Raw genomic sequence first — 72,089 nt, forward strand, 5'->3', positions numbered from 1 at the left:
TTCATATAAAACATACAGCAGTGTTATTTATACTTATCATATTGTATATTACATCCAATACTTATTCATCTTAGAACAGGACATTTGTCCTATCTTCATCTACTTCCTCTTCTCTCCAGATCCCCACCTTTGGTAACCATGAAAGTGAAAGTCGCTCAGTCATTTCCAACTCTTTGTGACCCCATGGACTATATATTCCATGGAATTCTCTAGGCCAGAATACTGGAGTGGGTAGCCTTTCCCTTCTCCAGGGGATCTTCTCAACCAAGGGATCAAGCCTAGGTCTCCCACATTGCAGGCATATTCTTTACCAGCTGAACCACAAGGAAAGCCCACTTGGTAAACATAAGTCTAATCTATTTTTCCAAACAACTGTTTCTTTATTTGCTTTTAAAGTTTACTTTACCAACAACATTCTATTAGTTCCTAATGATAATAAACTGATTTTCTATTACTATACACTTTGAAACTAACACCAATTTGTCTTGTTACCAACTTTCAGCATACAAAGATACTACACTATAATCAACTACTTTCCCCACACTGTTCATGCCTATCACTCGTTTATTTTGTAACTGGAAGATTATACCTCTTAGACTCTCTCACCAATTTCTCTCCAATCCCCTCTTCCTTCCCTCTGGAAACAATGTTTATTCTCTGTATCTGTAGAGCTTCTGCTTACCTATGTTGTTACTTTTTTTCTGTTTTGTATATTCGAAATATAAGTGAAATCATAAGAGAAATAAGTGTTTGTCTTTCTCTATCTGACTTATTTCTCTTTACATTCTGTAAGTTCATTTATGTTGTCTCAAATAGCAAAATTTCATTCTTATGTATAAGAAATATTCCATTGTATAAATATACACCACATCTCCTTTATCCATTCATCTATTACATCATTGGGCCTTTAGGCAAACGTATCTTGGCCATTATAAAAAATGATGCAGTGAACTTCAGGGTATGTATATATTTTGAATTAGTGATTTTGTTTCCTTTAGGTAAATACTCAGGAATGGAGTGGCTGGACTCTATAGTAGTTCTGTTTAAATGTTTGAGAAAACGTCACACTGTTTTCCATTGTGTTTACATGCTGCGAATGGCGCATAAGCAGTCCCTTTTCTCCACATTGTCAGTAACAAATTTGACTTGTCTTTTTGTTTGCCATTCTGACAGTAGTGAGGTATCTCCTTGGATTTGATTTGCATTTTTCTGAAGATTAGTGAAGTTGAACATTGTTTCATGGATCTGGTAGTCATCCATATGTCTTTGAAAAAATACACCTCTGCCCATTTTTAATTGGGTTGTTTGTTTTCTAGATGCTGAGTAATACAGGTTATTTGTATATTTTGGATATTAGCCTGTTATCAGACATATCATTTGCAAATATCTCCTCCCATTCAGCAGACTGATTTTTCATTTTGCTAAGTTTCTTGTGGTGTACAATGTCTTATCAGTTTGATGCAGTCCCTTTTGCTTAACTTTGCTTTTGTTTCTTAGGCTGAGGAGACACATTGAAAAAGCTTTTTTGGTACTGCTATAAATTTTTCTGATACTCACCCTGAGAAAAAGTCATATACTATCCAAAGACGAAGTCAACTTTCAAATTAGGGTATTTTCTCCTTTCCATGTTTACTGAAACAAAAACGATGACATAAAGTAGAAGCAGAGTACCACTCTCAACTTAGTTCTCCCATCCAGGTGATATATTTTAACAATATGTTATGTGCAGGACTGGATGTGCAAACAAAGAAAAAATTTTCCATAATCATAATGCATAATGTTTAGAAAACTAAAGTTGTTTGCACTTAACCAACATTATGGAACCTTCCATCTCAGGCATTTAAGGAGATACATTCTTGCTCAAAGAAGACTGAAATAATGGGAAGAGAAAATATTGTCTAATTCATGCTCCCAATGGAAAGTGGCAGATAAACATTCCCAATGATTCTATTTCACTCTAATATTCCCTGATTTCATCAACTATAGACAGTTTTAAATTTTCAGAGGGTTAAAAAAACGTTCAAACTGAGAAAGAAGCAAGAGGTAACACATTTTTTCCAAATAGTATTAATAAATGGGAGATGATGAGACAGTCTGCAAGAAAAATCTGGCTCAACACAAAATGTAAATAAATAGAGAGATGACTCAGATTTCCTTCTGCGTGGTTTAAAAAAAAAAAAAATTTCAACAAAGTTATTATGATTAAACACAGAAATTTCTGTCCTGTGACCAACTGCACAGAGATACTCTATCTATTCAAATTTTCTCCTACTCAGAGGTTTTCTCAGAGCAGCTTTCACATCTTTATTTCTCAAGCTGTAAATCAAGGGGTTCATCATGGCAACCACATTGGTGTATAAGAGAGAAGAGAATTTTCTTTCATCCATAGACCCAGAAAATGAAGGTTTGAGATACATAAATATACATGATCCAAAGAAGAGAGAAACAGCAATGATGTGGGGGCAGCAGGTACTGACGGCTTTGACCTGCCCTCCATGGAGCTGATATGGAAGAGGTTGACGAGGATGAGACCATAAGAGACAAATATGGTGAGACTGGGCATAATGATATTGATGCCCACCTCAATGAAAACTCCCAGATCACTAATGTGGATACTTGTGCAGGAGAGCTTGAGCAGAGGAAAGATATCCCAGAAATAATGGTTGATGGGGATTGCTCACAGAAGGTCAGTCTGAACATGCATCCAATGTGACCAATGGCACCAGAAAATGCCATCAAGTAGGAAGCAAGCATAAAGCTGGAACACACTTTAGTGGACATGGCAGCATTATATAAGAGTGGGTTACAGATGGCCACATAGCTGTCATAGGCCATTGATGTTAGCACATAAATTTCAGAAATGGTGAAAAACCTGAAAAAGTAGAGCTGTATCATGGATCCCATATAAGAAATAATATTCTTCTTTGATATAAAGTCAATCAGCATTCTGGGTGAAAACACAGAAGAATAGCAGAAGTCTATGAAGAACTTCTGGATGTTCAAGTTGGATTTAGAAAAGGAAGAGTAATCAGAGAACAAGTTTCCAACATCTGCTGGATCGTAGAAAAAAGCAAGAGAGTTCCATAAAAACATCTACTTTTGCTTTATTGACTATGCCAAAGACTTTGTGTGGATCACAAAAAAACTGTGGAAAATTCTTAAAGAGATGGGAATACCAGACCACCTGACCTGCCTCCTGAGAAATCTCTATGCAGGTCAAGAAGCAACATTTAGAACTGGACATGGAACAATAGACTGGTTCCAAATGGGGAAAGGAGTACGTCTAGGCTGTATATTGTCACTCTGCTTATTTACCTTATATGCAGATAACATCATGAGAAACGCTGGGCTGGATGAAGCACAAGCTGGAATCAAGATTGCTGGGAGAAATATCAATAACATCAGATACGCAGATGACACCACCCTTATGGCAGAAAGCAAAAAAGAACTAAACACCTCTTGATGAAAGTGAAAGAGAAGAGTGAAAAAGTTGGCTTAAAACTCAACATTCAGAAAGCTAAGACTATGGCATCTGGTCCCATCACTTCATGGCAAATAGATGGGAAAACAGTGGAACAGTGAGAGACTTTATTTTTGGGGGCTCCAAAATCACTGCAGATGGTGACTGTAGCCATTAAAATAACAGACACTTGTTCCTTGAAAGAAAAACTATGACCAACCTAGACTGCATGTTTAAAAAGTGGAGACACTACTTTAACAACAAAGGTTCAAATAGCCAAAACTATGGTTTCTACAGTAGTCATGTACAGATGTGAGAGTTGGACCACAAAGAAAGTTGAGTGCTGAAGAAATGATGTTTTTGAAATGTGGTGTTGGAGATGACTCTTGAGAGTCCCTTGGACAGCAAGATCAAACCAGTCACTCCTAAACGAAATCAGTCCTGAATATTCATTGGAAGGACTGATGCTAAAACTGAAGCTCCAATACTTTGTCCACCTGATGCAAAGAACCAACTCATTGGAAAAGACCCTGATGCTAGGAAAGATTGAGTGCAGGAGGAGAATTTGATGACAGAGGTTGAGATGGTTGGATGGTATCACCAACTCAATGGAGATGAGTTTGAGTAGGCTTCAGGAGTTAGTGATGGACAGGGTAGCGTGGCATGCTGCAGTCCATGGGTTTGCAAAGACTTGGGCACGACTGAGTAACTGAACTGAGCTGATGAAGGACAAGTTAAAGAGGAAAACGTACATGGGGTTGTGTAGGAGTGAATTCAGTGCAATTAGGATTATCAATCCCAAATTTCCCAGCACAGTGACCATGTACATTCCTAGGAAAGGGAAGAAAAAGGGTAACTGGAAATGTGGATGATCTGTTAATCCAACAGCATGAATTCGGTCACAAAAGACACATTTCCAGAAGCCATTCTTCTCTAAGGGAATCTGTGTATAGAGCAGGAAATTGTTTCATTAGAGGACAACTCAGCTCTTCCCACAGTGTCTCATCCTACAGAAGAGTAATTTTGTTGTTGTTGAGTTGCTAAGTCATGACCAATTCTTTTGCAAATCCGTGGACTATAACCCACAAGGCTCCTCTGTCCATGGGATTTCCCATGCAAGAATACTGGAGTCGGTTGCCACTTCCATCTTCAAGGGATTTCCCCAACTCAGGTAATGAACCTGTGTCTCTTGCATTAGCAGACGGATTCTTACCCCTGAGCCACCAGGGAAGTCCAGTGCTAAAGAGTACACAGAGTGTGGATTCCTGACACTATCCCAAATTATTCCCATAGAATCTGCCTTTACCTTTATCACAATACAGCAATATGGACTTGCCCTTAATTAGAGCTTTTATAAGCTAAATATAGGAAAGGATATCACAAACAGACTACAGAGGGAAGGCCAGTGCTACCATATGCAAACATACCTGCTGGAAAAACCAAGGGAGAAGAGTGGTGGATTAGGACACAGTTGTTTTACTTTCATCTCATCATTTCCTCATTCAGTGACCCTAGCAACCTGGCACTGGTTTCTAATACACTTTAGACTTCTGTGACCAGAACCAAAAATTCTGTTTCTAATCCAGGATGATAGTCTATGAGAATTAAGTAACTTCCCTTGTCACAAAGTAAAAACCATAGAGGTGAAAGAGTGAGTTTTATCCTCTTAGAGGAAACTTTCTGACTGATATGGTTTGGGCCCACTCATGTCGTGGAACATTCTCTGATCCCTCTCCAACAGATTCCCTGGGTTCACTTGAGTCTCAGAACTACACAAAATGAGAAAGAATAGGTGTATATTAAGTTCCTCAAATTTCACCTCAAAACAAGGAATAAGTATTGTAAATTGAATTAGATATGTAAGTTGAATTCAGAAACTCACCCTTCTTAGTTCAGAAAACCACAGAGCTGGTTCCCTTATCAATGATTTTCACTCTTGGTATTGAAGACAGAAGTTCAGATTCTTGAGGCTTGATTTCTTTGGTTCTAAGAGGAGACAGTCTAGACATATGCCTAGGAAATGTTTATGATCTGGTGTAATTTCTGTTTATATTAAGTCCTTTCAAGAAGTAGAAAGAAAAACAAAGCCTTTAATTGCACACTTGCTAGTAATTAGACACACAAGATTTAATGTGCGTATAATGATGTAATGCTCTTGGTTAAAAACTGGGTAGAAGCTTTCTAAGTCTCTTCCCTGGGGTATACATTATGCATATATATAGAATTTATATACATATATATATATATATATATATATATATATATAAATGGAATAAGGAAATTGTAGATCCCAGTGTGTGATCTGTCTTTAGTTCTTATGGACCTACTCTTTGACTCATTTTTGCTTTACTCTGGGGACTGAGCATCCCTCAGGTAGATCCAAAGTGAATTCCCATCTCTTCATTATCTTCACCTCTGAAGGGAAAGCTAGGCCACTGCTTCATACCCTCTCTATGCCCATTTCCAAAGTGGACATATTTCCATAAGAGTCCTACTTCCAAGTCTCTTTATTTCTTTATCTGAAATTTTTAAAATGCTGCAATGTTCAAGTTTTGCAATAATTAGTTACATATTATACATGTAAGCCTCCAAACTTGATTCCCCTCCTTTTAGTGAGGTCCAAACAGACACACAGAGATTCCATTGCTAATGAGATGTAATAATTAAGTTGATTTCTTAAGCCATTGTCAAATGCAAACTTTAGAAGTGCTAATTTCATCTGTTCCAAAAGTAACAATATTCTTCTGAATGAAAACTACCACAGTGTGAAAAATCAATCTCTGCTAACTTTCCCTGTGAATTAAGGAAGAACGTTACCTGATTCTGAGTATGTCTTTGTCAGAGAATGGGGATTTTATCATTCGGAAATGTTTTGGAAGCATTTTTAAATGTTTTCAAGATAGTCTAAGTAACCAGCTCCCATCGGTGGGAATGTTTGACTTGGATAAGATTTGAAATAATTAAAAACAAATTGCTTTAGGGAATTTCCTAAATGTAGGCACTTAAGAAAAATTCTAAAAATCAGATTAAGATCCTTGAAATATTTGCCCAGCATTTTTATTTTTTTAAATTTATTTTATTTATTTATTATATTTTTTACTTAGTACCCTTTTTATTAATTTTTTTTCATTTATTTTTATTATTTGGAGGGAAGCTAATTACTTCACCACATTGCAATGGGTTTTGTCATTCATTGACATGAATCAGCCATGGAGTTACATGTATTCCCCATTCCGATTCCCCTCCCACTCCCCTCTCCACCCGATTCCTCTGGGTCTTCCCAGTGCACCAGGCCCGAGCACTTGTCTCATGCATCCCACCTGGGCTGGTGATCTGTTTCACCATAGAAAATATACATGCTGTTCTCTCAAAACATCCCACCCTCGCCTTCGCCCACAGAGTCCAAAATTCTGTTCTGTACATCTGTGTCTCTTTTTCTGTTTTGCATATAGGGGTATCATTACCATCTTTCTAAATTCCACATATATGTGTTAGTATGCTGTAATGTTCTTTATCTTTCTGGCTTACTTCACTCTGTATAATGGGCTCCAGTTTCATCCATCTCATTAGAACTGATTCAAATGAATTCTTTTTAATGACTGAGTAATGTTCCATGGTGTATGTGTACCACAACTTCCTTATCCATTCATCTGCTGATGGGCATCTAGGGTGCTTCCATGTCCTGGCTATAATAAACAGTGCTGTGATGAAATTGGGGTGCACGTGTCTCTTTCAGATCTGGTTTCCTCAGTGTGTATGCCCAGAAGTGGTATTACTGGGTCATATGGCAGTTCTATTTCCTGTTTTTTAAGAAATCTCCACACTGTTCTCCATAGTGGCTGTGCTAATTTGCATTCCCACCAACAGTGTAAGAGGGTTCCCTTTTCTCCACACCCTCTCCAGCATTTATTGCTTGTAGACTTTTGGATAGCAGCCATCCTGACTGGCGTGTAATGATACCTCATTGAGGTTTTGATTTGCATTTCTCTGATAATGAGTGATGTTGAGCATCTTTGCATGTGTTTGTTAGCCATCTGTATGTCTTCTTTGGAGAAATGTCTGTTTAGTTCTTTGGCCCACTTTTTGATTGGGTCTTTTATTTTTCTGGAATTGAGCTTCAGGGATTGCTTGTATATTTTTGAGATTAATCCTTTGTCTGTTGCTTCGTTTGCTATTATTTTCTCCCAATCTGAGGGCTGTCTTTTCACCTTGCTTATAGTTTCCTTTGTTGTGCAAAAGCTTTTAAGTTTCATTAGGTCCCATTTGTTTATTTTTGCTTTTATTTCCAATATTCTGGGAGGTGGGTCATAGAGGATCCTGCTGTGATTCATGTTGGAGAGTGTTTTGCCTATGTTCTCCTCTAGGAGTTTTATAGTTTCTGGTCTTACATTTACAAAATGGATCTTTAGTCCATTTTGAGTTTATTTTTGTGTATGGTGTTAGAAAGTGTTCTAATTTCATTCTTTTACAAGTGGTTGACCAGTTTCCCAGCACCACTTGTCTTTTTTCCATTGTATATCCTTGCCTCCTTTGTCGAAGATAAGGTGTCCATAGGTCCGTGGATTTATCTCTGGGCTTTCTATTCTGTTCCATTGATCTATATTTCTATCTTTGTGCCAGTACCATACTGCCTTGATGACTGTGGCTTTGTAGTAGAGTCTGAAGTCAGGCAGGTTGATTCCTCCAGTTCCATTCTCCTTTCTCAAGATTCCTTTGGCTATTTCAGTTTTTTTTTTTTTTTTTTTTTTTTGTATTTCCATACAAATTTGAAATTGTTTGTTCTAGTTCTGTGGAAAATACCGTTGGTAGCTTGATAGGGATTGCATTGAATCTATAGATTGCTTTGTTGACCAACAGTTTTAATTGCAGAAAACTTTATAATACAATGGGAGAACAAATTGGTAATTATTTTACAGTCTACTTTCACCTCCTCTTATCTCACTCTGAGGAGACTGAGTTCTTTGGAGGAGTGTTAGTAGGTAAGGAAAAGACCTGCTACCAAAGCTAGACAAAGATACTACACACAAAAAAAGAAAATTATAGGCCAATATTATTGATGAAAAATAGACGCAAAAATCCTCAAAAAAATCCTAACAATCTGAATCCAACATTACTTTAAAAAGGTCATATACCATGATCAAGTGGGATTCACTGCAGGGATGCAAGGAGTTTTCAATATATGCAAATCAAACAATGTTATACACTACACCAACAAACTGAAGAATAAAATCAATATGATCATCTCATTAGATGCACAATAAATTTTTGACAAATTCAGGACCGTTTATGATAAAAAACTCTCCAGAAAGTAGGTATGAAGGGTCCATACCTCAACATAATAAAGGCCATATGCAGCAAACCTATGGCAACCACTCCAGTATTCCTGTCTGGAAAATTTCATGGACAGAGGAGTCAGCAAGCTACAGTCCACTGGGTCACAAAGAGTAGGACACAGCTGAGCAACTGTGTGCAGAGTCACTTACACATTTTAGAGTAACCATTTCCCCATATTTTTTCCAAAAGGAATGTAATCCAACATCCTAAAAGATAGTCATAACTTGAGCTAGTTTTCAAATATTTCTTTCAATTTATCTTTCTCTAACAGCAGTTTGATGCTTTTATACCTTAAAATCCATGAGGAAGTAGCCAACAAAAGCAGAAGTGATTTAGTTTTGCCCATGTCACACGCAGTGATGGAGGTTAATGAGTTTAATTTTTTAATTATCAAATATGTTTTCATCCTACCCATAGAAATCCTGTGATATCCTTCATATTTCTAGGTTTTCATAAAAAAGAGGAGAATCATAAAAAAGAGGCTTTTATTTTCAAAAATTTATTTCCTAGATTCCTCACACCTAATTTGAGTTTTAATCACTAATAATTATTTTCTCTTCTGAAAAAAGTCCTCTAAGTTTCTCCTCACATGGAACCACAACTTTTCTACCCTCATTTCAAAAAACACTACTATTGACTAGTTGCTGTGTATCATAAGTTTATGAAAGCTTTATGGACTAAGTAGTCAATGTACTAGATGGAATAGGTAAAAACACTTGTTTAAATGCTATTCCTAAGCCTCATGAGAACTCCCCACAAAAACCTCTTATTTATTGGCAATGTGGCTTGTTAAACCTTGGGCTCATGACAGGATTCTGGATTCCTTAATCTCCCAAAGCCTTGTTCCTTGAATTACAAACACTTGCACGTGTTCCATTTATTTTTCTTATTTTTTTTTTTTTTGGAAGAAATAACATCCTTACTTAAGCCAGTCATCTCCCCAATATTCATATCCGTAAGACCTTCCATTTTCCAATATCAACAACAAGAAAAACAAACTATTTTCATAAAAACAACTAAAAAATAACCATCCTGAGAAAAATTCATGCACAATCCAGGGACAAAACACAGTCAAATTTCAAATTGGAATATTTTCTTCTGTGCCATGTTTACTGAAACAAAAATAATGAGTTAAAGTCTAAGCAAAGTATACTGAGATTAGTAGTCTTCAAATCATAAAATTGAATTTAGTCTAGATGTTCTCATTAGAAGGTATACAACTGTAAATAAAGCAATAACTGCCCTGAGCTATACTTTCCCATCCAGACACTATATGTTAACAATCTCTTATGTGAAGCGCTGGCTGTATAAAAGTAAGAAAATTCTTTGTCAAGAAAGCAAAATGTGTACTGTTAACAAAGCAAAATTTTTTATACTTAACAGTTTTGTTAAGTATTTATGTAACAATCATTATGTAACCTTATATCTCAGGGATTAAATGAAATATATTCTTGCTCAAGGAAGACATTGTCTGATTCATGCTATCGATGGCAAGCTGTGGATAAGATATCCATGAAGACACCATGTTAATCTCAAGTTCCCTGATTTGACCACCAGTAGACCTGCCTTTTATTTCTACAGGGAAAAACATTCATACTGAAAAAAAAAAACAGATTTAGTACATTTTTTGAATAATATTAATAAAGGGGAGAAAGTGAGGAAAGGAAATAGTGCTAGTGGGTAAGAAAAAAGAGACCTATTCTAAGAAAAGTGGAAGTAAATTGAGAGATGACTCAGATATCCTGCCACATGGTGAAAAAGAATAAAGAATATTGACAATAAAATTACTATGATTAAGCACAAAACCTTCCTGCCTTTGACCAGCTGCACAGAGAGATGGTCTATTCAAAATTATCTCCTACTCAGAGTTTTTCTCAGAGCAGTTTTCACATCTTTATTTCTCAAGCTATAGATCAATGGGTTCATCATGGCAACCACATTGGTATAAAAGACAGAAGAGACTTTTTCCTCACCCATAGATCCAGCAGAAGATGGTTTGAGATACATAAATGCACATGATCCAAAGAACAGAGAAATAGCAATGATGTGGGAACTGCAGGTGCTTAGGGCTTTGGACCTGCCCTCCGTGGACCTGATTTGGAGGATGTTGGTGAGGAAGAGACTGTAAGAGACAAAGATTGTGAAACTGGGCACAATGATGTTGATGCCCACCATAATGAAAACTACAAGCTCATTGACATAGGTACTTGTGCAGGAGAGTTTGAACAAAGGGTGGACATCACAGAAATAATGGTTGATAATGTTTGCATCGCAGAAGGTCAGTCTCAGCCTGCATCCAGTGTGAGCCATGGCAACAGAAAATGCCATCAAGTAGGAAGCAAGCATCAGCCTGGAACACACTTTAGGGGACATGGCAGCATTATACAAGAGTGGGTTACAGATAGCCACATAGCGATCATAGGCCATTAATGTCAGCACATAGACTTCAGAAATGACAAAAAAACAGAAGAAGTAGAGCTGAGTCATGCACCCCATGTAAGAGATAATATTCTTCTTTGATGTGAAGTTAATCAGCATTTTGGGTGTAAACACAGAAGATTAACAGAGATCTATGAAGGACAAGTTAAAGAGGAGAAAGTACATGGGGGTGTGCAGGTGTGAATTCAGTGCAATTAGGATTATCAATCCCAAATTTCCCAATACAGTGACCGTATACATTCCTAGAAACAGGAAGAATAGAGGGAGCTGGAGACCGGGTTGGTCTGTTAATCCCAACAGAATAAATTCAGTCACAAACGAGTAATTTTCAGGAGCCATTCTTCTCTAAGGGAATCTGTGGACACAGGAGAAAGTGTTCCATTAGAGAACAACTCGGCTCTTCCACAGTATCGCATCCCAGAAAAGAGCACTGTTGTTTTTCTTTTTTAGTCAGTAAGTTTTATCCAATTCTCTTGGGATCTCATAGACTGCAGCCAGCCAGGCTCCACTTTCCATGGAATCTCTAGGCAAGAATATTGGGAGTGGGTTGCCATGCCCTCTGCCAGGGGATCTTCCCAACCCAGGGATTGTTCCCTGTTCTCCAGGACTGCATGCAGATTCTTTACTGACTAAGCCACCAGAGATGCCTATATGAGAGCTGTTATAGGCTAAATATAGCAAAGTACATCACAAACAGAGGGAAGCCCAGTCCTGCCTTATGCAAGCATACCTGCTGGAAAATCCAAGGGGAAGAGGGATTGATTAGGATACCATTCACCTGAACTCTTTCTTCACCAGGATAACTGGAGGCAGTGACCCTAACAACAGCCTGGTGATTTCTTCTAATGCAGGTTAGACCTGATGTGGTAGAAGCCAAGAGTACTCTTCTAAACCAAGATGAAGGGACCAGAATCTATGAGAAATACGTTACTCCCCTTGTCACAGAGCAAAACCATACAGGAGGAGAGAATTACACCTACTTAGAGGAAACTTCCCGACTTCTATGTCATTTATGCCCCCTCATGTCTCTGAACATGTTCTGATCCCTCTCCAACAGATGCTTCCACTAGTTTCATTTCATTCACAGAACTGGACAACATGAGAAACTGCGGGAGTATATCAGGTCCCTGGACTTTGCTCTCAAAAAGGGGAATCATTACTACAAACTGAATTCAAAAATGCACCCTTCTTAGTTCAGAAAACCTCAAGGTTGGCTCCCTTATCAGTTATCTTTACCCAGTTGATTCTGGAGATGCAACTTCCAGTTCCTAAGTCTTGATTTCTTTGATTTTCTGATGAGACAGCATCAACATATGCCCTCGAAATCTCTGTGAACTACTGTGATCTATGATAATTGTTTTCAGTCCTTTCATGCAGTATAGAAAAATTAAGCCTTTTGTTTTCACACTTGTTACTTGATTGGACACAGAAGATTTAATGTGAGTGTAATGATGTAATGCATTTGGTTAAAAACAGACTAGAAACAGGCTAGAAGCTTGCTGAGTCTTTTCCCCAGGGGGTAGATTAGATGAATACAGGGAATAAGAAGATTATTGATCCCTCTTCATGATTTGTCTTTAGTTCCTTACGGACTCACCCTTTCACTCATTTTTCACTTCACTTTAGGGATTGTACATCCCTCAGGTGGATCAAAGAATATTCCCAATATCATTATCTTCACCTCTGAAGGGTAAGTTACTAAGTGGACATATATTCTGCAAGAGTCCTAATTCCAGAGTTCTTTATTTCTTTTTCTAAAATATTTCAAATGTTGAAGGAATTCATTTCTTGTTTTCTCTCAGGATATTTCTGAAATTATTGTTAATGTTGTATATCCTGTCTAGAGTTTATTCTCTTAATATATACTTGAAATTTCTACCTGATTCTCCTGCTGGGTCATTTTTTGTAACACTTCATTAGCTGAAGTTACTAATGTTTTCTCATCATAGAAAAGAGCAGGGTCCTATGGAATTAGAGAGAGTGTTGTGAATCTTGCCTTCCTTCTTCCACCCTTACTAACTACAACACTTGGAACAATTTACTTAATCTCTCCTTTCAAATATTTAAAATAGGGATGGTAAGGAGAACACCTCTTTCATTGGACTGTTGTGTTAATAAATGAAAAATATCTAAGTGAAATGGTTGGCACTGTACTTGTCATATGGTGAATAGTCAATAAGTGTTAGCTGTCATTATTTATATTATCATAAATTCAAGTAGTGTGTCCCTTATAACACTCAACAAACTTCTTCCTTTAGTTCCTGTGTTCCTTTATAAATTGTAAATTCTCCAAAGGCAAACATTTATTCTACTGTCTTTACTATTTTGCTAATGAATCTCAGAACAGTGCAGAGTACCTAGAAAGAACTCAGTGGCTCCTTCTGAAAGGCAAGTTATTTTTTTGCCTGAAACTCTCCAGAATATATTCAACATTTCTCTTATGCAAAGACACAGCATCTACAGTCACAGCGTCCTTCATCCATGTCTCTCAGCCACCACATGACTTCTGGATTTCATGTTTAAACTGAACTATATTGTTGAACTACGTGGCCACTATTATTCTAGCATCTTCCTAGCTATTTACCCTTATTTAGTCATGGACACTGCTGCTAGAATAAGGTCTGAAATCATAGCTCTGGCCGTCCCTAGTTCAAGAGTTTTTAATGGTTCTCCACTACCCACTTGAAAACTGAACCTATGGAGTAAAAATGCAGTTCTTAAAATGATGATTAAGTCTTTGCTAAAACTAATGAAGAAATCGAGTCAGAGTTATCTTTGATGAGAAGCCATGAAAATACCATTTTGATTGATTGGAGTGTATTTTACAGAGATTAAATATTGAACAAACTTTCAGCCTTCTCAAAAATATAAAAAAGAATGTTGGAGGATGTTTAAATTTGAATTGCCTTGAGAGCTTCAAGCCATTTTAGAAATACATATGTATTCTCAATTTAACTTTTTGAGGAATCTTCATAATATTTTCCATTGTATTGCCGCCAGCAGTGCACAAACATGCACTTCTCTCCACATCCTCATTAATATTCCATTTTCTTGTAGATAATAGACATTTAGAGGGTTGAAGTGATATCTCACTGGGGTTTGATTGGCCTTTCCCTGAGATCAGTAAGCTGAGCATCTTTCCGTGTGTGTGTTTTGACCACCTATTTGTCTTCTTTGGAAAAATGTCTATCCAGTTTCTTTGCCCATCTTTAAATCAGGTTGTTTATTTTCTTGATATTGACTTCTATCAGTTGCTTCTGTATTCTGGAAATCAACTCTTTATCAGCTATGTCATTTGCAAATCTTCTTCCATTCAGTATGCTGCCTTTTCATGTTTTAAAATCATTTTCTTTATTCATTTACTTGTGACTGTGCCAGGTCCTTGCTGTTGCACAGGCTTTTCTCTAGTTGCAGGGTGTGGGGCTACTCTTCACTGCAGTGGCATCTCTTATTGAGGATCAGGGGTCTCTAAGGCAAGAGAGCTTCAACAGTTGCAGCACTGGGGTCAGTAGCTGCGCCTCCCAGACTTTAGAGCACAGGTTCAGTACCTGAGGCGCATGGGCTTAGTTGTTCCACGGCATGTGGTATCCTCCCAGATGAGGGGTTGAACCTGTGTCTCCTTCATTGGCAGGCAGATCTCTACCACTGAGTCACCAAGGAAGTCCTGCCTTTTCATATTGGTGACAGATTCCTTTACTTTGAAACAGTTTTTCAGTTTGAGTAGTTCCATTTAATTACACTTTTGTTTCTCTTGGCCAAGAAGACATAGCCAATGAGATCCTGCTAATTCTGATGTCAAAGAGCATTTAGTCTATGTATTCTTCCAGAAACTTTATGATTAAGGTTTCACCTTTAATTTTTTAATCCATTTTGAGTTTACTTTTGTATGTGGTGTGATGGTGGCCCAGTTTCTTTTGCATGTAGCTGTCCAGTTTTCCCAAAACCCTTTATTGAAGAGGCTATCTCCCACACTTTGTATTCTTGATTCCCATGTCATAGATTCATTAACCAGAGAAGTGTGGGTTCATTTTTGGACTCTCTATTCTGTCCAATTGATGAACATGTGTACTGTGTCAGTACTATGCTGTTTTGATTGCTATAGCTTTGTATTATTGTTTGAAATCAGGAAGTGTGATATCTCAAGACTTGTTCTTCTTTTTATTTTATTTTATTATTTTTTTTTAAATATTATTTTATTAGTTGGAGGCTTTTTAAAGACTGTTTAAGCTATTTGGTTTTTTTGTGTTTCCACACAAATTTTAGAATTATTTTTTAAGTTTTATGAAAAATGCTATTGTAGGGATTTCAAGAAATTTCCTTGGGTAGTATGGTCGCTTTAATAATATTAATTTTGCCATACCATGAGCAAGGTGTATCTTTCCATTTCTTAGTGCAATCTTCAATTTCTTTCACCAGTGTCATCATTTTCTGAGCATGGGTCTTTCACTTCCTCAGTTATGTTTATTCTTGGGTATTTTATTCTTTTTAATGCACTTGTAAATTTGATTGTTCTCTCAAGCAATCAAACTGTAAATTTGATTGTTTGTCTTTCTGATAATTTATTATTTTAGAGAGATGCAGCAAATTGGTTTGTTCAGTTTTGTTTCCTGCACATTTACTGAATTTATGAATGAGTACTAATGTTTTTTGGTGTTTTCTGTAGGATTCTCTTTTTCTACAATCATGTCTGCAAACAGTACAAGTTTTAGCTCTTCCTTTCCAATGTGAATGTCTTTATGTCTTTTTCTTGTCTGATTTCTATGGCTAGGACTTCCAATACTATGTGGACTAAAGTGGTGATAGTGAGAATATTTTCACCATTGAATATAATGTCAGCGGTGAGTTTCTCACATGTGGACTTTATTATGTGGAGATGCCTCCCTCTGTGGCCATTTAGTGAGAGATTTATGAAAAACAAGTATTGAACTTCTTCCAAAGATTTGTTTTGCATCTATTGAGATGATCATATAATTTTTTATTTCAATTTGTTAATGTGGTATATCATATTGATTGATTTGCACTTATTGAATCATCCTTGCATCTCTGAGATATATCCCAATTGATAATGGTGTATAAGCCTTTTAATATATTGGTGAAATTGATTTTCCTGTATTTTCTTAAGAATTTTTGCAGTTGCATTCATCAGTGATAATGGCCTGTAAACATTTTGTGGTATTTTTGTCTTATTTTTATATTAGGGTGAGGCTACTCTCAAATAATGATCTTGAAATTGCTCCTTTCTCTGAAATTTATTGCAATAGTTTGAAAAGGATAACTGTTGTCTCTTTTTATTTATTTTTTTCATTTATTTTTATTAGTTGGAGGCTGATTACTTTACAATACTGTAGTGGTTTTTGTCATACATTGACATGAATCAGCCATGGATTGGAATTCACCTTTGAAGCCACTTGGTCTTAGACTTTTTAAAAAATACTGAATCAACTTCATTACTGACAAGTTACCTGTTCATATTCTACTTCTTTCCAGTTCAGTCTTGGGAGACTCTACATTTCTAGGAATTTGTCCATTTCCTCTAGATTGTCCATTTTATTGTCATATAATGCTTCATATAATCTCTTATTATCCTTCTTATTTGTGTGGTGTTGCTAGTAATACCTCTTTTTTCATTTTTATTTTATTTTGGGGGCCATCTGTCTTTTGTCTTGATGAGTGTGGCAGAAGGGTTTTTGAGTTTGTTTATCTTTTCAAAGAACATAGTCTCATTGACCTTTCCTATTGTATTTTTTCAGTCTCTGTTTCACTAATTTCTGCTCTTTTCTTTATAATTTCTCTCCTTTTATTAACTTTGGGTTTTGTTATTTCTACTCTTTATATTTTCTTTAAATACAAGGTAAGGTTCTTTATTTGAGGTTTTTCTTGTTTCATGAGGTAGGTTTTTATTGCTATAAACCTTGAAAGAAAGATCATATCTAAATTACTTATTTCTATTTTAATTGCATGAGTATGTCTAACTTCCACCTTCCAAAATTATTTTCTCACAATAATCTGATGAAATGAAACCTAATTTGAAAGTTCATTTTTTTTTATAATGAAAGAAATTTAATTTCTATTTTGAGGCTTCTCAAATGGAAGATCTGTTACCAGCTGTTGAACATTTTTGGCACCTCAAGTAATGGTAAAATAGAGAATAGAGTGAGTGCACCTCTGCATACCTATAAAAGTTATAAAGAGTATAATCACTATTGACTAATTTAGATCCACTTCTCTGTATATAAGGAAGACAATTTTATAAAAAGGGATAGCAGATAAATGTAAAAAATACCAATCTAGGTCAATGGTTTTATATAAAAAGATTTTTTTAAATGAAAGTCATACATGTTGATATTGAGATCAGGGGATGTGTTATGAGTGAAAACTTCGTTGAAAACTACAAATCAAGGATACAGTGAGGAGTTAAAAACTGTTAAGGTGAACATCTAAAAATATTAAAAAAGCAAACATACTATAGTGGTGATAAAGTCATAGTTTCTCAGTATCTAACTCTTCAGAGGAGACTATAAAACAAACAAAAAATGCTGTTGCTAGTCAAAACTGTATCCCACTTACTGTTCTTTTCAGAGCTGTTTTCACAACTTTATTTCTAAAGCTGTAGAATAAGGAGTTCATCATAGCAACCACATTGGTGTAAAAGACAGAAGAGATACTTCTCTCATCCATGCACCCAGCAGGAGATGGTTTGAGATCCATAAATGACATTGATCCAAAGAACAGAGAAACAGCAATTATGTGGGAACTGCAAGTGTTTAGGGCTTTGGACCTGCCCTCCGTGGAGCTGATGTGAAAGATGTTGGAGAAAATGAGACCATAAGAGATAAAGATGGTAATACTGGATACAATTATTTTGATGCCTGCCATGAAGAAAACTACCAGCTCATTGATGTAGGTACTTGTGCAGCAGAGCTGGAGCAGAGGGAGGAGGTCACAGAAATAATGATTGATGGTGTTTGCATCACAGAAGGTCAGTCTCAGCAAGCATCCAGTGTGCGCCATGGCACAAGAAAATGCCATCAAGTAGGAAGCAAGCATAAGGCTGGAACAAACTTTAGGGGACATGGCAGCATTATACAAGAGTGACTTATAGATGGCCACATAGCGGTCATAGGCCATTGATGTCAGCACACAGCATTGAGAAATGACAAAAAAACAGAAGTAAAAACACAGCTGATCATGCACCTCATGTGAGAAATAATATTCTTCTTCAATGTGAAGTAAATTAGCATTTTTGGTGTAAACACAGTAGAATAAGAGAAATCTATGAAGGACAAGTTAAAGAGGAAAAGTACATGGGGGTATGTAGATGTGAATTCACCTGAATTAAGATTATCAAGCTCAGGTTCCCCATCACAGTGACCACATACATTCTTAGGAACAGGAAGAATAGGGGGAGTTGGAGATCTGGTTGGTCTTTTAATCCCATCAAAATGAACTGAGTCAGGAAAGACCCATTTCCAGGAGCCATTCTTCTCTAAAGGAATCTGTGGACACAGGAGAAAGGGTTCCATTAAAGAACAACTCAGCTCTTCCACTGTTTCTCCTCCTATTAAACAGTATACACACTGTTGAACGCCTGTCACTATCCCAACCTGGTCCCATAGAGTCTGCCTTTTCCATTATCAGTATACAGAGTGATGTGGACTTGCCTTTATTAGAACTTTTATAAGCTAAATATAACAAAGGACATCACAATCATCCTAGAGTGGGAAGGCAAGTGCTTCCATATGCAAACATACCTTCTGGGAAAACCCAGGCAAGAGAAGGATGGACAAGGATGCAATTCTTCTACTCTCATCTTAACATTCCTTCATTCATGTCAACTCTTCCCTCACCAGTCTTCTCATTGCAGAAGGACCTTATGGGGCAGGAACCAAGAACACTGTTTCTAAATCAAGATGAAGAGACCCAAATCTATGAGAATTAAGTTACCAACCTTGTCACAGAGTAAAAATCATAAAGGTAGAAGAAGCAGAGTTCTACCGACTTAGAGGAATCTGCCTGACTGTCATGTCCTTTGAGCCCTCTAATATTCTCCAATTCCTCTCCAACAGATGTTTCCACTAGGCTCACTTGAGACTCAACAGCACAAAATGAGAAAGCATGGTCCATGGACTTTCACCTCAAAACAAAGGATAAGTATTGTAAATTAAATTCAGAAACTCACCCAACTTTGTCTTAAAACTTCAGGTCTGGCTCCCTTACCCTAGGTCTTTACCCTGTTGGTTCTGGAAATGTCATTTCACGTTCTCCAAGCTTGATCCTTTTGATTTTAGGGGAGATGAGAAAGACATTAATTCACCTGTGCTCTGGAAATCTTTCTGAACTTCTATAATTTCTGATATTTTCAGTGTTGCCAAGTGACAGAAGAAAATAATCCTTTTGTTATCATACTTGCTACTTGATTAGACACAGAAGATTTAATGTGAATGTAATGATGTAATTCACTTGGTGAAAAACTGGTTAGAAGCTTGCTCGGTCTCCTCTCCAGGGTGTAGATTATATGTATAATATGGGATAAGGAAGCTATGAATTCTGGTTCACATTCTGTCTTTAGTTTTTATGGACCTACTCTTTTACTCATTTTTGCTTTGTTCAAGGGACTGTACATCCCTCAGGTAGATCCAAAGTGAATTCCCATCTCCTCATTATCTACACCTCTGAAGGGAAAGCTACTAAATTGTCTCATTACCTCTTTATTTACATTTACTAAATGGACATGTTTGTGTAAGAGATCTACTTTCAGGTTTCTTTGTTATTTTTTTTAATCAGAAATTCTGATTAATTCAATTCAAATATTGCAGTGACTCATTTCAGTTGTTCTGTCTCTGAGATGTCTCTGAAAGAATCTGTAGTATAGTACATCCCTTCTATAGCTTATGCTTTTAACATATACCTGAAATTTCTACCTGACTCTTCTACTGGCTCATTTTCTGTAATATTTCAGTTATCAATTTTTTTCTCATCATAGAAAAGAATAGGAGCCATGAAGTTAGAGTATTGTGAATCCTACCTTCCTTCTTCCTCTTTTACAAACTACATCATTTGGGAAAAGTTACTTGATCTCTTGTTTCTCATATGTAAAATAAGGAATGCTAAAATAGCGTCCTTTTCATTGAGCTGTTGTGTTAATTAAGTAAAAAAAGTAAAATGGTTTGGACATCATCTGGCATATGATAGTCAATATATGTCAGCTGTTGTTATTCATGTTCTCATAACTTTCACTAGATTCTGTTACATAACACTCATCAGACATTTTCCCTTTGTGTTCTCTATAAACTGTAAATTCTATAAGGACAAACATTTATTCTATCTTGTTAACTCGTTGGATCCTGAATCAGAACAACAGAGTACACAGAAAGAATTCAATGAGTACTCTGAAACTCATATTAATTTTGTCTAAGAGCTTTCAGAATACACTCAAAACTTCTCTTATGCTAAGCTATAACATCTGCAACCACAATGACCTCATTCATGTCCCTTAGCCACCACACAATTTCTGAATTTGTCTTTAAACTAAACTAGTGTAATGTTGAACTTTAATGGCTCCTAACTATTATTTTTATCATTTTCCCACATATTCACTCTGTTTTTTAATATGCTATCAAGGTTGTTCATAGCTTTTCTTCCAAAGAGCAAGTGTCTTTTACTTTCATGGCTGCAGTCTCCATCTGCAGTGATTGTGGAGCCCCCCCCCCAAAACAAGTTTCTCACTGTTTCCATTATTTTCCTATCTATTTGCCATGAAGTGATGGGACCAGATGCCATGATCTTAGTTTTCTGAATGTTGAGTTTTAAGCCAGCCTTTCACTCTCTTTCACTTCCATCAAAAGGCTCTTTGGTTCTTTTTCACTTTCTACCACAAGGTTTGTGTCATCTGCCTATCTGAGGTTATGGATATTTCTCCCAGCAATCTTGATTCACGGAGTCCAGCATTTCTCATGATGTACTCTGCATATAAGTTAAAAAGCAGGGTGACAATATGCAGCCTTGACGTACCCCGTTCCCTATTTGGAAACGGTCTATTGTTCCATGCCCAGTTCTAACTGTTGCTTCTTGACCTGCATACAGATTTCTCAGGAGGTGGGCCAGGTGTTCTGGTATTCCCATCTCTTGAAGAATTTTTCCATGTTTGTTGTGATCCACGCAGTCAAAGACTGGCATAGTCACTTAAGCAGAAGTAGATGTTTTTCTGGAACTCTCTTGCTTTTTCAATGATCCAATGGATGCTGGCAATTTATCTCTGGTTCCTCTGCCTTTTCTAAATCCAGCTTGAACATTTGGAAGTTCACAGTTCATGTACTGTTGAAGCCTGGCTTGGAGAGTTTTGAGCATTACTTTGCTAGTGTGTGAGATGAGTGCAATTGTGTAGTAGTTTGAGCATTCTTTAGCATTGCCCTTCTTTGGGACTGGAATGAAAACTGACCTTTTCCAGTCCTGTGGCCACTGCTTATTTTCCAAATTTGCTGGCATATTGAGTGTGGCACCTTCTTTTTTTTTTCCCCATTTATTTTTATTCATTGGAGGCTAATTACTTTACAATATTGTAGTGGTTTTTGACATACATTGACATGAATCAGCCATGGATTTACATGTGTTCCCCATCCCAATCCTCCCTGCCACCTCCCTCTCTGTCCCATCCCTCTGCGTCTTCCCAGTGCGCCAGCCCTGAGCACCCGTCTCATGCATCCAATCTGGGCTGGTGATCTGTTTCACCCTTGATAGTATACTTGTTTCAATGCTGTTCTCTCAAATCCCACCCTCGCCTTCTCCCACAGAGTCTAAAAGTCTGTTCAGTACATTTGTGTCTCTTTTTCTGTCTTGCATAAAGGGTTATCATTACCATCTTTCTAAATTCCATATATATGCCTTAGTATACTGTATTGGTGTTTATTTTTCTGACTTACTTCACTCTGTATAATAGGCTCCAGTTTCATCCATCTCATTAGAACTGATTCAAATGTATTCCTTTTAACAGCTGAGTAATATTTCATTGTGTATATGTACCACAGCTTTCTTATCCATTCATCTGCTGATGGGCATCTAGGTTTCTTCCATGTCCTGGCTATTAAATAAATGACCCGATCAAAAAATAGGCTAAAGATCTAAACAGACATTTCTCCAAAGAAGACAGATGGCTAACAAACACATGAAAAGATGCTCAGCATCACTCATTATCAGAGAAATGCAAATCAAAACCTCAATGAGGTACCATTACATGCCAGTCAGGATGGTTGCTATCCAAAAGTCTGCAAGCAATAAATGCTGGAGTGGGTGTGGAGAAAAGGAAACCCTCTTACACTGTTGGTGGGAATGCAAACTAGTACAGCCACTATGGAGAACAGTGTAGAGATTCTTTAAAATCTGGAAATAAAACTGCCATATGCCCTATCAATCCCACTCCTGGGTATATAAACCAAGGAAACCGGAACTGAAAGAGACATGTGTACCCCAAAGTTCATCGCAGCACTGTTTATAATTGCCAGGACATGGAAGCATCCTAGAGTGTGGCACTTTCACAGCAACATCTTTTAGGATTTGAAATAGCTCAACTGGAATTGTCTAGTGTTCTTAAGTGCATTATTTGGAGAGAATTCATTTTTTTTCAGTGGAAAAAAAAATTTCAAAATGATAAAGAAAACAAAGAAATAATATATGTACTGTAATGATATTACTCAGCAGGAAATAGAGATGATATGTAATTTGAAAACAGTGGGGAAAATACTTATATAAAAATATAAATAAATTATTTGAACAGAACTCAAATTTCTTTTCGGTGCTAGGAATAAAAGATAACAGAAAGAATATGGTAAGAAAGCTGTCACTAAAACTAAACAGAATCTCACTGTCCTGTAACTCATGTACACAGTGAGTGTTTCTAATCAAAACTGTCTCCTCCTGAGGGTTTTTCTCAGAGCATGTTTGACATCTTTGTTCCTCATGCTGTAAATTAATGGGTTAAGGAAGGGAACAGTATTGGTATAAAAGACAGAAGAGATTTTACCCTCATCCATAGACACAGCAGAAGATGGTTTGAGATACATAAAGGCCCCTGATCCAAAGAAGAGAGAAACAGCAATGATGTGGGAACTGCAGGTGCTGAAGGCTTTGGACCTGCCCTCTGTGGACTTGACACGGAGGATGTTAGAGAGGATAAGACCATAAGAGACAAAGATGGTGAGACTGGGCACAATGATGTTGATGCCTGCAACGATGAACATTTCCAATTCATTGATGTAGGTACTTGTGCAGGAGAGCTGGAGCAGAGGGAGGATGTCACAGAAATAATGGTTGATGGTGTTTGCATCACAGAAGATCAATCTCAGCATGCATCCAGTGTGAGCCATGGCACCAGAAAACGCCATCAAGTATGAGCCAAGCATAAGGCTGGAACACACTTTAGGGGACATGATAACATTATACAGAAGTGGCTTACAGATGGCCACATAGCGGTCATAGGCCATTGATGTCAGCAGATAGCATTCAGAAATGACAAAAAAGCAGTAAAAGTAGAGCTGAGTCATGCACCCCATGTAAGAAATAATATTCTTCTTTGATCTGAAATTAATTAGCATTTTTGGTGTAAATACAGAAGAATAACAGAGGTCTATAGAGGACAAGTTAAAGAGGAAAAAGTACATGGGGGTGTGCAGGTGTGAATTTAGCACAATTAAGATTATCAAGCCCAAATTCCCCAGCACAGTGACGATATACATTCCTAGAAATAAAAAAAATAGGGGGAGTTGGAGATCTGGTTGGTCTGTTAATCCCAACAGAATGAATTCTGTCACAAAAGAGTCATTTCCAGGAGCCATTCTTCTTTAAGGGAATCTGTGGACACAGGAGAAAGGGTTCCATTAAAGAACAACTCAGCCCTTGCCTCAGTGTCTCATCTACAAGGGAGGGTAAATACTAGGAATGTCAGAGACTAGAGTCCCTGTGAATGTCAGAGTCCTAGCTGGTCCCACAGAATCTGCCTTTACCTTTATCAGGATACAGAGTGATGTGGACTTGTATAAGCTAAAAGCAGCAAAGGAAATCACAAATTTTAGAGTTAAGGCCAGTACTGCTATGTGCAAGGAAATTTCTGGAAACACAAAGGGCAAGAAGGACAGACCAGGACAGAGCCATCGAGTGTCTCTAAACTTTTTCTGATGACTCTCTCACAGATTCCTCCGCCAGTATCATGTAAGTCTCAGATCTACAGAAAATGAGAAAGAACGAGCATGCATTCAGTCACTGTACCTTTATTTCAAAACAGGGAATAAGTATGTAAATTGAATTCAGAAACTCACCTTAGTTCAGAAAACCTCAGGGCTGGCTCCCTTATCCTTGGTCTTTACCCAGTTGGGACTGGAAATGCTATTTCAGATTCCTGAGGCTTGATTTATTTTATCCTGAGAGGTGTGAGCCTAAACATATGCCTGAGAAGTCTTTCTGAACTATTATGATTTCTGATAATTATTTCAGTCCTTTCAAGTATCAGAGAAAATAAAGCCTTTTAATTATCACATTTGCTACTGGATTAGACACAGAGGATTCAAAGTGAGTATATGAATGCACTCGGCAAAAATAGACTAGAAGCTTCTCAATCTTTTCCCTAGGAAGTAGATCATATGTATAAAAGGGAATATGGAAATTATATATCCTGGATCATGATCTGCCTTTAGTTCCTTAGGGACTCACTCTTTTACTCTTTTTCATTTTAGGTATTGTGCATCCTTCAGTGTACATCCAAAGTAAATTCCTGTCTTCTCATTATCTTCATCTCTGAACAGAAAGCCACTACATTGCTTCATTCCCTTTTTATTCCAGTTTCCCAAATGAACATATCATCTGTAAGGCTCCTATTTTCAGATTTCTGTATTTCTTCATCAGAAATTTTTGAAATGTTTCAGTAACTCACTTCAGCTCTCCTCATTGTGAAATGTCTCTGAAATACTTTTCAATGTTGTATATCGTTTCTACAGCTTATACTTAAAAAAAAAAAAAACAAACCTTGTAATTTCTACCTGATTCTCTCACTAGGTCATTTTCTGTGACATGTCAGCAATTGGAGTTATCAATTTCTTCTCATTATAGAAATGAGTAGGGACTATGGAGCTAGAGAGAGCATTGAGAATCTTTAGTTACATCCTATAATTCTTTGGGCAATTTATTTAATCTTTCAGTTCAAAGTTGTAAAATTGGATGGTAAAGATGGTATCTCTTTTATCATGCTGCTGAGTTAATTAAATGAAAAATGTCTAAGTAAAATGACTGAATCAGTGCCTGGCATATGGTAAATAGTCAATACATGTCAACTGTCATTATTCATGTTCTCATAAATTCTACTAGATTCTCCATCATTACACACATGAGAGTCCCCCCCCCCCCACCCCGGAATACCTGTATTCCTTGATAAACTCTAAATTCTATAAGGAAAAATATTTTTTCTATCTTGTTTATTGTTTGGCCCCAGGATCTAAGCACAATGCAGAGGACATGGGAGGAACTTAATAAATATTTCTGATAATCATGTTTTTGTCCAAGAATGTATTCAACATTTTTCAAATGCTAAGCCATAGCATCTAAAAGCACAATGACCTGCACTCATGTACCTCAGCCACCACACAACTTCTGGCTTTTTGTGTTTAAGCTGAACTACTGTAATGTTGAACGTTAGTGCTTCCTAATGATAATTTTAGTATTTTCCAAGATCGTCCTATTTAGCCCTAAACACTGAGGTCTGAAATCACAGCTCTGTCCCTCCCTAGTTCAATACCTTCAATGATTCTCCATTACCCATTTGAAAATTGAAGCATGAATTAAAAGTATAATTCTCAAAATTATGATTAATCCTTCATTATAACTAAGGAAGAAATTGAGTCTGTTTTATCTTTGATGAGAAGCCATGGAAGTTCCATTTTGATTGATATATGTATTTTGTGCAGATTAACCTTTGTTAAAATTTTAACCTCAAAAATCTAAAAAAGAGAATTGGAGAATTTTCACTTTTTACTTGCCTTTTTGTTTTTACTTTTTTTTACTTGTCTTGGGAAGTTCAACCTATTTTATAAATATATGTGCATTTGTGTGTGAAAAATAAAAATATATGTCTATATTTACACACATTGCTTATCTATATTGGAAAGAAGGTTAAGAATACTACTTTATAAAAAAAAGACGGTTCTCTTGCTAGTAGAAAAGCATCAAACTCTCAAAAAAGGTCTTCAAACTGCTCATAAAAAAGGAGTTCCTCAACACACAAAACAGTGACTTGTGCTATCATGATTATGTGATTTATTGATTTACTTTTTTGCATGACAATGCCTAAGAGAGAGGGATGGAAAAGACCAATAAGCACTAAATTTCTGTTGAATCAGAGTAAAGATTGTGCTATTTGAAATTTTAATTTTTGGCTTCTTTGAAACTTTACATAGTTCTGTATTACTCATTTAGAATCTTATCAAAATATTGTGTAATATTTAAATCTACTACACAAACTAAATTAGAAAGATGTATGATACATGACACAGCATTATGGAAAAGGATCCAAGGTAAAGAGAAAATTATTAATTATATAAATTGAGGCTATAAATACTCCAGGAAACTTCACAAATGCTAATGGTATTTAATAAGAGACACTAGACAACAAACTATGGAAAATTCTTAAAGGGATGGGAATACCAGACCACCTGTCTGCCTCATGAGAAACCTGTATATAGGTCAAAGGAAGTAACAGTTAAAACTGAACAAGGAGCAACAGACTGGTTCCAAATTGGGGAAGGAATATATCAAGGCTGTATGTTGTCACCCTGCTTATTTGACTTATATGCAGAGTACATCATGTAAAATGCCGGGCTGAATGAAGCACAAACTAGATTCAAAATTGCGGGGAGAACTTTCAATAAACTCAGATATGCAGATAACACCACCCTTATGGCAGAAAGCAAAGAATAACTAAAGAGCCTATTGATGAAAGTGAAAGAGAAAAGTGAAAAAGTTGGCTTAAAACTCAACATTCAGAAAACTAAGATCATGGCATCTGGTCCCATCACTTCATGGCAAATAGATGGGAAAACAGTGGAAACAGTGAAAGACTTTATTTTTGGGGGTTCCAAAATCATTGCAGATGGTGACTGCAGCCATGAAAGTAAAAGATGCTTGCTCCTTGGAAGAAAAGCTATGACAAACCTAGACAGCATGTTTTAAAAGTGGAGAAATTACCTTAACAACAAAGGTCCATCTAGTCAAAGCTATGGTTTGTCCATTAGTTATGAATGGATGTGAAAGTTGGACTATAAAGAAAGCTAAGTGCCGAAGAATTGATACTTGTGAACTGTGGTGTTAGAGATGACTCTTGAGAGTCCCTTGGACAGCAAAGAGATCAAACGAGTCACTCCTAAAGGAAATCAGTCCTGAATATTCATTGCAAGTATTGATGCTAAAAGGAAAGCTCCAATATTTTGGCCACCTGATGTGAAAAACCAACTCATTGGAAAAGACTCTGATGCTAGGAAGGATTGAATGCAGGAGGAGAATTTGATGACAGAGGATGAGATGTTTGGATGGTGGACATGACTACTCAAGTCAATGGACGTGACTTTGAGTAGGCTCCAGGAGTTGGTGATGGACAGGGAAGCCTGGCGTGCTGCAGCCCATGGGTTTGCAGTTGGAAATGACTGAGTGACTGAACTGAGCTGATGAAGGACAAGTTAAACAGGAAAAATTACATGGGGGTGTGTAGGTGTGAATTCAGTACAATTAGGATTATCAATCTCAAATTTCCCAGCACAGTGACCAGGTACATTTCTAGGAACAGGTAGAAAAGGGGGAGCTGGAGATCTGGATGGCCTGTTAATCCAACAGCATGAATTCGGTCACAAAAGAGACATTTCCAGAATCCATTCTTCTCTAAGGGTATATGTGTATAGAGCAGGAAATTGTTTCATTAGAGGACGACTCAGCCCTTCCCACAGTGTCTCATCCTACAGAAGAGTAATTTTGCTGTTGTTGAGTTGTTAAGTCATGACCAACTCTTTTGCAAATCCATGGACTGTAACCCACAAGGCTCCTCTGTCCATGGGATTTCCCATGCAAGAATACTGGAGTTGGTTGCCACTTCCTTCTCCAAGGGCTCTTCCTGACCTAGGTGATGAACCTGTGTCTCCTGCATTAGCAGACGGATTCTTACCCCTGAGCCACCAGGGAAGTCCAGTGCTAAAGAGTACACACAGTGTGGATTCCTGACACTATCCCAAATTAGTCCCATAGAATCTGCCTTTACCTTTATCACAATACAGCAATGTGGACTTGCCCTTAATTAGAGCTTTTATAAGCTAAATATAGCAAAGGATATCACAAACAGACTACAGAGGGAAGGCCAGTCTACCATATGCAAACACCTGCTGGATTAGGACACAATTGTTCTACTTTCATCTCAACATTTCCTCATTCAGTGACCCTAGCAACCTGGCACTGGTTTCTAATACACTTTAGACTTCATGTGGCCAGAACCAGAAATTCAGTTTCTAATCCAGGAGGATAGTCTATGAGAATTAAGTAACATCCCTTGTCACAAAGTAAAAACCATAGAGGTGAAAGTGTGAGTTTTATCCTCTTAGAGGAAACTTTCTGACTGATATGTTTTGAGCCCACTCATGTCTTGGAACATTCTCTGATCCCTCTCCAACAGATTCCCTGGGTTCACTTGAGTCTCAGAACTACACAAAATGAGAAAAAATAAGTATATATAAGTTCCTCAAATTTCACCTCAAAACAAGATATAAGTATTGTAAGTTGAATTAGATATGTAAGTTGAATTCAGAAACTCACCCTTCTTAGTTCAGAAAACCACAGAGCTGGTTCCCTTATCGTTGATTGTTACTCTGTTGGTATTGGAGACATAAGTTCAGATTCTTGAGGCTTGATATCTTTGGTTCTAAGAGGAGACAGCCTAGACATATGTCTCAGGAAGTTTATGATCTAATGTACTTTCCGATTACATTAAGTCCTTTCAAGAAATAGAAAGAAAAACAAATCCTTTATTTATTTATTTATTTTTTTAAACAAAGCCTTTAATTACACACTTGCTAGTAATTAGACACAAAGATTTAATGTGAGTATAATGATGTAATGCTCTTGGTTAAAAACTGGGTAGAAGATTTCTAAGTCTCTTTCCTGGAGTATATATTGTGCATCTATATACATAAGGAAATTATAGATCCCAGTGTGTGATCTGTCTTTAGTTCTTACGTACCTACTCTTTGACTCATTTTTGCTTTACTCTGGGGACTGTGCATCCCTCAGGTAGATCCAAAGTGAATTCCCATCTCTCCATTATCTTCACCTCTGAAGGGAAAGCTAGGCCACTGCTTCGTACCCTCTCTATGCCCATTTCTGAACTGGACATATTTCCATAAAAGTCCTACTTCCAGGTCTCTTTATTTCTTTATCTGAAATTTTTAAAATATTGCAATGTTCAAGTTTTGCAATAATATGTTACATATTATACACGTAAGCATCCTAACTTGATTCCCCTCCTTTTAGTGAGGTCCAAACAGACACACAGAGCTTCAGTTGCTAACAAGATGTAATAATTAAGATGATTCCTTAAGCCATTGTCAAATGCAAACTTTAGAAGTGCTATTTAAACTTATGTATTATTTTATCGACAATAATCTGATAGAATGAAATCTAAAAAAAAAAGAAATCTAATTTGACAGAAAGCTAATTTTTTCTAAAAATGAAACAAACTGTACTTTGAGGCTTCTCAAATGGAAATCTTGTGACCAACTTTAACTGTTTTTGGCAAATCAATTAATGGAGAAATACAAAACAGAGTGACTGCACCTCTGTGTGCCTATAAGTGTTCCCAAATACTGTAATTATTATTTACTTCTTTAGATACACTCTTTTGTCAATAAGGAAGACAAGTTTATAAAAAGGGTGAAGATGTTAATGAAAAAAGAAAATTGCCACCAAGCCCAGCTATTTTATAAATATAGGCCTTGGTATGTGAAAATAATATAAGTTGATATTGAGATCAAAGAATGTGGTATGAGTGCCACTAAAAACTGTAAATCAAGGATATAGCAAGGAGTTAAAAACTGTAAGTCAATGCTGAACATGTAAAAATACAAAAAAGCAAACATATCAGTGTTGCTAAGTTCACAATATCTAACTCTTCAGAGGAGATAAGAAAACAAGAAAATAAAAAATATTATTAAAGTTGTCTTTAAAAATGCTGAAATTCCCACAAGATAAACATTTTAATAACCGTTTCCCCCTATTTTTTGAAAGAAAAGTAATCCAGCATTTTATTCCAGAAAAGACACTGTCACAATGTTTCTTTCAAGTTATTATAGTTTTAACTGCAGAATGATTTATGATTTCATGCCTTAAAATCCATAAGGAAGTAGCATAAGGAAGCCAACAAAACAGGAGTGGTTTAGTTGTGCCCAGGTTACACCAAATGAATGCAGGTTTGTGGGTTTAACTTTTTTCTTTAAATATAAAATGTTTAAGTTTTTATCCTATCCAGAAAAATCCCATGATCTCTATAATATTTCTATGGCTGTCCAGAAGGAGGAGACTTGTAAATATAGGTTTCTGTTTTTTATCATATTTTCTAGATTCCATCTTTATAATTTGAGCTTTAATTACTACTCACCTTTTTATCTTATGAAAAAGTTTCCTCTTTCTATCTGGTTTTCCAGAATTCTGACCACAACTTGTTCACCTTTATTTCCCCAAATACTACTATTGTATGTATTGTCACTGTGCATTATAAGTTCAGAAAAACTTTATGGACTGGATATATTTACTTAATCAAATGGAACAGAATAAACATCCAAATTAAACTATAGGTCCTAAGCCTCATGACCACTCTCCACAGGGTCTTCTTATTTATTGACCATGTGTCTGTTGAGGTTCAGCCTCATGAGAGGCTTATGGCCTCCTTTCTTTCCCATGCCCTGTTCTCTGAATTACAAACATTACAAGCATTGCAAGCATTCCAAAAACTATGTTTTTGAATTTTGTGAATGAAGGAATATTCCTAATGACCAATCTTCTCCCCAGTATACTAGCTCAAGAGGCATTATCTTTCCCATAAACAACTACAACAGAGACCCCCTGAAAAACTGTTTTCCTCAAAAAATAAAATAAAATAACAAAAGAGCAATATACACCTTGAGAGAAATTCATGTACCACCCTGAAACAAAGCATTTCTCAGATTAAAAATTAGGATAGCCTTTCCTGTGGCATATTTACATAGACAAAATTAAAGAAATACAATAGAAGCCAAGTATATTAAGGAAAGAGTAAACCTGAAATCAGAAACCTAATCTTATTCTAGACTTTTTCATAAAAAATACATATGACTGTAAATAAGTCATTAACCACTCTATATATCAACCATATAATGAATATATTTTGACAATCCATTACTTGCAGGTAACAATATCCTTTGTCAAAGGAGGCATGCACAGTGCCTACAGATACAAAGTGGGTTACACTTAATAGTCACTGTGAAGTCTTCCACCTCAGAAATTAAAAGTGATATAAACTTTCTTAATGAAACCTGGAAAGATGGGAAGAGGAAACATTCTCAGGTTCATGCTTCCAATGGCAATTGACAGATAAGACATCCCCAGTGACATTATGTCACACTAATGGTCTCTCTAGTGAAAGCTATGGTTTTTCCAGTAGTTGTGTATGGATGGGACAGTGGACTACAAAGAAAGCTGAGTGCTGATGAATTGATGCTTTTGAACTGTGGTGTTGGAGAAGACTCTTGAGAGTCCCTTGGAAAGCAAAGAGATCCAAACAATCCATCCTAAAGGAAATCAGTCCTGGATATTCATTGGAAGGACTGATGTTGAAGCTGAAACTCCAATACTTTGGTCACCTGATGCTAAGAACTGACTCTTTGGAAAAGACCCTGATGCTCGGAAATATTGAAGGTGGGAGGAGAAGGGGATAACAGAGGATGAGATGGTTGGATGGCATCACCGACTCGATGCACATGAGTTTGAGTAAACTCTGGGAGTTGGTGATGGACAGGGAGGCCTGGTGTGCTGCAGTCCATGGGGTTGCAAAGAGTTGGACATGACTGAGCGACTGAACTGAACGGAAAACTTAATGTTCCCTGACTTGATGATTTGTTGGCCATTCTATTTTCACAGGGAAAGCTAAGTTCAGACTAAGGCAGAAAATGTATTATAATAAATAAATTAAATGATTATAATGAATGAAAAACAAGATAATAAATCTTCTTCTAAATAGTATTAATAAATGGGAACATGTGAGGAAAGGAAATTATGAAAATGGTAAGTAAGGAGAGAAGTCTCCTATGTGATAAGTATACATAATTTGCTTTGTTGAAAATTTCTTTCAATATGGTACAAAATAGGATAATAAGACTGCTAATAAAATCCTTAAAATTAAAAAGAGAGTATCTCTATTCTGTGATTATTTGGAAAAAGAGGTGTGGTTTCTAATCAAAACTATATTCTACTTATAGTTTTTCTCAGAGCAGTATTCACATCTTTGTTCCTCAAACTGTAGATTAAGGGGTTCATTATAGCAATCACATTGGTGTAAAAGAGAGAAGAAACGTTTTGCTCATCCAGAAATGCAGCTGAAGATGGTTTAAGATACATAAATGCACATGATCCAAAGAAGAGAGAAACAGCAAAGATGTGGGAACTTCCGGTGCTGATGGCTTTGAACCTGCCCTCCATGGAGCTGATGTGGAGGATGCTGGAGAAAATGAGACCATAAGAGATAAAGATGGGGAGACTGGGCACAGTGATGTTGATGTCCACCACAGTGAAAACCACCAACTCACTGACATAGGTACTTGTGCAGGAGAGCTGAAGCAGAGGGTGGATGTCACAGAAATAATGGTTGATGGTGTTTGCATCACAGAAGGTCAGTCTCAGCATGCATCCAGTGTGAGGCAAGGCACCAGAAAATGCCATCAAGTAGGAACCAAGCATAAAGCTAGAACACACTTTAGGGGACATAACAATGTTATACAAAAATGCATAAGAGAGGCCACAGAGAGGTCTTAGGCCATTGATATCAGCACATAGATTTCAGAAATGACAAGAAAACAGAAAAAGTAGAGCTGAGTCATGCGCCCCATGTAACAAATGATCTTCTTTGAAGTGAAGTTAATTAGCATTTTGGGTGTAAACAAAGAAGAATAACAGAGGTCTATGAAGGACAAGTTAAGAGGAAAAAGTACATGGGAGTATGTAGATGTGAATTCAGTCAAACTAAGATTATCAAGCCCAGGTTCCCCATCACAGTGACCATATACATTCCTAGGAACAGGAAGGGAAGGGGGAGCTGGAAATCTGGTTGGTCTGTTGATCCCACCAAAAAGAACTGAGTCAGGAAAGATCCATTTCCAGGAGCCATTCTTCTCTAAAGGAATCTGTGGACACAGGAGAAAGGGTTCCATTAGAGAATAACTCGGCTCTTCCACTGTTTCTCCTCCTATGAAAGAGTATACTCACTGTGAATGCCTGACACCATCCCAACCTGGTCCCATAGAGTCTGCCTTTTCCATTATCAGGGTACAGTGGACTTGCCTTTATTAGAGCTTTTATAAGCTAAATTAGCTTATATTTTATAAGCTAAATATAACAAAGGATATTACAATCAGAGATGGAAGCCAAGAGTTGTCATATGCAAACATACCTTCTGGAAAAACCCAGGGAAGAGGATAAGAATAAGGATGGACAACGATGCAACTCTTGTACTCTCATCTCAACATTCCTTCATTCTTGTGAACTCTTCCCTCACCAATCCAACTGCAGGCAGTGACCCTAGCAACCTGGCTCTGGCTGTGAATCCTTCCTACCTTCCTTCTTCCACTTTTACACACTATAACACTTTGGATAAGTTATTGAATCTCTAGGTTCACCAATGTGAAGTAAGGAGTGTCAAAATAGCATCTCTTTCATTGAGCTGCTGTGTTAATCAAATGAAAAAAAATAAGTAAAATGGTTGGGCCAATATTGGCATATGGTAGTCAATAAACATCAGCTGTTACTACTCATATTCTCATAAATTTCAGTAGATTCTTTTTCATAATACTCATCAAACTTTCCCCCTTTAATTCATGCTTTTCTATAAACTGTATATTTTATTAGAACAAATATTTATTCTATCTTGTTAACTCTTAGGATCCTGAAACTAAGAACAATGCTGAGTACACAGAAAGAATTCAATGAATATTTCTGAAACTCATCTTATTTTTATCTAAGAGCTTTCAGAATACATTCAAAACTCTTATGCTTAACCACAATGTTTACAACCACAAAGACCTGCACTCACCTGTCTCCAGCCACCACACAACTTCTGGCTTTATGATTAAACTGAACTAGTGTAATGTTGAACTATTGAGGCTCATAACTATTATTTTAGCATTTTTCCATATATTCACTCTATTTGGTCATGAACAATGCTGCTAGAATAAGGTCTGAAAGCACAGCTCTGTACCTCCCAAGTTCAAGAACTTTCAGTGGTTCTCCATTATCCACTTAAAAATTGAAACTGTGTAGTAAAACCATATTTCTCAAAACTATGCTTAAGGCTTGGTTAAAACTAAAGAAGAAAGTGAGTCAGAGTTAACTTTGATGAGAAGCCATGAAAGTACCATTCTGATTGGTTGAAGTATCTTGCGTACTTTAAATATGGTACAAAACTTTAACCTTCTCAAAAACATAAAAAAGAAAGTAGGAGAATGTTTACTTTTCAAAGACCACTCAATTGTCTTGGGATTTCAACACATTTTAGAAATACATATGCTTTTGTGTGAAAAACAAACCTACATGAGTTTCTCTTGAGGGAGAAGAATCTCATTCTATGATAACAGAATGTCCTCTTATTGATAGAAAAGCATCAAATGCTCAAAAATATGCTTTCAAAATGCTCCAAAAAAAACCCCAAAAACAAAAGAAAAAACCAAAACCAAGGGACTCCACAAACAAAATAATGACCTGTGCAGCTACCACAATTATGGAATTTGCTTATTTGTTTTTAGTGGGGCAACCCTTAAAAGGGAGAGATGGAAGAAACTGCTAGTAATTGAATTCCTGATGAATGAAAATTAAAATCATGCCATGTGAAATTTTAAGTGTAAGCTTCTTTGAAATGTCTTCTTAGCTCTCTAGCTCTTGTTTAGAATCTTCCCAATATATTGTATAATATTTGAAGTCACAAGTCTAGCTAAATTAGGTAAGAAAATGTATTTTCATGATGCAGCAATTTGGAAAAGAATCCAATTTCACACGAAATTAGAAAAGCTCTGTCCCTGGTTCATGGGCACAGGAGAAACCCAGGGCTTATGAGGTTGACTCTAAGATTGAATACCTTCAGCAGAACCATAACTTCCTTCAAAACCGTCGGTGCCAATCACGTAACTCAAGAAAGGAAGAAGATCAAATAAGGAGATCAAACTGGTCAATCCTAAAAGAACTCAGTCCTGAATATTCATTGGGATGCCTGATGCTGAAGCTGAGGTGCCAATACTTTGGCCACCTAATGAGAGGAACTGAGTCATTAGAAAAGACGCTGATGCTGGGAAAGACTGAAGGCAGGAGGAGAAGGGGATGACAGAGGATGTGATGGTTGGATGGCATCACCGAATCGATGGACATGAGTTTCAGTGAGTTCCGGGAGTTGGTGAAGGACAGGGAAGCCTGGCGTGCTGCAGTCCATTGGGTCACAGAGTCAGACGACTGAGCGTCTGAACTGAGCATTTAAAATCCTCTGGTTTGATTCCCCCTCCACTTAAAAGAACTCCAAACAGAGAGATGCACAGTTCTGTTGCTAACTAAAACGTGATTAAGTTGCTGAACAATCAGCAAGGTTGCCTCCTTTGCAAGGTTACCACCTGTAATTATTAAAAATTGTATCTTGTTATTTACATTTTTTCAAATTAATCAAGGATATAAACTACTCATTATGAAGAGCAGTTTTTTTATGTTAATGAACAGATTTCATTCTAATTTTGAGGCACATGAAATGAAAGGTTAGTGATCAGGCTTAACTCCCTCTTGGGGATCCTCAAATTGTTTTAAAATACATGATAGAGTACATGTATCTGCATTCTGTTGGTTTCCAAATGGCCCAGTTAATTTCAGTTGTTTAGACACATTTGTTTCCACTTGAAAAACAAGTTTATAGACGGAAATACCAGTTTAAACAAGCAAACCTCTAGCCAAGATCAACAATTTTAGGTAAATAGATCTTGTTAAGGAAAAATCAATCATGTCCATATTGCAGTCAGGAGATGGAAAAAGAGTAGTCATCTAAAAATACCAGCCAAGAATTTAGCTATGCTGATCATCTAAGAAAAAAAAAAAAAAAGTCAAAAATCAGCTTTGCCAAATTTCAAAATACATAAATACTGACTGGAGATTAGGAAGAGTATTTAGTAATTAATATTACTCAAAATATCTTAGAAAATGATTACAGGGTCACTGATACAGCATATTGAGGATTATTAAAGTAGCATACTTTTGCTTTCAAAAAATAATCCAACATTCTTGTCATGACTTGCTTTATTCTTCAAATATTTCTTTCACATTGTCATTATTCTCCCAACTGCAATTTGATGTTTCTGTACCTAAAACTCCATATGAATGTAGCACACAGAATCCAGCAAAACCAGAAATAATCTCCTTGTTCAAAGGTCATCTAGTCCTGTTGGTTTAACATTTTAAATCACAAATAACTTAAGCTTTCATCTTTTCTAGAGAAATCCCGTGATCTCAAGAGTATCTAGGGTCTTGCACAAGGAGTGAGTCCATAGGTAAAGGTTTTCATTATCCAACAATTTTCTGTGTAATTTACTTGATGCAATTACTCCTCATGATTTATCTCCTGTAACTGATGCCTTCTCTCTACCCACTTCCCCAAATGAGACCACAGCTCTTCCACTTTCTTTCTCCAAAACACTAATAATGTGTGTTCATTATGCAAATAGCTTTATCAAAGATTTATGAATAGTGAAATATATTCACAGTACTCTGAAAAACAGGAAACAGTTTCAGAATGAAAGTGAAAGTCGCTCAGTCGTGTAGGATTCTTTGCAATCCCATGGACTATTCAGTGCATAGAATTCTCTAGGCCACAATAGTGGAGTTGGTTCCCTCCTCTAGGGGATCTTCCCAAACCACAGATCAAACCCAGGTCTTCCACATTGAAGGAAGATACATTACCAACTGAATCACAAGGGAAGCCCGGGTCCCTAAATCTCACAATCGTGTCCCACACTGGGACATCTTATTAATTGACCATATGCTCCTGAGTCCTGACATAATAACATGTTTCTGAGTATCCTTAATGCTCACGCCTTGTGTTCTGAAGTACAAACCCTTGAAAGCATTCCAAATTCAGGTTTTTAATATTGCAGAAATAGTAATTTCCCTTTTTGAGCAAATCATCTCGATATGAGCCCAAAAGGCTTTCTCTTTGTGACAACAACAACAGCAAAAGACAATCAAACTGTTTTGCTGAAAAGAAAAGAAAGGAATACCCAGCTTGAGAAAAATTCATATGTCATTCTGAGATAGAGGAGAATCAACTTTAAATCAGGAATGCTTTCTTATATTTCATGCTCATTGAAATAGAATAACAGAATCAAGAGTGTATAGAGTATACTGAAGAATAATACACTTGAAGTCAGAATGATCAGAATTTAGTCTATAATTTTTCTTTCTAGAGCTGTGTGACTTAAAGTAAATCATTATTCAGTCTTGGATTCACTTTCCCACCCATGCAAAACATGTATTTTGATGATTGGCTATGTGTCAATTTGACTTACAAAGGTGAAAAATAAAACTCTTTGCCAAAAGAAGCTTTTGGATGGGAAATGGATTGTCCTTGATACTCTTAGAACCATCAGTCTCTGGTATTTAAAGAAGATACATTATTGCCAAATGAAATATGGGAAGATAAGGGTAGAAACAGAGTATTTATCCTTATTTATCCTTCTTATTGCAAGTTGATAGTTAAAAACAACCCTAGTGATATGTTTTCAGTCTGCTGCTATGTAACTCACTATTTGGAGACCATTCATCTTTTCCCAGTGGAAAAATAATTTCAAAATGATAATGAAAAGAGATAATATATTCGCTATTTCACATGTATTTTGAAAACAGTGGAAAAATATATAAAAATGGAAATAAATTATACAAATAGGACTCAAATTTCTTTAAGATACTAGGTTAAAAAGATAATAAAAATATGGTAAGAAGATTGTCATTAAAATGAAACACTCAACATCACTGTCCTGTAACTCATGCACATAGTTCTAATTAAAACTGTCTCCTACTCAGGGTTTTTCTCAGAGCAAGTTTAACATCTTTGTTCCTCAAGCTGTAGATTAATGGGTTCATCATAGGAACCATATTGGTGTAAAAGACAGAAGAGATTTTCCCCTCATCCATAGACACAGCAGAAGGTGATTTGAGATACATAAATGCCGCTGATCCAAAGAAGAGAGAAACAGCAATGATGTGGGAACTGCAGGTGCTGAAGGCTTTGGACCTGCCCTCTGTGGAGCTGATGTGGAGGATGTTGGTGAGGATGAGACCATAAGAGACAAAGATGGTGAGACTGGGCACGATGATATTGATGCCCACTACAATGAACACTTCCAGCTCACTGACGTAGGTACTTGTGCAGGAGAGCTCGAGCAGAGGGAGGATGTCACAGAAATAATGGTTGATGGTGTTTGCATCACAGAAGGTCAGTCTCAGCATACATCCAGTGTGAGCCATGGCACCAGAAAATGCCATCAAGTATGAACCAAACATAAGGCTGAAGCACACTTTAGGGGACATGGCAATGTTATACAAAAGTGGCTTACAGATGGCCACATAGCGGTCATAGGCCATTGATGTCAGCACATAGCATTCAGAAATGATAAAAAAGCTGAAAAAGTAGAGCTGAGTCATGCACCCCAGGTAAGAAATAATATTCTTCTTTGATATGAAGTTAATCAGCATTTTGGGTGTAAATACAGAAGAATAACAGAGGTCTATGAAAGACAAGTTAAACAGGAAAAAGTACATGGGGGTGTGTAGGTGTGAATTCAGTGCAATTAGGGTTATCAATCCCAAATTTCCCAGCACAGTGACCATGTAGATTCCTAGAAACAGGAAGAATAGAGGGAGTTGGAGATCTGGCTGATTGGTTAATCCCAACAGAATGAATTCAGTCACAAAAGAGCCATTTCCAGGAGCCATTCTTCTCTAAGGTGATCTGTGAGCACAGAAGAAAAAAGTTACATAGCGAACAATGACTCAATTTTCACACAGTATCTCCTCTCCCAAGTGTGGTGTTTGGGCTGGGAATCTGAGAGTAACTCAGCCTGGACTCATGGAATTGTCTTACCTACTTTCGCATGGAACTGTGTTACCATTATCCTGAAACTGAGTGACAGGGAATTTCACTTTTTTGGGTCTTTATAAACTAAGTAGGAAAGAGTATCAAAATTTAGCCTACAGAAGGGAGACAACTGCCCTGTGCAGATTGACTGCTTGGGGAAAAAAAAACAGAGAGGATAAAGGAGGGGTTTGGACCAGGATTGACTCATTCTTCTCATATCTCAACATTTCTCCTTTCACTTGAAGTCTCCCCTCACCAGTAAGACTGTAGGTAGAGACTCTAGTGACTAAGTACTGCTCTTTAAAGCAGAGTAGACCTGGTGGAGTGAGAACAAAGAAAATTGCTTCTTAACTAAAACTAAATGGCCAGAGTCTACGAGAGGTTAACTCTTCACCCCACATCACAGAGTAAAAGCTGTAACTGTAGATGAATGAGACCTTCATCCATGGAGAGGGAACTTACTAACTGATCTAATGCATCTTTTTAGGCCCCTAGTGTCCCTGAGCATTCACTTATTCATTCCTTGAACAGACATTTTTCTAAGATTTATGTAAGTCTCAGGAGCAAAATTGGGAAATAAACTGTCATATCTTAGATCCTTGGACTTCCATTTCAAACAAGAAAGACATGAATAAATGAAATTCAGAAACTCACCTTCCTGTCTCCAGAAAACCCCAGGGCTTTCTTATCATTAGTTTCACCCTCTGGTCTTAGTAGAGCAATTTCAGGTTCTGAAGCTTTGGTTCCTTTGATTCTAAGAGAATGCAGCCCACATGTATTTTCTGATTTGACTTCAAAATCTTTTAGAAATATAGATCATAATTTCTGTTTATGACTTTCAGTCCACTCAAGCAGCAGAGAAAGATAAATATTCTTCTTTATTATTATTTTTGCCACTTGTAAGTCACAGAAGATTTAATGTGAGTGTAATGCTATAATGCACTCAGTTATAAATGTGGCAGAAGTTTGCTCAGTCTCTTCCCCAGGGAAACAGTCTACGTATAATAGGGACCAGGGGGATTGCATTTGCATTCTGTACCTTAATCTGTCCTTAGTACCTTAGAGATTCTATAGTTTACTCAAGTTTTCACTTCACTTAGGGATTTTCCATTCCCCAAAGAAGAGCCAAAACTCCCATTTTCTGTTCATTTAGATTAGAGAAATGAAGAGGAAGCCCTAGTCTCTTTTTTCCTACAAAAACAACTGATGCAAAACAATTTATGTAGCAAATACATAAGAAATTCAGAAACTTGTTAAGAGAGTCTTTCAACCAGTTTATGCATGAAGCCAGAGATATTTAAGCTTGGCATAAGAGTACTTCTGGACAATAGGATTCAGAAATGAGTCCTAGCAAATCAGTGCTGGTGCTATGCTTAGTTGCTCAGTCTTGTCCAACTCTTTGTGGCCCCATGGACTGTGACCCACCAGATTCCTCTGTCCTTGGGGATTCTCCAGGCAAGGATACTGAAGTGGGTTGCCATGCACACCTCCAGGGGATCTTCTCAGTCCAGGGATTGAACCCATGTGTCCTTCATTGCAGATGGATTCTTTACCATCTGCGCCACAAGGGAAGCCCAAGAATATGAAGTGGATTGCTTATCCCTCCTCCAGGGGATCTTTCTGACCCAGGAATTGAACTGAGGTCTCCTGCATTCCAGGTGGATTCTTTACCAGATGAGGTACCAGGGAATTACAAGAAATTGGCCTGTCAATGACTCACTTATAGGAAAAATGTTCCCTCTGAGATTTCCTAATCCATAAATTCTCTACACAGTCTAGGTAATAAATCTTATTGAAGGAGAAAAGGAACACTGGATCTTCAGGAGACAGATTTCTTATAATTTTAACAGTTCTGAAACATTTCCCTCTATATCAGAACTAGAATAGTGCAAAAAACTAAGGTTTGTGAGTACCTTCACCATTTTTGGTTTGTGAACCAGAGGTTGAGTTTGTAGTGAGACTGTATCTCAGCCTGTTCTATCCACCTCAGTGTGACTTTTTTCTCACCTTACAATGTGAAGAAGGTGCTCAGCTAGTTTTCAGAGGTGACTGCTTCATATGTAGCTGTAGATTTACTGCATTCATGGGAGGAGGTGAGTTCAGGATCCTCCCATGTCACCACCTTGAACCATGGTCCCTAAAACTGGGCTTTCCTGATAGCTCAGTTGGTAGAGGATCTTCCTGCAAAACAGGAGACCCCAGTTCAATTCCTAGATCAGCAAGATCCACTGGAGAAACGATAAGCTACCCACTCCAGTATTCTTGGGCTTCCCTGGTGGCTCAGCTGGTAAAGAATCTGCCTGCAATGCGGGAGATCTGGGATTGATCCCTGGGTTGGGAAGATCCACTGGAGAAGGGAAAGACTACCCACTCTAGCATTCTGGCCTGGAGAATTCTATGGGCTCTACAGTCCATGGGTCCACAAAGGGTCAGACACGACTGAGTGACTTTCACTTTCACTAAACATATACAGTCAATTTTATCTCAATAAAACCGTAAAAATATGAAAAAGTTACTATTTAGCTAAATAAGATATTTTATTTTTAAGTGACAGAAAATGTATGGCCTTTGAACTTCCCTGGTAGTCCAGTAGTAAAGAAGTCACCTGCCAATGCAGAGGACATGGGTACAATCCCTGGTAAGGGAAGATGCCACACGTCCTGGGACAACTGATTCCATTTGCCACAACTACTGAACCCTTGGGCCACAACTACTGAAGCCCATGCTCTAGAGCCCGAGTGTGGCAACTACCGAGCTCACGAACCACAACTTGAGAGCAATCCCCACTCGCCAGAACTACAGATACCCTGAGCACATGTTTGACACAGCTTAATATGGGAATATATCTCTTATACTGTAAATTTTATGAAATCTAAATAGAGATCAAGTATTTTTAATTAAAAAGATTAGTATCACATGGATCTGGGCTGTTCTGAGAACATTTTGAAGGCTTAGTACAATAAATGACAAAAGTATCTTAATTTTTATATTGGTTGTATGTTGAAGTGATAATATTTTGGCTTTATCGAGTTACAGGAAACATTATTATAATTAATGTCACATCTTTCTCTTTTATCTTTTTAATTCAGCTAGCAGAAAGTTTGAAATCACATGTGGGACTTGAATTATATTTAAATTGGATCTTATTAGTCTAGATGTAGATGGTGCCTAACAGGTTTCATTTTTTTAGTTAACTTTTATTATAGTGTAATTGCTTTACAATGTTGTGTTAGTTTCTTGCTGTACAACAAATTGACCTCTGAAAACTAGCTGAGCACCTTCTTCACATTGTAAGGTGAGAAAAAAGTCACACTGAGGTGGATAGAACAGGCTGAGATACAGTCTCACTACAAACTCAACCTCTGGTTCACAAACCAAAAATGGTGAAGGTACTCACAAACCTTAGTTTTTTGCACTATTCTAGTTCTGATATAGAGGGAAATGGTTATTTCAGAACAGATTTCATATGTAAAGATAAAGAATCTACCCACGATGCAGGAGACCCGGGTTCAATTCCTGGATTGAGAAGATCCCCGATAGAAGGGAAGTGAAGTGAATTCGCTCAGTCGTGTCCGACTGTTTGTGACCCGGTGGACTGTAGCCCAGCAGGCTCCTCCATCCATGGGTTTCTCCAGGCAAGAATACTGGAGTGGGTTGCCATTTCCTTTTCCAGGGGGTTTTCTTGACCCAGGGATTGAACCCAGGTCTCCCACATTGCAGGCAGATTCTTTAACCTCTGAGCCACCTGGGAAGCCCTGGAAATGGCTACCCAAATCAGAATTCTTGCCTGGAGAATCCCACGGACAGAGGAGACTGGCTGGCTACAGTCCATGAGGTCGCAAAAAGTCAGACACGACTGAAGCATATTTAGTACATAAGCATATTAGGTTCATATACATTTCTGAACATCATATTTTCTTCTGCATTGATCCTTTTAATGTCCTTCTTTTGTCTTTTACTATTGACTTAGTTGTAATGACTACTTTGTTTTATATGAGTTTATTTAGAAACCCCCTCTTTATTCTATTCCTCTTGACTTGATTATCTTTTACTATCCCTCGCTTTATTCTGTGTGTCTCTTTAGATCCGAAGTGAATCTCTTGTAGGCAGCATATGTTAGATGGTACTTTGTTTGTTTGTTTTGTTTTTAATCCATTTAGCCACCCTATGTCTTCTTATTGGAACATTTAGTCTATTTACATGTAAATATGTATCTAGTTACTATCTTTTGTTATTTGTTTTCTGGATGTTTCTGAATGTCTGCTCTGTCCTTTTCTATTGTTCTCTTCCACTGTAGTTTGATGATTTCTGTAGTTTTATGTTTGTGCTCCTTTCTCTCTAGTTTTTATAATATCTACTGTTTATTATGGTTACCACCAGTTTCATATATGTTGACTTATACTTATAGACACTCATTTTAAACTGCTAGTAATGTAAGTTCAAGCAAATTCTAGTATATTTACAGTTTTATTTGCTTCCCCCACATTTTGTGTTATATGTTGTATTTTACACTTTCATGTCTATTCCATTTGTTGTAGTTATGGCTGAATTTATAACTTTCACCTTTTTACAGAGGTTTATATCTATCTACAATATTATATGTTTCAGGTGTACAACAGAGTTATTCAAATTTTAAAGGTTATATTTCTTTTCTATTTATTATACAATATTGGTTATAGTCCCTGTGTGTACAGTATGTCCTTATAACTTATTTGCTTTATACATAGTATATATATCTCTTAGTTCCCTACTCTTTTCTTGCCTCTCGCTCTTCTAATTCTTCATTGGTAACCATTAGTTTGTTTGCTATATCTGTGAGTCTGATTCGTTTTTATATTTACTAGCTTGTTGTATCTTTTAGATTTCAGATATAAGTGATATCATTTAGTGTTTGTCTTTCTCAGTGACTTATTTCATTTAGTATAATATCCTCCAAATCCATTCATTTATTGCTAATGGCAAAACTTAATTCTTTTTAACAGCTGAGCCATATCCCATTGTGTGTTTTTATCACCTCTTTATCCATTTGGCCCTTGATGGACATTTAGGTTGCTTTCATGTCTTGGCCTGATTTTATAATATTCATTTTTAACCACTATATTAGCTTAAAGTGGTTGACCCACAGCCTTTACTATATACTTACCTTTACCAATAGAATTTTCCCTTCCTCTAATTTCCTATTCTTCTTGTAGTCTTTTTTCAACAAAGAAGACTTTTTAACATTTTCTCTATTGTTGCTTTAGTATTTGTGAGCCCTTTTAGTTTTTGCTTGTTGGATATGCTCTTTATTTTTACTTCAATTCTGAATGATAGACTTGCTTGGAAGAGTATCCTAGGCTGCAGTGTTTTATTTTTCCCCCTTCAGTGGTTTAAATATATTGTACTACTCCCTTCTGACCTGCAGAAGTCCATCAGAAAAATCAGCTTATAATAAACTTATGTGGGTTTCCTCCAATGAGATTCTTTGTTTCCCTACTGCTGCCTTTAAAATTCTATTTTGATCTTTAATTTTTGCCACTTTAACTATGATATGCCGCAGTGTATTTTGCTTTGGGTTCACCTTGTTTGAGACTCTCTGTAATTCCCAAACCTGGATAGCTGTTTCCTTCAAGTGTTTAGCCAAAATTTCATTAAGTACATCTTTTACATTTTCTCTTTTTTTCTGCTGGTTCCACTAGAACACGAATGCTAATAAGCTTGATGTTGTCACAAAGGTCCATTAAACTACTCATATTCTTTAAAATCTGTTGTTCTTTTTTGCTATTTTCATTGTGTGGTTTCCATTATTCTATCATCTATATCACTTAAGCATTCTTCTTTATCACTAAAATGCTGCTAATTCCCTCTAGTGTTTTCTTCACTACAGTTATTGTATACTTGACCTATAATGATCTTTTCCCCCTAGTTCCTTGTTAAAATACTCATGCTGTTCATCTATTATTTCCCCCAGTTTCATTAGCATTCTTATTACTATCACTTTGAATTCTTTATCAGGTAAATTAGTTATCTACTTTTCATTAGGGTTTTAATCAAGGTTTTAGTTGCTCTTGTTCTTTCATCTGAAACAAGTTCTTACAACTTCTTAATTTTCTTAACTTTTTCTGTCTCTCTGACTTTAGGTAAAGCATATACATATTCCAGTCCTTGAAAGTGGTTTCTTGTATTGGAGTGGCCCTATGAATTCTGTGTATGTTCAATGGCTTTGGTGGGAGACTGGATCTGAAGTGAGCATGGACCGTGTCTTCCCCTGGGGTGTGATGGCAGCCACTACATTGGTGGGATGTAAGGCTGGAGTTGGTGGGACCAGAGCCAGAGCCAGGTGTCAGCAAGGGCTTCTCAGTTCTCAATGGCTTTCACCACCTTATCAGGGGTAGGCATGTGGCTGGAGGAGCTGGAACAAGAGTGTTGAGAAAGTGGGTTTCTCCTGTATATGATGGCAGTTTCTGAATTATTCTAGGCCGTGAGCTTGGGGCTGTGTTGTTTTCTTGGCTCTGTGCTTGTTTTGCTTTTTCCCTAGTATGCAAAAGTATTCCTTGGTGGCTCAGTGGTAAAAAAATCTAACAGGCAAGCAGGAGATCCAGGTTTGACATCTAGGTCAGGAAGGTCCTCTGGAGCAGGAAATGGCAACTGACTTCAGTATTCTTGGCTGGGCAATCCCATGAACAGAGGAGCCTTGTGGGTTACAGTCCATGGGGTCACAAAAGAGTCTGACATGATTTAACAACTAAATATCAACAACATCACCTCAGTTAGTGGCTGGGCAGTGGTGAGGGGTTGGTGCCACAGCACAGAACTGACCCTGCACCCTCCCAATATGGACAGGAATGTGCACTCTGCTGCAGTGTTCTCTCCCCTGGACCTAACTTCACTCCTGGAGTGCCTGCAGAGACATGAGCTGACAGTGGCTCAGTTGCAGCCTCAGTGTCCAAGTCACCTCCCATCCCTCTAAGGCTGCACACTTTTGTTAACAATGGAATCCATCCTCCCCTTTAGTGGGCAGCAACCGCAGGAGCATGAGAGGCTGGGGCAGGAGCTCAGTTAGGGCTGGGTAGAGGGGATGCTGGGGTGGTCCTTGCCAGCTGGCCAGAGTCCCAGGCAGTTTTCAATCCATTGCCTCCATGCTGTGATTGGGAGTGAGCAGGTCTGGCACATGCTCTTCAAGAGCAGGGTCTCAGTTACTTGCAGCATTCAAGTAAATCTCCACTGGTTTTCAAGTCAGAAAGGGGCCTTATTTCCTGTTGTTATACCCTAGGTCAGGTGTTCCTAAACTCTGGCCCCAAATCCTTGTTCTTCCAGGAGGATTCCCCAGCTTGTAATATCCCCTTCCTCTTCTCTGCCCCAGGTGAGACATATAGGTCCCAACCATATCACTTCTCTCCCCTTCCTGGAAGACTCCATATGTATTATTCTTTATAACCTTCATTGTAGAACAGCTCTTCTGCTCTTGCCCACATGGATTTCAGTGAGAGTTTCTCTATATGTAGTTGTAACGTGATGTACTCCTGAGGAGGGGTGAACTTAGCATCCTGCCAACATGCCATCTAAGAACTCCCTTCTCATTTTTGTAGTTTAGATTGTTTTAGGTTATCTCTGTGCAGAGGATTAGGTTTAAGTGAAAAATTTAAATTCTTTTCTGGTCTTTTTGAGCCTATATCATTCCAGATGCATACATGGAGACCTTCCATTATCTCTCTATATGCTTCTTACTTTACAAAAGTCCTAGTCTTTAGTGTGGCCCCAAAAAGAAAAACATGATGGGAGGGGAAAAGGGTACAGGGCTTTAAATTCCCTGGAAGTCACTTCAGCTGGATCAGGAGTGGACTATAGCCATGGTGGGGAGACACAACAACAGTGGTTTTTCCCCCTGTGTTTGCACATATGGTTCAGAAGCAGAAATCAGTAATCACAGCACAGACACTAGATATTGGAGGGGAAAGGCCCTACTAACCGACCCTGGGTTCCATAAACTTTGTCGAAGCCTCTCCTAGACATGTTCATGCCTGACATCCACGGAAAATATTTACATTAACCCGTGACGCGTCACATGGAGGATTTTATAGGTTGCATTTTTGCCTTTAAAAAATAAGAATGCAACATCTTTTCCAGTATAGACGGTGTAAAAATATATGTATCCACCAAGTATTTCTTTCAAGATGTCATTATACTACCAGTTGCACTTTGAGGTTGAGTAATTTAAAATCTATATGGAAATAGCATATGAAGCTCCATAAAAAACTGTCAAAAATCAAATAAGCTGATAGCCTATTTAGAGAAACACTCTGAGCTCAATAATATTTCTAGGGCCTTACAGAAATGAGAACAGGGTCATAGGTAGGAGCTTTCAAATCCATCATTTTACTCTCTAAATTACTTCTTCCTAACTTGCATTTCAAATGTTCTTAACTATTTTATCACCTGTAGCTGCCCTCTTTCTCCCTGATTCCAAATGTGACACACCCTTTTCACCATCCTTTCCCAATGCCCTACTACTGTAAAATCATGTACATTATAGCTTTGTCAAAGATTTATATTCATATAAATGCATATACAGTGAAATATATAAGAATTCATATACACATGAAATACATATACAGTCCTGCATAGAAGAATACAATGTCAGAATAAAATCTGTTTCCTTAGTCTTATGACCACTTCCCACACAGCGACCTCTTATTTTCTGGCTATGTGTCTTGTAGAGGTCTGTTTTGATGATGTGATTCTGGACTCCTTTCTTTGCCACGTCCTGTTTTCTTAATAATAATAATAAGCATTTTCAAACACCTGAAATTCAGTTTTCTTAATTTTAGACACATACAAAAACACTTCCTATATGAGTCAATCACTTCACCAATGTGTGCTAAATCATTTAGTTGTGTCTGACTCTTTGTGACCCTATGGACTGTAGTCTTCCAGGCTCCTCGGACCATGGGCTTCTCCATGCAGGAATACTGGAAGGGGTTGCTTTGCCCTCCTTCAGGGGATCTTCCAGACCCAGTGATCAAACCCACATCTCTTACGTTTCCTGCATTGGCAGTCAGTTTCTTTATGATAGTGCCACCTGGGAAGCCCCATCTCACCAGTATACTAGTCCAAAAGACCTTCCTTTCCCACCCAAAGAAACCCATGAAACTGTTTGCCTAAACAAGCAAACAAACAATAAAAAAGCACCATGCACCATGAGAGAAATTTATACATCCCCTGGAATAAACAACAGTTAAGCTTCAAATTAAAAATATTTTCTCATTAATGATCATAATGAAACAAATAGAATAGAATGAAGTAGATGGAAGTAGGCTACAGAAGTAGCAGACTTGAGATTAGAAGGTTAACAGTTTAGTCTAGATTTTTTTCTTTATGAACCTGTGACATTTAATAATTAACCATTCAGAGGTTCATTTTACCATCAATGAAATAAATATATTTAGATGATCTGCTGAGTTCATTGTGTAAAGGTAAAGAGAAAATCCCAGCCCAAAGAAGTTTGATGTAAAATATTTACCAGATACAAAATAAATTACAGATAAAGCCTTTACGAAAACTTAAATCTCTGACATTTAAAGGAGACATAGTCTTCCAGGTCAGAGAATGGAAAGATGGGGGTAGAAACAGAATATCTTATGCATGTTTCTAACAGCAAGTGGCAGATAAGCACAACTCCAGTGAAACAATGTTACTTTAGTCTTATCTAGCTGATTTTCATCACTGGTCTGTCATTATATCAGAGGGGTCTCAAATTTGATCACTTGGGATCATTTTCCTTTTCAGTGAAAACTGAAAGTATGAAATGATAATAAAAATAACAGAGATACTGCATGTTTAATTTAAAATTACTAGTAAGAAGGAAAACTGCAGGAGATCTCATGCAAATGATTCGGGAAAATGAAGTAACAGACAGAAAAACCAGAGATAAATTATTGGGGGAAGGCTCAAATATTATTTAAGTCATGTTATTTAAAACAGAGAGAAATAAGATTCTAACTATAAATATTTAAATAAACACACAGAATCTCCTTCTTCTAAAACTATATGCACAGACAGATAATGTCTCTGATCAAAATTTCAGCATCCTCAGGACTTTTCTCAGAGCAAGTTTAACATCTTTGTTCCTTAAGCTGTAAATTAAGGGATTCATCATGGGAACCACATTGGTGTAAAAGACAGAAGAGAATTTTCCCTTATTCATGGGCATAGAAGATGGTTTGAGATACACAAATGCACTAGATCCAAAGAACAGAGAAACAGCAATGATGTGGGAACTGCAGGTGCTGAAGGCTTTAGACCTGCCCTCTGTGGAGCTGATGTGGAGGATGTTGGAGAGGATGAGGCCATAAGAGACAAAGATGGTGAGACTGGGAAGAATGATGTTGATTCCTGACACGATGATAATTTCCAGCTCAAGGATGTAGGTACTCGTGCAGGAGAGCTGCAGCAGAGGGTAGGTGTCACACAAATAATGGTTGATAGTGTTTGTATCACAGAAGGTCAGTCTCAACATGCCTCCAATAAGGGTCACGGCATCCAAAAAGGCCATCAAGTAGGAAATGAGCATAAGGCTGGAACACACTTTAGGGGACATGGCAGCATTATACACGAGTGGGCTACAGATGGCCACATAGCGGTCATAGGCCATTGATGTCAGTACATAGCATTCAGAAATACCAAAAAAAAGTGAAGAAGTAAAGCTGAATCATGCACCCTATGTAGGAGATAATCTTCTTCTTTGATATGATGTTTATCAGCATTTTAGGTGTAAAAACAGAAGAATAACAGAGATCTATTAAGGACAAATTAAACAGGAAAAAGTACATAGGGGTGTGCAGGTGTGAACTCAGCCCAATTAGAATGATCAAGCTCAAATTTCCCATCACGGTGACCATATACATTACTAGAAACAGGAGAAACAGGGGGAGTTGAAGAACTGACTGGTCTGTTAATCCCACTAAAATGAACTGAGTCATGAAAGAGTCATTCCCTGGAGCCATTCTTCTCTAAGGTGATCTGTGAAAACAGGGGAGAAGGGTTACATAGAGGAAAAAGAGTATTTCTCACATCTCCTCACATAAAGAGATGTATGCACTAGGAATGATTGTGAATAGCCCAAACTGGACCCATAGATTTTACTTATCATTACCATGGAAACGAGTGACATAAATTTCCATTATAAATGCTTTACAAACTAAAGCATTTGTAAAGCACACAAAGCATATTTGATGCTTTGTAAAGCACCAAAATGTAGCCTTTTATCCAAAGGAATAATGGTGGCTCAGGGGTAAAGAATCAATCTGCAAGACACAGAAGAGGCAGGTTTGACCCATGGGTCAGGAAGATCCCCTGGAGAAGGAAATGGCAACCCACTCCACTGTTCTTGCCTGGAGAATCCTATGGACAGAGGAATCAGGAAGGCTACAGTCCATAGGGTTGCAAAGAGTCAGAAATGACTGAGCAACTGAACAACAATGGAAAAGAAGTGTGAACGAGGACACTTTCCCTTCTCTCATCTCACCATTATTTCATTCACTTGGATCCTCTCCTCACCTCTCCTCTTCTTTTGGCAGCAACCCCAAAAGCCTGGTTTTTGCCTCTAGTGCGCATAAGACTATACAGGGTAGGAACAAAGAATATTGCTTCCAATTTATTTAAAAAAACAAACAAACAAGGTAAGAGGAACTAATGTCTAGGACAGTTTTAGTTACTCCATATCTGTTCAGTCGCTCAGTCATGTCTAACTCTTTGTGACTCCATGGACTGCAGCATGCCAAGCCTCCCTGTCCACCACCAACTCCCGGAACCTACTCAAACTCAAGTCCATCAATTCGGTGATGCTACCCAACCATCTCATACTCTGTCTTCACCTTCTCCACCTTCAATCTTTCCAAGCATCAGGATCTTTTTCAGTGAGTCAGTTCTTCACATCAGATGGCCAAAGTATTGGAGTTTCAATTTCAGTCTCAGTCCTTCCATATACCACAGAGCAAAAGTTATAAAAGTAGAAGAAAAAGTGTTCCATCCATGGAGAAGAAACTTACTAAGAAACTGCATCTCTTGTGTCTGTAAATGATTCTGAACATTCCCTACTCTTCCCTCAAACAGATTTCTCTGCAAGATTCAGTTGAATCTCAGGACTGCACAAATAGGAAATGAACTGTCATACCTTAGGTTCTCAGTCTCCCTCTCGAACCAGGAAAACATGAATAGAAATGAAATTCAGAAACTCACCCTCTTAAGGCAGAATACCCCAGGGCTTGCTTCTTGTTTTTACCCCATAGTCCTGGAAGGGCAATTTCAGTTTCTGAGGATTTGGTTCATTGATTTTAAGAAATCATCATCTGTAATTAATTTTTTATATGCCCTAGAATTCTTTCAGAATTAGAGGTTATAGTTTTGATTACAATTTCAGTCCTATCCAGCAGCAGAAAGAAATAAATAGTTGTTATTATTATCACTTTGACCACATAGGAAGTTACAGAGGTTTTAATGTGAGTGTAATGATATAACATACTCAGATATAGATATGGCAGCATCTTGTTCCATCTATTCCCTAGGGAACAGTTTCTATGTGTAATAGGGAACTAAGGGGATTGTATATACAATCTGTCTTTAGTTTCTTATAGACTCAATATTTAACTTAAGCTTTTCCTCTGCTATAGGGATTGCTTATCCTCCAAGGAACAGCCAAAATTAATGACCATTTCTCATCAGCAAGATGGCAGAAGAGCAAGCCCTAGAATCTCCTTCCTTGCATGAACACACTGACTCAAAACAAATTTTGTACAGATTCCCTCTGTAAGAAACCCAAAACTTAGTTAAAAGGATGTTGCACATAGTTCCAGCATGATACCAATTATGTTGAAGCTGTTAAGAAAATGTAAGGTACATCTTGCCATATACCTATGGTGATCCAGAACTATGTGATTGGGACAAAATTCTCCAGTTCCCAGGTTCTCCCTGGAGAGAAAGAGATGCACAAAACATCCAAAGCCCCAACTTTTCTAAAGGCCATTCAGAAGACTGGCCTCTGTATAGCCTGTGTGAGAAAGCTGAAGGGATATGGGATATGGCATAGTTTAGCTGCCTGAGGTGAGAGAGAAGAGAGACAGCAATTTGGGCTAAAACTCACGATAGCCACCTACCCCACATTAACTTAACACAGCTAGTAGTAGAAAATAGTTTTCCTACAGTTTCTCCTTGGCAAAGCAAAAGGTACACTGTTCAACCAATGACCCAACTGATCTGGGAGCTGCCCGAGGAACTGACGAATCTCCTGTTAAGGGTCTATGGGATCCTGACATTCTCCAGAGGCCTGGAGCTACTGAAAGCAAAGTGGGTTATACTACCACAAGATTGAGAGGTCTGCTTTTTCTAGCCAAGTTTATTGAGAGGGTCAGCTCCTTTACAAGGGCAGGTCATGAGAATTAAAATAGTTTGCTATTTTGTCTATATGCAGACATGAGTGCAGAAAAACAAGGAAAAATGAAGAAAAGTGTAATTACATTAAAAAAAAAAAAAAAAAAAAAGGCTCTTTCCAAGAAAGTGATCCTAAAATTGGCCCTACTGAAGTGGAGATACATGATTTACCTGACTGAGAATTTAGCTATCATAAAGATGCTCAAGGTAGTTAAAGAACAATACATTAACAAAGTGGCAATTTTATTCTTTGAAGAGTACCAAACAGAAATACTGAAGCCAAAATACAATAATTGAACTGAAAAATTCACTAGAAGGTCAAAATAGCAGACTAAACACATGTAAAAAAGAATTATAGAGTTTGGAAAAAGGATATCTGAAATAATTTAGTAATTGGAGCAAAAAGAAAAAAGAATGAAAAGTTGTGTCAAAAGTCTAAGATTTATAGGAAGTGTTAATATCACACAAGATGCATAGGCATTCCATGGATCACCACAGGAGAAAATGTGAGTGATGATCTAAAAGATTTCTCAAATAAAATCTGGCTGAAAAAATCCTCAAGTCTATGCAAGCAACTGGACATCCAGAAGTAGGAAACAAAAACATAACATCCCAAATAAGATAATCCGAAAGAAATCCACCACAAGGCACATTACAATCAAGTTAACAGAAGGCAAAGAAAGAGCTTTCTCTTCAAATATAATTGATTTATGTTAGCAAGCATTTAACAGGAGGCTTCCTGTGTGCTGTTCTGGATCTGTCAGGAATCCTTTGGTCCTTATTAATTCCTGAATATTCAGTAATTAAGAGGAGAGGCACGCCTTTCCTGGGGCTGAGGAATCCAGGCATTTCCTTTGTTAGTTTCTCATTATGGTGATAAGTGCCCTCTTCTCTCTTTAGTAGGAATTGCCTTGTGTTTTCTAAGTCTAGAATTTTAATCTTTATCTTTGCATGAGAATATCTACCTTGTAAGACAGTATATGCCCACACCATGTTGATTAGAACACCTTTACTCCATCAGAGCTTTGGTCCCCGGGTCTTTCTTTCTTTGCTCTCTTTCTCTTTCTGTCTCTCTCTCTATCTCTCTATTTCTTGATGATTCCCTGGAGCATGGAAGCCGACTGTGTAACCCAGGGAATATTAGCCTCTTTCCTTCTTTCACTCTCTCATCGTTGACTCTAGATCACCAGGTTCCCGTCCAATAAAGGACCAAGAGATTTACAATATCATGTTAGTTTCAGGTGTAAAATATAGTGATTCAATATTTTTTTAGATTATACCTCATTTAAATTTTTATGAAAATACTGACTATATTCTCCATCTATATAATATACCCTTGTTGTTTACTCATTTTATACATACTGTTATGTATCTTTTAATCCCCTACTCCTATATTTCCCTTCACCCCCTCCCTTTCCTCACTGGTAACCTCGAGTTTTGTCGCTACATCTGTGAAAATGTTTTTTCTGTAATATTCACTTTTCTTTCTTTCTTTTTTTTAATATTTCACATATAACATAACATATAGCATTGATCTTTGCATTATTTCACTGAACATACTATTCTCTATGGTCAACTACATAATTGCAAACAGCAGAACTTTATTTTTTCCTGACTAATATTTATATTAACACCAAAAAAAAGATGTCCTTTTCATTATAGGGGACTGGAATGCAAAAGTAGGAAGTCAAGAAACACCTGGAGTAACAGGCAAATTTGGCCTTGGAGTACAGGATGAAGCAGGGCAAAGGCTAATAGACTTCTGCCAAGAGAATTCACTGGTTGTAGCAAACACCCTCTTCCAACAACACAAGAGAAGACTCTACACATGGACATCACCAGATAGTTGACACCAAAATCAGATTGATTTTATTCTTTGCAGCCAAAGATGGAGAAGCTCTATACAGTCAGCAAAAACAAGACCGGGAGCTGACTGTGGCTCAGATCATGAACCCCTTATTGCCTAATTCAGACTGAAATTGAAAAAAGTGGAAAAAACCACTAGCCCATTCAAGTATGACCTAAATCACATCCCTTATGACTATACAGTGGAAGTGAGAAATAGATTAAACAGACTAGATCTGATAGACAGAGTGCCTGATAACTATGGACAGAGGTTCGTGACATTGTACAAGGGACAGGAATCAAGATCATCGCAAGAAAAAGAAATGCAAGAAAACAAAACGACTGTCTAAGGAGGCCTTACAAATAGCTGTGAAAAGAAGGGAAGTGAAAAGCAAAGGGAAAAAGGAAAGATATACTCATTTGAATACAGAGTTTCAAAGAATAGCAAGGAGAGATAAGAAAGCCCTCCTCAGTGACCAATGCAAAGAAATAGAGGAAAACAATAGAATGGGAAAGACTAGAGATCTCTTCAAGAAAATTAGAGATACCAAGGGAAATTTTCATGCAAAGATGGGCTCAATAAAGGACAGAAATGGTAGGGACCTAAGAAGCAGAAGTTATTAAGAAGAGGTGGCAAGAATACACAGAAGAACTGTACAAAAAAAATCTTCATGACCCAGATAATCATGATGGTGTGATCACTCACCTAGAGTCACACATCCTGGAATGTGAAGTCAAGTGGGCCTTAGGAAGCATCACTACGAACAAAGCTAGTGGAGGTGATGGAATTCCTGTTGAGCTATTTCAAATCCTAAATGATGATGCTATGATAGTGCTGCACTCAATATGTCAGCAAATTTGGAAAAGTCAGCAGTGGCCACAGGACTGGAAAAGGTCGGTTTTCATTCCAATCCCTAAGAAAGGCAACGCCAAAGAATGCTCAAACTACCGCACAATTGTACTCATCTCACATGCTAGTAAAGTAATGCTCAAAATTCTCCAAGCCAGGCTTCATCAATATGGGAACCATGAGCTTCCAGATGTTCAAGTTGGTTTTAGAAAAGGCAGAGGAACCAAAATCAAATTGCCAACATTCACTGGATCATCAAAAAAGCAAGAGTGTTCCAGAAAAGCATCTATTTCTGCTTTGTTGACTACGCCAAAGCCTTTGACTGTGTGGATCACAATAAACTGTGGAAAATTCTTCAAGAGATGGGAATAACAGACCACCTGACCTGCTTCTCGAGAAACCTATATGCAGGTCAGGAAGCAACAGCTAGAACTGGACATGGAACAACAGACTGTTTCCAAATAGGAAAAGGAGTACATCAAGGCTGTATATTGTCATCCTACTTATTTAACTTATGTGCAGAGTACATTATGAGAAATGCTGGGCTAGAGGAAGCACATGTTGGAATCAAGATTTCTGAGAGAAATATCAATAACCTCAGATATGCAGATGACACCACCCTTATGGCAGAAAGTGAAGAAGTACCAAAAACCTCTTGATGGAAGTGAAAGAGAAGAGTAAAAAAGTTGGCTTAAAGCTCAACATTCAGAAAACTAAGATCATGGCATCTGGTCCCATCACTTCCTGGAAAATAGATGGGGAAACAGGGGAAACAGTGGCTGACTTTATTTTTCTGGGCTCCCAAATCACTGCAGATGGTGACAACAGTCATGAAATTAAAAGATGCTTACTCCTTGGAAGGAAAGTTATGACCAACCTAGACAGCATATTAAAAAGCATAGACATTACTTTGCCAACAAAGGTCTGTCTAGTCAAGGCTATGGTTTTTCCAGTGGTCATGTATGGATGCGAGAGTTGGACTATAAAGAAAGCTGAGCACCAAAGAATTGATGCTTTTGACCTGTGGTGTTGGAGAAGACTCTTGAGAGTCCCTTGGACTGCAAGGAGATCCAACCAGTCCATCCTAAAGGAGATCAGTCCTGGGTGTTCATTGGAAGGACTGATGTTGAAGTTGAAACTCCAATACTTTGGCCACCTGACTTGAAGAGCTGACTCATTTGAAAAGACTCTGATGCTGGGAAAGATTGAGGGCAGGAGGAGAAGGGGACGACAGAGGATGAGATGGTTGGATGACATCACTGACTCAATGGACATGGGTTTGGGTGGACTCTGGGAGTGGTGATGGACAGGGAAGCCTGGCATGCTGCAGTTCATGGGGCTGCAGAGTTGGACACGACTGAGTGACTGAACTGAACTGAACTGAATATATATACATATATATATATATATATATATATATATATATATATATATATTACTCAGCCATTAATTGTATATGTGTATACATGTATAAATTCTTTTGTTGATGGACACTTAGGTGGCTGCCACATCTATGCTATTAAAATAATGCTGCTATGAACAATCTTTTCATGTATTTTTTCATATTACTATTTTTGTTTCCTTCAGATATATACCAGTTGTTGGATCCTCCATAAGTTTTATGTTTAGTTTTTTAAGAACCTCTGTAACTTTTTCCACAGTTGCACTCGTTTGTATTCCCAGAATTGTATTAAGGTTTCCTTTTCTCCACATCCTTGCCAATTTTTGTTATTTGTGTTATTATTCATGATAGCCATTCCAACAGGTGTGAGGTGATAATCTCACTGTTATTTTCATTTACATTTCTCTGTTGTTCAGCTGGTAAAGAACCTGCCTGTAATGAAAGAGACCCCAGTCCGATTTCTGGGTTAGGAAGATTGCCTGGAGAAAGGATAGGCTACCCACTCCAGTATTCTTGGACTTCCCTGGTGGCTCAGATGGTACAGAACCCACATGCGATGTGGGAGACCTGGAGTGATCCCTGGGTTGGGAAGATCTCCTGGAGGAGGGCGTGGCAATCCACTCTGGTATTCTTGCCTTGAGAATCCCCATGGACAGAGGAGCCTGGCGGGCTACAGTCCCTGGGTCGCAAAGAGTCGGACACGACTGAGCAAAGAAGCACAGCACAGCACTCCATCGTGCACATATACCACATCTTTTTCATAAACTCAGTTTTTGATGGGCACTTAGGTTGCTTTGATATCTTGACATGATCTCACAATTTTCATTTTTAACCATTCCACTCGCTTACTTAAGTGGTTGATCAACAGTCTACCATATATTTGTCTTTACCTGTGAAATTCTCTCTTCCTATATTTCTTAATATTCTTTCAGTCTTTTCTTTTTCAACAAAGAAGGCATTTTATTATTTCTTATATGGTTGGTTTAATACTGATGAACGCTTCTAGGTTTTGCTTGTTGGTGACGCTCTTTATTTCTTCTTCAATTCTGAATGATAGCTTGGTTTCAAAGAGTATCTTAGGTTGTAGTTTTTTTACTTTCAGCACTTCAAATGTATTATGCTACTTCCTCTGGTCTACAAAGTTTCTTCAGAATAATCAGCTTATAATAGATGTATGTGGATTCTCTCATATGAAATTCCTTATCTTTATATTGCTACCTTTAATATTCTACTGTGATCTTAAATTTTGCCATTTTAAATATGATATGGATTAACCAATGGTTCTCTTTGGGTTCATCTTATTTAAAAGTCTCTACTTCCCAAACCTAGATATTGGTTTCCTTCTTCAGGTTCACTGAGTGTTTAGCCATAATTTCATTAAATACTTTTTTTTTTCCCCACCACTCTCTTGCTCTTTTCTGTTGCTGGGTCCACTAGAATACAAATGTTAGTAAACTTGATGTTGTCACGGAGGTCCCTTAAACTATTCATACTTTTAAATTTTATTTGCATTTTTTCTGCTATTTTAACTGGGAAATTTCCATTATTCTCTCTTTCATGTCCACTTAGGCATTGCTCTTTATCTCTAATCTACTGCTAATTCTCCAGTGTATTTTTCATTTCAGTTATTATATACTTCAGTTATGATTTTAAACTATATTTTATAGTTCCTTGTTAAAATTTTCATGGTGTTCATCTGTTCCTTTTCCTACTTTAGTTAGAATTCTCGTTGCTATTGCTTTGAACTCTATCAGGTAAATTATTTATCTCCTTTCTGTTAAGTTTTTATTGAGGTTTTTGTTGTTTTTTTGTTTAAAACAAATTCTTCTAACATCTCATTTTGCTGAATTTTCTATGTCTCCATGACATTAGGTAAACTGATTACCTATCCCATGCTTGAGGGTGGTTTCTTGTGTGGAAATGTCCCTATGCAGTCTGTGAATGTTCAGTGGCTTTGCTGGGAGAATTGGATCTGAAGTGAGCATGGACTGTGTCTTCTCCTGGACTGTGATGGCAGCCACTGTATTGGTGGGATGTAGGATGGAGTTGGTGGGACAAGAGCCAGAGCCGAGCCAGGAGTGAGCAAGGGCTTCTCCAGTTCTCAATGGCTGTCACTACCCTATCAGGTCCAGAGCTGTAGATTAAGGAGGTGGTACAGGAAACTTGAGAAACTGAGTTTCTCCTGCATTTGATGGCAGTCAGTATTTGGGAGAGGACCAAGGCCTGAGAGATTGGGTCTCTATTTCTATTCTGGTTTTTCCCCAGTGTGCATGCCTTTGTTAGCAACTTTTTCCCCCAGTGTGGTGAGTGACTTGTTAGTGACTTTTTGCCAATTTTCCCCCAGTGTGCATGCCTTGGGTGGTGACTTGTTAGTGACTTTTCCCCCCACTTTTCCCCCCAGTGTGCTTGCCTTGATTACTGACTGAGTCATGGTGGAGGGGTTGGTGTCACAGCACAGAACTGAATTTTCCCCCTCCCAATATGGAAAATGATGTGCACTCTGGTGACAGTATTCTCTCCCCTGGACCCAACTTCATTCCTCCTGGAGTGCCTGCAGAGACATATGAGTTGACAGTGGCTCAGTTGCAGCCTCAGTGTCCAAGTCACCTCCCATCCCTCCAAGTGTGCACACGCTTGTTAGCTATGGGATCCTCCCGTTTAGTGGGCGGCAACCACAGGAGCATGAGAGGCTGGGGCAGGAGCTCAGTTAGGGCTGGGTAGAGGGGATGTTGGGGTGGTCCTTGCCAGCTGGCCAGAGTCCCAGGCAGTTTTCAATCTGCTGCCTCCATGCTGTGATTGGGAGTGAGCAGGTCTGGCACATGCTCTTCAAGAGCAGGGTGTCAGTTACTTGCAGCATTCAGGTAAATCTCCACTGGTTTTCAAGCCAGAAAGGAGGCTTATTTCCTGTTGTTAAACCCCAGGGCAGGTGTTCCTAAACTCTGGCCCCAAATCCTTGCTCCTCCAGGAGGATTCCCCAGCCTATGATATGTCTTTCCTCTTCTCTGCCCCAGGTGAGACGTATAGGTCCCAACCACATCGCTTCTCTCCCTTTACGGGAAGATTCCATATGATCAATCTTTATACCCTTCATTATAGAACAGCTGTCTGTTCTTGCCCAGATGAATTTCAGCAAGAGTTTCCCTATATATAGTTGTAATTTGATGTGTTTCCTGAAGCAGGGTGAGCTTTGCATCCTGCCAACCTGCCATCTAGAACTCCCTCCTCATTTTTGTAGTTTAGGTTGCTTTAGGAAATCTCTGTGAAGAGGATAAGGCTCAGGTGAAAATTTAATAATTTGGCCTTTTTGAGCATGTATCATTCCAAGCACACGCACAGGGACTTTCTCCTTATCTCTATATATGCTTCTTATTTTTTTAAAAAGTCCTATCTTTTTAATAGCAGTTATATTCCGTGTGTATATGTATCACAACTTCCATTCATCTGCCGATTACATCTAGGTTGCTTCCATGTCTTAGCTATTGTAAACAATGTTGCGATGAACTTTGGGGTACACGTGTCTCTTTCAATTCTGGTTTCCTTGGTGGGTATGCCGAGCAGTGGGATTGCTGGGTCATATGGCAGATCTATTTTGAGATTTTTAAGGAATCTCCACATTTTTCTCCATAGTGGCTGTACTAGTTTGCAATCCCACCAACAGTGTAAGTGGTTTCCCTTTTCTCTGCACCCTCTCCAGCATTTATTGTTTGTAGATTTTTTGATAGCTGCTATTCTGATTGGCGTGTGATGGTACCTCATGGTGGTTTTGATTTGCATTTCTCAGATAATAAGTGATGTTGAGCATCTTTTCATGTATTTGTTAGCCATCTGTATGTCCTCTTTGGAGAAATGTCTGTTTAGTTTTTTGGCACATGTTTTGATTGTGTCACATATTTTTCAGAAATTGAGCTCCATGAGCTACTTGTATATGTTTTAGATGAATTCTTTGTCAGCTGCTTCATTTGCTGTAATTTTCTCCCATTCTGAAGGCTGTCTTTTTACCTTGCTTAGAGTTTCCTTTGTTGTACAAGAGCTTTTGAGTTTAATTAGGTCCTGTTTGTTTATTTTTAGTTTTATTTCCATTACTCTGAGAGGTGGGTCATAGAGGATCCTGCTGTGATTTATGTCAGAGAGTGTTTTGCCTAAGTTTTCCTCTAGGAGTTTTATAGTTTCTGTCCTTGCCTTTAGATCTTTCATCTATTTTGAGTTTATTTTTGTGTATGGTGTTAGAAAGTGTTCTCACTTCATTCTTTTACAGGTTGTTAACCAGTTTTCCCAGCACCACTTGTTAAAGAGATTGTCTTTTCTCTTTTGTATATTCTTGCCTCCTTTGTCAAAGATAAGGTGTCGATAGGTGTGTGGATTTATCTCTGGGCTTTCTATTTTGTTCCACTGATCTATATTTCTGTCTTTGGGTCAGTATCATACTGTCTTAATGACTGTAGCTTTGTAGTAGAGACTGAAGTCAGGTAGGTTGATTCCATCAGTTCCATTCTTCTTTCTCAAGATTCCTTTGGCTATTCGAGGTTTCTATATTTCCATACAAATTGTGAAATTATATATTTTAGTTCTCTGAAAAATACCATTGGTAGTGTGATAGGGATTGCATTGAATCTATTGATTACTTTGGGTAGTAAACTCATTTTCACTAAACGGATTCTTCTGATCCAATGACATGCTATAGTTCTCCATCTATTTTTGTCATCTTTGATTTCCTTCATCATTGTTTTATAGTTTTCTATATATAGCTCTTTTGTTTCTTTAGGTAGATTTATTCATAAGTATTTTATTCATTTTGTCTCAATGGTGAATGGAATTGTTTCCTTAATTTCTCTTTCTGTTTTCTCTTGGCATATAGGAATGCAAGGGATTTGTGTATTAATTTTATATCCTACAAATTTACTATATTCATTGATTAGCTCTAGTAATTTTCTGGTGGTGTCTTTATGGTTTTCTGTGTAGAGGATCATGTTATTAGCAAATGATGAGAGTTTTACTTCTTTTCCAATCTGGATTCCTTTTATTTCTTTTTCTTCTCTGATAGTTGTGGCTAAAACTTCCAAAGCTATGTTGAATAGTAGTCGTGAGTGTGGGCACCCTTGTCTTGTTCCTGACTTTATGGGAAATGCTTTCAGTTTTTCACCATTGAGGAAAATGTTTGCTGTGGGTTTATCATATATGACTTTTATTATGTTGAGGTATGTTCCTTCTATGCTTGCTTTCTGGAGGACTTTTATCATAAATGGATGTTGAATTTTGACAAAGGCATTCTTTGCATCTATTGAGATAATCATATGGTTTTTATCTTTCAATTTGTTAATGTGGTGTATCACTTTGATTGATTTGCAAATATTGAAGAATCCTTATATCCCTGGGATAAAGCCCACTTGGTCATGATGTATGATCTTTTTAATATGTTGTTGGATTCTGTTTGCTAGAATTTTGTTAAGGATTTTGCATCTATGTTCATCAGTGATATTGGCCTGTAGTTTTCCTTTTTTTGTGGTATTTTGTCTGGTTTTGGTATTACGGTGATGGTGGCCTCATAGAATGAGTTTGAAAGTTAGCTTTCCTCTGCAATTTTCTGGAAAAGTTTGACTAGGATAGGTGATAGCTCTTCTCTAAATTGTTGGTAGAATTCACCTGTGAAGCTGTCTGGTCCTTATCCTTTGTTTGTTGGATTTTTTACACTTTCAATTTCCATGCTTGTGATGGATCTGTTTTGATTTTTTATTTCTTCCTGGCACAATTTTGGAAGGTTACACTTTTCTAAGAATGCATCTATTTCTTCCAAGTTGTTCATTTTATTGGCATATAGTTGCTGGTAGTAGTCTATTATGATCCTTTGTATTTCTGTGTTGTCTGTTGTAATTTCTCCATTTTCATTTCTAATTTTGTTGATTTGATTCTTTTCCTTTTTTTCTTGATGAGTCTGGCTAATGGTTTATTTTATTTATCTTCTCAAAGAACCAGCTTTTAGTTTTGTTGATTTTTTATATAGTTTTTGTTTCTTTTTCATTTATTTCTGCATTAATTTTTATGATTTTTCCTTCTACTAACCCTGGGGTTCTTCATTTCTTCTTTTTCTATTTGCTTTAGGTGTAAAGTTAGATTATTTATTTGATTTTTATCTTGTTTCTTGAGGTAAGCTTGTATTGCTATGAACCTTCCCCTTAGCACTGCTTTTACTGAATCACATAGGTTTTGGGTTGTCCTGTTTTCATTTTCATTGATTTCTATGCATATTTTGATTTCTATTTTGATTTCTTCTGTGATTTGTTGGTTATTCAGAAGTGTGTTGTTTAGTCTCTATGTGTTTGTATTTTTAATAGTTTTTTTTCCCCTGTAGTTGACATCTAATCTTACCACATTTTGATCAGAAATGATACTTGAAATGATTTCAATTTTTTAAAAAATATTTACCAAGGCTATATTTATGGCCCAGGATGTGATCTATACTGAAGAATGTTCCGTGTGCACTTGAGAAAAAGGTGAAATTCATTCTTTTGGGGTGAAATGACCAATAGATATTAATTAGGTCTAACTGGTCCATTGTATCATTTAAAGTTTGTGTTTCCTTGCTAATTTTCTGTTTAGTTGATCTATCCATAGGTGTGAGTGGGGTATTAAAGTCTTCCACTATTACTGTGTTACTGTTAATTTGCCCTTTCATGCTTGTTAGCGTTGGCCTTACACACTGCAGTGCTCCTATGTTGGGTGCATATATATTTATAATTGTTATATCTTCTTGGATTGATCCTTTGATCATTATGTAGTGTCCTTCTCTGTCTCTTTTCATGGCCTTTATTTCAAAGTCTATTTTATCTGATATGAGCAATGCTACTCCTGCTTTCTTTTGGTGTCTATTTGCTTGAAATATCTTTTCCCAGCCCTTCACTTTCAGTCTGTATGTGTCCCTTGTTTTAAGATGGGTCTCTTGTAGACAGCATATATAGGGGTCTTGTTTTTGTATCCATTCAGCCAGTCTTTGTCTTTTGGTTGGGGCATTCAATCCATTTACATTTAGGGTAATTATTGATAAATATGATCTCGTTGTCATTTACTTTATTGTTCTGGATTCGAGTTTATAAACCTTTTCTGTGTTTCCTACCTAGAGAAGATCCTTTAGCATTTGTTGAAGAGCTGGTTTGGTGGTGCTGAATTCTCTCAGCTTTTGCTTGTCAGTAAAGCTTTTGATTTCTCCTTCATATTTAAATGAGTTCCTTGCTGAGTATAATAATCTAAGTATAATAATCTATAATAATCTAAGTTGTAGGTTTTTCTCTTTCATCCTCAAGTATGTCCTGCCATTCCCTTCTGGCCTGAAGAGTTTCTGTTGAAAAATCAGCAGTTATCGTTATGGGGATCCCATTGTGTGTTATTTGTTGCTTTTCCCTTGTTGCTGTTAATATTTTCTCTTTGTGTTTGATCTTTGTTAATTTGATTAATATGTGTCTTGGGGTGTTTCACCTTGGGTTTATCCTGTTTGGGACCCTTTGGTTTCTTGGACTTGGGTGGTTCTTTCCTTCCCCATTTTAAGGATGTTTTCAACTATTATCTCCTCAACGATTTTCTCATGGCCTTTCTTTCTGTATTCTTCTTCTGGGATTTCTATGATTCAAAAGCTGGGGCATTTAACATTGTCCCAGAGGTCTCTGAGGTTGCCCTCATTTCTTTTACTTCCTTTTTCTTTTTTCTTCTCTGCTTCATTTATTTCCACCATTTCTATTTCTATCTTCTACCTCACTTATCCTATCTTCTGCCTCCATTTTTCTACTGTAGGTTTCCTCCAGAGGGCTTTTGATCTCAGTTATTGTGTTATTCATTATTGATTGACTTTTTAAAATTTCTTCTAGGTCCTTGTTAAACATTTCTTGCATCTACTCAATCCCTGTCTCTAGTCTATTTAGCTGTAACCCCATTTTGTTTTCAAGATTTTGGATCATCTTTACTATTATTATTCTGAATTCTTTTTCAGGTAGACTCTCTATCTCCTCTTCTTTTGTTTGGTTTGGTGGGCATTTATCACATTCCTTTACCTGCTGAATATTTCTCTGCCTTTTCATTTTGTTTACATTGTTATGTTTGGGGTGGCCTTTCTGTATGCTGGAAGTTTGTGGTTCCTTTTTATTGTGGAGGTTGCTCCCTGTGGGTGGGGTTGGACTAGTGGCTTGTCAAGGTTTCCTGGTTGGGGAAGCTTGTGTCAGTGTTCTGGTGGGTGGACCTGGATCTCTTCTCTCTGGAGTGAAGTGAAGTGTCCAGTAGTGAGTTTTGAGCTGTCTATTGATTTGGTGTGACTTTGGGCAGCCTGTATTTTAATGCTTAGGGCTATGTTCCTGCATTGCTGGGAATTAGCATGTTATATCTTGCTCTGGAACTTGTTGGCTCTTGGGTGGAGCTTGGTTTCAGTGTAGGTATGGAGGCTTTTGGATGAGCTCGATTAATGTTCCCTGGAGTCAGGCATTCTCTGGTGTTCTCAAGTTTGAATTTAAGCCTCCTGCCTCTGGCTTTCAGTCTTATTCTTACAGTAACCTCAAGACTTCTCCATCCATACAGCACTGACGATAAAACATCTAGGTTAATGGTGAAAAGATTCTCCACAGTGAGGGATACCCAGAGAGGTTCACAGAGTTACATGGAGAAGAGGAGGGAAGAGGGATATAGAGGTGACCAGGAGGAGAAGAGGGGAAATCAAAAGGGGAGAGAGCAATCTAGCCAGTAATCAACTTCCTATGTGCTCTCCACAGTCTGGAACACCCAGAGAGGTTCACGGAGTTACAAAGAGAATAGAAGAGGGAGAAGGGAGATGGAGGTGACCAGGAGGAGAATAGGGGCAATCAAAAGGGGAGAGACCAGTCTAGCAAGTAATCAGTACCCTAAATGTTCTCCACAGCTCAGAACACTCAGAGAGAGTCACAGAGTTAAGTAGAGAAGAGAAGGGGGAAGGAGGAGATAGAGGTGACCTATCTCTATAAGGGGGAGAAAAGAGAGAGTCAAAAGGGGAGAGAGCAATCAAGCCAGTAATCACACCCCAAAGTAAAAATGGGTACAGAAAATTAGATTCTTAAAGGTACAAAATTGATAATACATACAAAGAAGCAAAAATTAAAAATCAAGAGTAGAAGTTAGATTCTCAAAACTACAAAGCTAAAAATACAAAAAAAAATCAATCACAAAAATTATAAACTAACTCAGGCGGGGGGTGGGGGGGGGTGGGCTAGGCCGCAGCCAGCTAGCTCTCCTTTGGTTTTTGCTTAATCCTTTGTTCTGTGAGCCAGCCAAACTGTGCCTTAGGTTAGAGCTTTCTTATGGGAAAGTTCTCTCTCTCTCTCTCCTTTTGTTCTTGAACTATCCTGCAGTTTGGATTGCTATCTCACAGTTAGCTCCTTCAGATTGTCCTCAGGGCATTCAGGCCTGAGGCATTCAGCAACTTTGTGGAAGTTGCTCAGCATTCAAATGATCTTTTGATGAATTTGTGGGGGAGAAAATGGTCTCCCTGTCCTATTCCTCCACCATCTTAGGGCCGCCCCCGTGTCTTTTCAATTATGGTTTTCCCAGGGTACATTCCCAGTCATTGGATTGCTGAGTCAGTGGTAAAGAACCTGCCTGCCTGCCAATGCAGGAGACATAGATGTAGGTTCAATCCCTGGGTCTGGGAGATACCCTGAGGAGGACATAGTAACCTGTTCCAGTGTTCTTGTCTGGTGAATCCCATGGACAGAGGGATCTGGTGGACTACAGTTCATAGGGTCACAGAGAGTCAGACACAACTGAAGCGACTTAGCATCCATGCATCCACTAGGTTGTTTTTTCCCCAGTTTTTAAAGAAATCTGCATACTGTTCTCCATAGTGGCTATATCAATTCATGCTGTCACCAGCTGTGCAAGAGGTTTTCCTTTTCTCCACATCCTTTCCAGCAATTATTGTTTGTAGATTTTGATGATTGCCATTCTGATCGGTGTGAGGTGATACCTCACTGTAGTTTTGATGTTCATATCTCTAATAATGACCTATGCTGAATATTTTTTTTCATGTGTTTATTGGCAATCTGTATGTCTTTGGAGGAATGTCTGTTTAGGTCTCCTGCCCATATTTTGGTTGGATTGTCTATTTTTCTGACGGTGAGCTGCATGAGCTGCTTATGTATTTTGAAGATTAATCTTTTGTCAGTTGTCTCATTTGCAATATTATTTCCCATTCTGAGGGTTGTCTTTTCATTTGTTTATAGTTTTCTTTGCTGTTCAAAAGCTTTTAAGCTTAATTAAATCACATTAAAAATTGTTTTTATTTCCACTAATCTAGGAGGTGGGTAAAAGAGGATCTTGTTGTGATTTATGTCAAAGTGTTCTGCCTACATTTTCTGAGTTTTATAGTTTCTGACCTGACATTTAGGTCTTTAATTGGATTTCCTTTTTATGTATGGTGTTAGGAAGTGTTCTCATTTCATTTTTACTTGTAGCTGTACAGTTTTCCCAGTATCACTTATTGAAGAAACTGTCTTTTCTCCACTATATAGTATATGCTTGTCTCTTTTGTCAAGATAAGGTGCCCATAGGTGTGTCAGTTTATCTCTGGGTTTTCTAGCTTGATTTGTTGGTCTATATTTCTGTTTTTGTGCCAGTACTATATTATCTTGATCACTATGACTTTGTAGTATGTTATGAAGGGAAGAAGTTTGATTCCTCCAGTTCTACTTTTCTTTCTCGAGATTGTTTGGGCTGTTTGAGGTCTTTTGTGTTTCCATAAAATTGTGAAATTTTTTGCTCTAGTTCTGTGAAAAATGTCATTGGTAATTTGACAGAATTTCATTGACTCTATAGACTGTTTTAGGTAGTATATTAATTTTCACAATATTGATTCTTCCAATCCAAGAACATAATATATCTCTTCATCTTCTTTCTGTCGTCTTTCATCAATATCTTATAGTTTTCTGCATATAGGTTTTTTATCTCCTTAGGTAGGTTTATTCCTAGGTATTTTATTCTTTTTGTTGCAAAGGTGAGTGGGAATTTTCCTTAATTTTCCTTTCTGAAAAATTTTCCTTTTGTTATTAGTGTATAGATGCAGGGGATTTCTGTGTATTGATTTTGTATCCTGTGACTTTACTAAATTCATTGATTAGCTCTAGTAATTTTCTGATGGTATCTTATTTGCAAAGAGTGAGAGTTTTACTTCTTGTTTTCCAATGTAGATTTCTTTTATTTTTTTTCTTCCCTGATTGCCATGTATAGGACTTCCAAAACTTTGTTGAATAATAGTGGTTAAAGTGACTACTAATTGTAATTGTCTTCTCTTGTTCCTGATCTTAGAAAAAATGTTTTCAGTTTTTTACTATTGAGAATAATGTTTGTTGTTTTTTACATATTACATTTTAAAGAACTTTATGAAGTCATTTTAACAGAGAAAAGCAAATCAAAGGGAAAATCCATTATCCCCCCTTACCTCCACCAAAAAAGAAAAGAAAAACCCTCAACACTAAAATAATAAATGCATATGTATTATTAGATATTTCAGATATAACAGAAGCATTTGGGAAAGTCCCCAGTTTCAAAAGTTGTTTACTAGTAAGCAAACTCTGCTGGACCTTCCCCATCAGCTCCTTCAGATCCCCACTCCTTTTCTCTGCAACTTTCTCTGAACCCCTCCCTGAAGGTTGGCTTTTATGGGCTACATCAGTGGCTCCCTGGTTACCTGGTGTCTACTTGGGAACTGTCAGGGAAGGCAAGAGCTGAGAGGGAAAGAGGGAGGGGCAAATTACATTCATGGGACTAAGACATACAAACCACTAGATAAAACGGACAAGGAACAAGAATATATTGTATGTTAATATATGAATATTTAAGAAATCAGGATGGTGAGACTGGGTACTGTGATGTCAATACTCACGACAATGAGAACTACCACCTCATTGACATAGGTGCTGGTACAAGAGAATTGGAGGAGCGGGAGGATGTCACACAAGTAATTGTTGATGACATTAACACTGCAGAAGGTTAGTCTAAGGATGCACCCTGTGTGGGCAAACACTCCAGCAAATCCTATCACATATGCAGCCAAAGAGAGCACCAAAGAGACCTGATGGGACATGGACCTTATACACCAAGGGATTACAAATGGCCACATAGCAATCATAGGCCATTGAGATCAACATATAGCTCTCAGAGATGACAAAAAAGAGAAAGAAAAACAGCTGAGTCATGCACCCCACATACGAGATGGTATTCTTCCTGAAGACAAAGTTCATCAGCATCTTGGGGGTGAAAACAGAAGAGTAACAGAAATCAATGAAGGACAGGTTGAAAAGGAAATAGTACATTGGGGTGTGAAGGTGGGAATTTAGACCAATAAGAAGGATCAAGCCTAGGTTGCCAACCATGGCGACAACATAGATCATTAGAAACAGGTAATAGATGGGTTGCTGGATGGTCTGTAATCCAGCAAGAATAAATTTAATCACTAAGGAGTCCTTTATAGCCAGCTTTCTAGTCTCAACTTTGGAAATCTGTGAGAACAGAAGAAAATTTCATTAGTAGGGAACACAGCTCTGTCCTTACAAACTAGCTTTTATATGAGCTTTATTTATGAGAAAAAGTCTCAGACTGGCAGAAATCATGTGCGTCCTCCTCTGCTTCATAGTGTCTGAAGGCACACACATATCAACATTTAAATCACTCTCTTTTTTATTAAATTTATTTTTAATTGAAGGATAATTGCTTTACAGTATTGCATTGATATCTACCAAACATCAACATGAATCAGCCATAGGTTTGCCAATGCCTCCTCCCATGTCTTTTGTTTTCATGAGTTGTATGGGACAAATAATAACTCTAACCTTACTAAAAGATAGAGGGGTGTGATAGCTGAGGAACAAACCTAACTGTTGATGAGTTTCAGTAGTAGGAATGTATCCCTATCACTCCAACCAACACATCTGACCAGTCACTTTTTCCCTACTCAAGTTTCCATCACTCTACTAGATATCTCAGTTTCCCTGTGATGGCCTTCAAGAAAGAGAGAATTCATATAGAGCAGAGGTCACACCAATATTCTGCTTCCTGGAAGGAAGTTTTTAACAGTCAATATGATTTACAGACACTCTACTGCAAGATATCATGAAGTCAATAATTAATAACAGATCTGGAGGAGAGCCTTGGTGGCCTAAACTTTATACTTAACCATATACTCCATTGCTTCTACACTTTCTCCTGCTCTATTTCATCCTAGAAGAACAGAGGATGAAAAAAACAAGGTGGATATACTTTATCATGTTTTACAAAATGGCATGAAAGAGAAATAAATTAATTTGGGTGCTGTTAAATTAGTGAAAGCATACCAAGCTGTATTCTTATAATGGCATGTAAAGTTGTATAATACATACATTTCAACAAAAGAATTTTAAGAGAAAAACAAATATTTTCTTCCTCTGATATTACTATGTTCTAGATTTGTCACTTGGAACTGCTATCGTTCCCCTGCTACCAGAGTGAGGACAAGGCTAGCACAGAGGATATGCTCAGAACAATACAAGCAGTCATGCTGGAGATCCAGACCTTGGAGTTTCTTGTTATTCAGTAGAAATGCTTTTCCTCATTTTTTAGAGACGAGAGGAAAAGAAACCTTGTTAACTCACATTCCTTCCATTGAGGGAACTCAATGTCGAGGGAACTTCATATGTGTTTCACCTCCACTCTTCTGGAAGAACTGGCTTTGGAGATATTGACACTGAGCAGATGCAGTCACAGAATCTTCTCTGTGTTGGCAAAAGAGTCAGAGCACTGATATGACAATCTGAACATTACAGGAGTTAGTCTAAGGTTCAGGTTAAAGTTGTACCTATAAATCTTTTAGGAGACAGTAAAGGGAAACGACAGACTTGGCAGCTCCACCACCACTGTGTAGATTTCATGGCATTTACTTAAGGCTTGTAATTAGAAATCCTTACCCCTGATTAGAAATGCAGGAGTAAGTGTCCCTTAAGACGTTCCCATCATGATAAGCTCTGCAGGCAAGAAATTGGTGTCTGTTTTCACAGCCTAATCATTTCCTTCAGGGAATGTACATGCCTGAAGCATAGAAAAAGTTCCTCTCTGTTCTTCATAAAAATGAAAATAATTAATGTCACTGAGAATTTCATTAACTGTCATTCCAGGTAACATATTAATCTTAGTAAAATTTATCAACACTTCGGTAAAGGTTATTTATCTTGCTTTATAAAATAGTTTGAGTATCTTTAAGTATTTATGAACATTTTATAGACATATAGAGAAAAGGATATTTTATTGCTTTTAGACATTATTACTTCAGTAAAATGCTATTAGATATAATTCTAATCCAATATTCCATGAAAATTTACTTTGGGCTGTTCTGATTCAATATGTCTTTACTTTTAATAAATTAAGTCTATAAGAAAATCAGGGGCTTCCCTGGTAGATCAGCTGGTAAAGAATCTGCCTGCAATGCAGGGGACCCCTGTTCAATTCCTAGGTCGGAAAGATCCCCTGGAGAAGGGATAGGCTACCCACTCCAGTATTCTTGGGCTTCCTTGGTGGCTCAGACAGTAAAGAATCCACTTGTAATGCAAGAGATCTGGGTTAAATCCCTGAGTTGGGAAGATCCCCTGGAGGAGGGCATGGCAACCCATGCCAGTATTCTTTTTTTCCTTCCCATTTATTTTTATTGATTGGAGGCTAATTACTTTACAATATTGTAGTGGTTTTTGCCATACATTTACATGAATCAGCCATGGAGTTACATGTATTCTCCATCCCTATCCCCCCTCCCCCTCGCTCCTCACCCCATCCCTCTGGGTCTTCCCAGTGCACCAGCCCTGAGCACTTGTCTCATGCATCCAACCTGGGCTGGTGATCTGTTTCACCCTTGATAATATACATGTTTCGATGCTGTTCTCTCAAAACATCCCCCCCTTGCCTTCTCCCACAGAGTCTA

At 37.6% G+C, this 72,089-nt stretch overlaps 3 protein-coding genes and 4 pseudogenes across 3 annotated transcripts; all 7 read right to left on the reverse strand.

Annotated features, from left to right (window-relative positions):
- Positions 1-2,252: 2,252 nt before the first annotated feature.
- LOC136169235 (olfactory receptor 8B3-like) lies at positions 2,253-4,387 on the reverse strand (annotated as a pseudogene).
- Positions 4,388-10,645: 6,258 nt separating this feature from the next.
- Positions 10,646-11,572, reverse strand: LOC136168823 (olfactory receptor 8B3-like; annotated as a pseudogene).
- A 6,207-nt stretch (positions 11,573-17,779) lies between these two features.
- Positions 17,780-18,713, reverse strand: LOC136168744 (olfactory receptor 8B8-like; annotated as a pseudogene).
- Positions 18,714-23,127: 4,414 nt separating this feature from the next.
- LOC136168745 (olfactory receptor 8B8-like) lies at positions 23,128-24,060 on the reverse strand. The gene has a single exon (XM_065936441.1). It carries the CDS (start codon positions 24,058-24,060, stop codon positions 23,128-23,130), a length of 933 nt encoding a protein of 310 aa, XP_065792513.1.
- An 8,677-nt stretch (positions 24,061-32,737) lies between these two features.
- On the reverse strand, positions 32,738-33,810 carry LOC136169236 (olfactory receptor 8B8-like). The gene is made up of 2 exons (XM_065937040.1): positions 33,758-33,810; positions 32,738-33,302 (listed from the first exon to the last, which is right to left on the reverse strand). The coding sequence occupies exons 1-2, from the start codon at positions 33,808-33,810 to the stop codon at positions 32,738-32,740; spliced, it is 618 nt and encodes a 205-aa protein (XP_065793112.1).
- A 4,759-nt stretch (positions 33,811-38,569) lies between these two features.
- LOC136168746 (olfactory receptor 8B3-like) lies at positions 38,570-39,502 on the reverse strand. The gene has a single exon (XM_065936442.1). The coding sequence runs from the start codon at positions 39,500-39,502 to the stop codon at positions 38,570-38,572; it is 933 nt and encodes a 310-aa protein (XP_065792514.1).
- Positions 39,503-49,695: 10,193 nt separating this feature from the next.
- On the reverse strand, positions 49,696-50,602 carry LOC136168991 (olfactory receptor 8B3-like; annotated as a pseudogene).
- Positions 50,603-72,089: the final 21,487 nt, after the last annotated feature.

Source organism: Muntiacus reevesi, chromosome 5, assembly GCF_963930625.1.
Source record: "Muntiacus reevesi chromosome 5, mMunRee1.1, whole genome shotgun sequence".
In the NCBI taxonomy this organism is placed as follows: domain Eukaryota; kingdom Metazoa; phylum Chordata; class Mammalia; order Artiodactyla; family Cervidae; genus Muntiacus; species Muntiacus reevesi.

Bases quoted from the DNA above. Each gene is read 5' to 3' on its own strand.
- LOC136169236 (XM_065937040.1), bottom strand. From the start codon at position 33,810: ATGGAAAAGGCAGACTCTATGGGACCAGGTTGGGATGGTGTCAGGCAT. The intron at 33,303-33,757 runs GTGAGTATACTC...CAATGGCCTAAG, and splicing joins GATGGTGTCAGGCATTCACA to ACCTCTCTGTGGCCTCTCTT.
- LOC136168745 (XM_065936441.1), bottom strand. From the start codon at position 24,060: ATGGCTCCTGGAAATGACTCTTTTGTGACAGAATTCATTCTGTTGGGA.
- LOC136168746 (XM_065936442.1), bottom strand. From the start codon at position 39,502: ATGGCTCCTGGAAATGGCTCTTTTGTGACTGAATTCATTCTGTTGGGA.